This window comes from Oncorhynchus mykiss, chromosome 13, assembly GCF_013265735.2.
Source record: "Oncorhynchus mykiss isolate Arlee chromosome 13, USDA_OmykA_1.1, whole genome shotgun sequence".
Classification (NCBI taxonomy): Eukaryota; Metazoa; Chordata; class Actinopteri; order Salmoniformes; family Salmonidae; genus Oncorhynchus; species Oncorhynchus mykiss.
The window spans coordinates 6,318,432-6,390,520 of NC_048577.1; the positions used below are offsets into that span (position 1 = coordinate 6,318,432).

The window sequence follows — 72,089 nt, forward strand, 5'->3', positions numbered from 1 at the left end:
CGCACACCTGCCAATCATCATTATGATTCCCACCTGGACTACATTACCTTCCTCATTACCTCCCCTTTGTCCACCCCTCCCTTACTGTAACGGCTTTCTGTGGAAGAAGGTGAGGACCAAAGTGCAGCGTGGTAAGTGTTCATGAATATTGAATAGATCTGAACACTGAATAATAAAAACAACAAAGGAACGAACAAAACCGAAACAGTTCTGTCTGGTGCAGACACAAAAACAGAAGACAACATCCCACAACCTAAGGTGGCAAATCAGGCTGCCTAAGTATAATTCCCAATCAGAGACAACGATAGACAGCTGTCCCTGATTGAGAACCATACCCGGCCAAAACATAGAAACACAAAACCTAGAAATAAAGAACATAGAGAACAATAAAGAACAAATCACACCCTGACCAAACCAAAAATAGAGACATAAAAAGCTCTCTACGGTCAGGGCGTGACACTTACGTTCATTCCTCAGTCGGTATTGTTCCTGTGTTCGTGCTATATCGCCACTGTTACTCTGGCTCGTTTCATGTTGTTTTATTTAACGTTTCACCTGCTTCTCCACTCACAACATCAACGTTACATCTATTTCTCCTTATCAATCACAAAAGGAGACCACAAGTCCATCTTGATGGAAAATAATGATGCCACATTTTAAAATATGCATTCTTAAAAATACCATTATGTAAACATATACACTATATCTAAACAGAGATATATCTTGATCTTGTGTTCAGTACAAGTCTGAGACCTGTCCAAGATTATTCAACATTCACCATGTTCCAGATTGAAATTCATTCATCTTGTTGTCTATAGCCAGTGTACCAGAGTAACACAGGTAGGTTGTCTGGTAGACAGTAGTCCTGATCTTATAGTCTGTAGCCAGTGTACCAGAGTAACACAGGTAGGTTGTCTGGTAGACAGTAGTCCTGATCTTATAGTCTGTAGCCAGTGTACCAGAGTAACACAGGTAGGTTGTCTGGTAGACAGTAGCCCTGATCTTGTAGTCTGTAGCCAGTGTACCAGAGTAACACAGGTAGGTTGTCTGGTAGACAGTAGCCCTGATCTTGTAGTCTGTAGCCAGTGTACCAGAGTAACACAGGTAGGTTGTCTGGTAGACAGTAGCCCTGATCTTGTAGTCTGTAGCCAGTGTACCAGAGTAACACAGGTAGGTTGTCTGGTAGACAGTAGTCCTGATCTTGTAGTCTGTAGCCAGTGTACCAGAGTAACACAGGTAGGTTGTCTGGTAGACAGTAGCCCTGATCTTGTAGTCTGTAGCCAGTGTACCAGAGTAACACATGTAGGTTGTCTGGTAGACAGTAGTCCTGATCTTGTAGTCTGTAGCCAGTGTACCAGAGTAACACAGATAGGTTGTCTGGTAGACAGTAGTCCTGATCTTGTAGTCTGTAGCCAGTGTACCAGAGTAACACAGGTAGGTTGTCTGGTAGACAGTAGCTTCACAGTGATGTCACCTTGCCTGAGTCCTGGGGCTTGTATAATAAACTACAGACTGATGGGAGTGCTGGTGAGAATGGTGTCCATTCACGTTACACACCAACCACCTCTGGTCAGGATGGCTCCTTCTCAAAGTGCTGCTCTCTGTCTCTGATAAATGTTTTGATATCTTCTGAGTTTGTGAGGTGGTATCCATGGCTACCTCTCAGTCTGTCTGTCTCTCTCATATAATTTATTAGTAATATAGTGATATATCTCCTGATGTTGTTGTATCCATGACTACCTCTCAGTCTGTCTGTCTCTCTCATATAATTTATTAGTAATATAGTGATATATCTCCTGATGTTGTTGTATCCATGACTACCTCTCAGTCTGTCTGTCTCTCTCATATAATTTATTAGTAATATAGTGTTACGTTCGTCATAGGAACAATAGAACCAAGGTGCAGCGCGAGTAGAGTTCCACATCTTTATTTTTAAAGTGAAACTTCAGCAAACCAAAACAAACAATGAACCCCATCACAGAGAACACCAGTAGCCTACCCTCACAGAGAACACCAGTAGCCTACCCTCACAGAGAACACCAGTAGCCTAGCCTCACAGAGAACACCAGTAGCCTACCCTCACACAGAGAACACCAGTAGCCTACCCCCTCACAGAGAACACCAGTAGCCTATCCCCTCAGAGAACACCAGTAGCCTACCCTCACACAGAGAACACCAGTAGCCTACCCCCTCACAGAGAACACCAGTAGCCTACCCTCACACAGAGAACACCAGTAGCCTACCCCCTCACAGAGAACACCAGTAGCCTACCCTCACAGAGAACACCAGTAGCCTATCCCCTCACAGAGAACACCAGTAGCCTACCCCCTCACAGAGAACACCAGTAGCCTACCCTCACAGAGAACACCAGTAGCCTATCCCCTCACAGAGAACACCAGTAGCCTACCCTCACACAGAGAACACCAGTAGCCTACCCTCACACAGAGAACACCAGTAGCCTACCCTCACACAGAGAACACCAGTAGCCTACCCTCACACAGAGTACACCAGTAGCCTATCCCCTCACAGAGAACACCAGTAGCCTATCCCCTCACAGAGAACACCAGTAGCCTACCCTCACACAGAGAACACCAGTAGCCTATCCCCTCACAGAGAACACCAGTAGCCTACCCTCACACAGAGAACACCTGTAGCCTACCCCCGCACAGAGAACACCATTAGCCTACCCTCACACAGAGAACAACAGTAACCTACCCCCTACCCCCTCACACAGAACACCAGTAGCCTACCCTCTCACAGAGAACTCCAGTAGCCTACCCACACACAGAGAACACCAGTAGCCTACCCACACAGATGACACCAGTAGCCTACCCCCACACAGAGAACACCAGTAGCCTACTTCCGCACACAGAACACCAGTAGGCTACCCACACAGAGAACACCAGTAGCCTACCCCCGCACAGAGAACACCAGTAGCCTACCCCCGCACAGAGAACACCAGTAGGCCACCCCCTACCCCCTCACACAGAGAACACCAGTAGCCTACCACATACCACCTCACTCAGAACACCAGTAGCCTAACCACCCACAGAGAACACTAGTAGCCTACCCACACAGATGACACCAGTAGCCTACCCCCACACAGAGAACACCAGTAGCCTACCCACACAGAGAACACCAGTAGCCTACCCCCGCACAGAGAACACCAGTAGGCCACCCCCTACCCCCTCACACAGAGAACACCAGTAGCCTACTCCTTACCCCCTCACCGAGAGGGGTAAGGGGTAGGCAATTTTTATCTGTTTTTTTAATCTAATTTTACTGCTTGCATCAGTGACTTGATGTTGGCTAGAGTTACATGTTGTCATTGCTCTATGTGGTACTGTGGGCCTCTCATAGTCTGTTCTGGACTTGGGGACTGTGATGAGACCTCTGGTGGCATGTCTTGTGGGGTATGCATGGGTGTCTGAGCTGTGTGCATGTCATTTGAACAGACAGCTTGGTGCTATCAACATGTCAACTCCTCTTACAAATACAAATAGTGATGACGTCAATCGCTCCTCTACTTTAAGCCAGGACTCGGTTTTTCGGATGACTGCCTTGCCTGGTTCACCAATTACTTTGCAGACAGAGTTCAGTGTGTCAAATCGGAGGGCATGCTGTCCGGTCCTCTGGCAGTCTCTATGGGGGTGCCACAGGGTTCAATTCTCGGGCCGACTCTTTTCTCTGTATATATCAATGATGTTTCTCATGCTGCGGGCGATTCCCTGATCCACCTCTACGCAGACGACACCATTCTATATACTTCCGGCCCGTCCTTGGACACTGTGCTATCTAACCTCCAAACGAGCTTCAATGCCATACAGCACTCCTTCCGTGGCCTCCAACTGCTCTTAAACGCTAGTAAAACCAAATGCATGCTTTTCAACCGTTCGCTGCCTGCACCCGCACGCCTGACCAGCATCACCACCCTGGATGGTTCCGACCTTGAATATGTGGACATCTATAAGTACCTAGGTGTCTGGCTAGACTCTAAACTCTCCTTCCAGACCCATATCAAACATCTCCAATCGAAAATCAAATCAAGAGTCGGCTTTCTATTCCGCAACAAAGCCTCCTTCACTCACGCCGCCAAACTTACCCTAGTAAAACTGACTATCCTACCGATCCTCGACTTCGGCGATGTCATCTACAAAATTGCTTCCAACACTCTACTCAGCAAACTGGATGCAGTTTATCACAGTGCCATCCGTTTTGTCACTAAAGCACCTTATACCACCCACCACTGCGACTTGTATGCTCTAGTCGGCTGGCCCTCGCTACATATTCGTCGCCAGACCCACTGGCTCCAGGTCATCTACAAGTCCATGCTAGGTAAAGCTCCGCCTTATCTCAGTTCACTGGTTACGATGGCAACACCCATCCGTAGCACGCGCTCCAGCAGGTGTATCTCACTGATCATCCCTAAAGCCAACACCTCATTTGGCCGCCTTTCGTTCCAGTTCTCTGCTGCCTGTGACTGGAACGAATTGCAAAAATCGCTGAAGTTGGAGACTTTTATCTCCCTCACCAACTTCAAACATCTGCTATCTGAGCAGCTAACCGATCGCTGCAGCTGTACATAGTCTATTGGTAAATAGCCCACCCTGTTTTTATTTATTTATTTTTCTGCTCTTTTGCACACCAATATCTCTACCTGTACATAACCATCTGATCATTTATCACTCCAGTGTTAATCTGCATAATTGTAATTATTTGCCTACCTTCTCATGCCTTTTGCACACAATGTATATATAGACTCCCCTTTTTTCTACTGTGTTATTGACTTGTTAATTGTTTACTCCATGTGTAACTCTGTGTTGTCTGTTCACACTGCTATGCCTTATCTTGGCCAGGTCGCAGTTGCAAATGAGAACTTGTTCTCAACTAGCCTACCTGGTTAAATAAAGGTGAAAAAAAAAAAAGGAGAGATTGACATGAATATTATTAGTGTTAGCTCTCTGTGTACATATATATAATATTTAGGACTAACTTATTCCTTGCCACCCACTCTGAAACTAACTGCAGCTCTTTGTTAAGTGTTGCAGTCATTTCAGTCACTGTAGTAGCTGATGTGTATAGTGTTATCCGCATACATAGACATACTGGCTTTACGCAAAGTCAGTGGCATTTCATTAGTAAATATTGAATAAAGTAAGGGACCTAGACAGCTGCCCTGGGGAATTCCTGATTCTACCTGGATTATGTTAGAGAGACTTCCCATAAAGAACACCCTCTATGTTCTGTTAGACTCTTTATCCACAATGTAACGGGGGCTGTAAAGCCATAACACCTAAATTTTTTCAGCAGAAGACTATAATTGATAATGTTAAAAGCCAAACTGAAGTCTAAAAAACAGCCCCCACAATATTTTTATCATCAATTTGTGTAGGTGCTGTCATTTGTCATTTGTGTAGGTGCTGTGCTTGTTGTATGTCCTTCCTTGTAAGCGTGCTGAAATTCTGTTGTCAATTTGTTTACTGTAAAATAGCATTGTATCTGGTCAAACACAATTATTTCCAAAAGTATACTAAGGGTTGGTAACAGGCTGATTGGTCGGCTGTTTGAGCCAGTAAAGGGGGCTTTACTATTCTTAGTTAGCATAATTACTTTTGCTTCCCTCCAGGCCTGAGGGAACACACTTTCTAGTAGGCTTAAATTGAAAATATGGCAAATAGTGTCACACCCTGACCATAGTTTGCTTTGTATGTTTCTATGTTTTGGTTGGTCAGGGTGTTATCTGAGTGGGCATTCTATGTTGGATGTCTTGTTTGTCTATTTCTATGTCTGGCCTGATATGGTTCTCAATCAGAGGCAGGTGTTAGTCATTGTCTCTGATTGGGAACCATATTTAGGTAGCCTGTTTGGTGTTGGGGTTTGTGGGTGATTGTTCCTGTCTCTGTGATTGCACCAGATAGGACTGTTTAGGTTTTCGCACATTTATTGTTTTGTTAGTTTATTCATGTATAGAGTCTATATTAAAGAAACATGAATAACCACCACGCTGCATTTTGGTCCGCCTCTACTTCACCCCAAGAGAACCGTTACAAATAGGAGTGGCAATATCGTCCGCTATTATCCTCAGTCATTTTCAATCTAAGTTGTCAGACCCCGGTGGCTTGTCATTGTTGATAGACAGCAATCAATTTTTCACCTCTTCCACATTCCCTTTACGGAATTCAAAATTAAAATGCTTGTCTTTCATAATTTGATCAGATATACTTAGATGTGTAGTGTCAGCGTTTGTTGCTGGAATGTCATGCCTAAGTTGGCTACTCTTGCCAATGAAAAAATCATTAAAGTAGTTGGCAATGTCAATCGGTTTTGTGATAAATCTGATTCAATGATGATTCCAAAAATGTCACTTAAGGTGCTCCATAGCTTTTTACTATCATTCTTTATGTAATTTATCTTTGTTTCAGTGTAGTATCTTCTTATTTTTATTCAGTTTAGTCACGTGATTTCTCAATTTGCAAGACGTTTACCAATCGGTTGCACAGCCAGACTTATTTGCCATTCCTTTTGCCTCAACCCTCATCATTTGTGACGCATCCTACATGTGCCGATGTCTTTCCTCTTTAGATACATATCTTATCTTTTACCACATGTCCATTTTTATCCAATGGAACGATGATGAACTAGTTCAGCATGTTACCACATGTCCATTATTATCCAATGGAACGATGATTAATTAGTTTTGCATGTTTCCAAACAGGGAAAGAGAAACCGTAGATAACTGCCATGATTAAAACAGTCATGAGATGTTCAGGGGTTATTTCAGGTCAGACTCACTAGATGGTGACTATAGTAGCTGCTGTTATTTGTCCTGTTTCACACTTGTCCAGATGTTTCTCACATATCCCAACACCCACAGAGAGCTGGAGTCTTTAGACAGGGTCAGACATTATCAACACCCACAGAGAGCTGGGGTCTTTAGACAGGGTCAGACAAAAAAAATCTAAATCAAATAGCTAATTGATCCATAGTATGACGTCTTAAAACAATTCCATATGTCAGCTTAGAGAGGCTTTGTAGATAACATCTAGACCATATACAAGTTGAACAGGGTAGAGACACAGCTTTGTAGATAACAACTAGACCATATACAAGTTGAACAGGGCAGAGTCACGGCTTTGTAGATAACAACTAGACCATATACAAGTTGAACAGGATAGAGACACAGCATTGTAGATAACAACTAGACCATATACAAGTTGAACAGGGTAGAGACACTGTCACGAAGTCGGCTCCTCTCCTTGTTCGGGCGGCGTTCAGCGGTCGACGTCACCGTCTTTCTAGCCATCGCCGCTCAACTTCTCATGTATCCATTTGTTTTGTCTTGTTCCCTGCCCACCTGCTTTTCATTCCCCAATCACACTGCATGGATTCATTCCTCTGTTCCCCCTCATGTCTTTTCATTCCCCAATCACACTGCATGGATTCATTCCTCTGTTCCCCCTCATGTCTTTTCATTCCCCAATCACACTGCATGGATTCATTCCTCTGTTCCCCCTCATGTCTTTTCATTCCCCAATCACACTGCATGGATTCATTCCTCTGTTCCCCCTCATGTCTTTGTGTGATATTGTTTGTTGTTACGTGTGTGTCGCATGAGGCTGGTTTGCGCCGGGTATGTGTTTACTTTTGTTTATTGTACCGGTGGTGAACTGTGGGCTTTATCGCTTTTCCTGTGCGAGAGATAACCCATCTCTACTCTCCTGCACCTGACTTCTTTTTACCAGTTGCACGCCCCTACAGACACAGCATTGTAGATAACCACTAGACCATATACAAGTTGAACAGGGCAGAGACACAGCTTTGTAGATAACATCTAGACCATATACAAGTTGAACAGGGCAGAGACACAGCTTTGTAGATAACATCTAGACCATATAAAAGTTGAACAGGGCAGAGACACGGTTTTATCTCTTCCCGGATTTGACTACAGGTGTGACCTGGAGTAGACTAAACACTGTAGCTGGTGTTGATGGAATGACTCCCTCTAGACTCACAGTCCTTCTCCTCAGGAGGTGCATTTCCAGTATGGTTGATCAATGTAGGCTGTGTAGCTGGATTCTATTTACCTGTGTACCAGTCAGGTTAACTTACAAAACATTTGCTTAGCTACCGGACACCAACGTGATCTGTTGAACAAAAAGGTGAAGTTTATGCTAAATGCTTTACTCTCTTGCATTTAAGAAGGATGTTTGTGTTGTGGGGGTACATGTGGGTTTTTACAAAATGGCAGCCTATTCCCTTTATATGGCACTAGGGTACTGGTAGAAAGTAATGCACTATTAAGGGAATCTGGTGCTATATGTGACGCATCCTACATGTGCCGATGTCTCTTTAGATACCTGTCTTATCTTTTACCACATGACCATTATTATCCAATGGAACAATGATGAACTATTTCTGTATGTTTCTAAACAGGCAAATATAAACTGTAGGTACAGTGGGGCAAAAAAGTATTTAGTCAGCCACCAATTGTGCAAGTTCTCCCACTTAAAAAGATGAGAGAGGCCTGTAATTTTCATCATAGGTACACTTCAACTATGACAGACAAAATTAGAAAAAAATCCATTCATTTTTAATGAATTTATTTGCAAATTATGGTAGAAAATAAGTATTTGGTCAGTAACAAAAGTTTCTCAATACTTTGTTATATACCCTTTGTTGGCAATGACAAAGGTTAAAGTTTTTTAAAATTTTTACCCCTTTTTCTCCCCAATTTTTTGGTGTCCAATTGTTGTAGTAGCTACTATCTTGTCTCATCGCTACAACTCCCGTACGGGCTCGGGAGAGACGAAGATTGAAAGTCATGCGTCCTCCGATACACAACCCAACCTAGCCGCACTGCTTCTTAACACAGCGCGCATCCAACCCGGAAGCCAGCCGCACCAATGTGTCGGGGGAAACACCGTGCACCTGGCAACCTTGTTTAGCGCGCACTGCACCCGGCCCGCCACAGGAGTCGCTGGTGCACGATGAGACAAAGACATCCCTACCGACCAAGCCCTCCCTAACCCGGACGACGCTAGGCCAATTGTGCGTCGCCCCATGGACCTCCCGGTCGCGGCCGGTTACGACAGAGCCTGGGCGCTAACCCAGAGTCTCTGATGGCACAGCTGGCACTGCAGTACAGCGCCCTTAACCACTGCGCCACCCGGGAGGCCCCGTTTTCTGTAAGTCTTCACAAGGTTTTCACACACTGTTGCTGGTATTTTAGCCCATTCCTCCATGCAGATCTCCTCTAGAGCAGTGATGCTTTGGGGCTGTTGCTGGGCAACACAGACTTTCAACTCCCTCCAAAGATTTTCTATGGGGTTGAGATCTGGAGACTGGCTAGGCCACTCCAGGACCTTGAAATGCTTCTTACGAAGCCACTCCTTCGTTGCCTGGGCGGTGTGTTTGGGATCATTGTCATGCTGAAAGACCCAGCCACGTTTCATCTTCAATACCCTTGCTGATGAAAGGAGGTTTTCACTCAAAATCTCACGATACATGGCCCCATTCATTCTTTCCTTTACACGGATCAGTCGTCCTGGTCCCTTTGCAGAAAAACAGCCACAAAGCATGATGTTTCCACCCCTATGCTTCACAGTAGGTATGGTGTTCTTTGGATGCAACTCAGCATTCTTTGTCCTCCAAACAGGACGAGTTGAGTTTTTACCAAAAAGTTATATTTTGGTTTCATCTGACCATATGACATTCTCCCAATCTTCTTCTGGATCATCCAAATGCTCTCTAGCAAACTTCAGACGGGTCTGGACATGTACTGGCTTAAGCCAGGCGGCATAGTGTGTTACTGATGGAAGGCTTTGTTACTTTGGTCCCAGCTCTCTGCAGGTCATTCACTAGGTCCCCCTGTGTGGTTCTGGGATTTTTGCTCACCGTTCTTGTGATCATTTTGACCCCACGGGTTGAGATCTTGCGTGGAGCCCCAGATCGAGGGAGATTATCAGTGGTCTTGTATGTCTTCTATTTCCTAATAATTGCTCCCACAGTTGATTTCTTCAAACCAAGCTGCTTACCTATTGCAGATTCAGTCTTCCCAGCCTGGTGAAGGCCTACAATTTTGTTTCTGGTGTCCTTTGACAGCTCTTTGGTCTTGGCCATAGTGGAGTTTGGAGTGTGACTGTTTGAGGTTGTGGACAGGTGTCTTTTATACTGATAACAAGTTCAAACAGGTGCCATTAATACAGGTAACGAGTGGAGGACAGAGGAGCCTCTTAAAGAAGAAGTTACAGGTCTGTGAGAGCCAGAAATCTTGCTTGTTTGTAGGTGACCAAATACTTATTTTCCACCATCATTTGCAAATAAATTCATTAAAAATCCTACAATGTGATTTTCTGGATTTTTTTTTCTCATTTTGTCTGTCATAGTTGAAGTGTACCTATGATGAAAATTACAGGCCTCTCTCATCTTTTTAAGTGGGAGAACTTGCACAATTGGTGGCTGACTAAATACTTTTTTGCCCCACTGTAACTGCCATGATTAAAAACAGTCATGAGGGTTATTTCAGGTCAGGTTCACTAGCATGGTGACTATAGTAGCTGCTGTCATTTGTCCTATTTCACACTTGTACAGGTGTGAGTTGGACAAGTGTTTCTTGCAAATGTTTCACCTTGTCTGCTCCTGGAGTTGAACCAGCGACCTTTCGGTTACTGGCCCAATGCTCTGACCTCAGGTTGCCGTACAGAACAACACTAAGGTGTGTTATAGAGCAGTGCACTAGACAGCTGATGATGCCCGCAAGGCAATTTCCCCATTCACAGAGATCTCATTTATGGTAAATACATATGAATGTCTGCTGAAGTTGCATTGTCAGCTGTCTAGTGCTCTAGACCATGTCTTGTATTGAATCGCAGTCTGTGTGTCTGTACAGTGTTGGATTGAATCCCAGTCTGTGTGTCTGTACAGTATTGGATTGTATCCCAGCCTGTGTGTCTGTACAGTGTTGGATTGAATCCCAGTCTGTGTGTCTGTACAGTATTGGATTGTATCCCAGCCTGTGTGTCTGTACAGTATTGGATTGAATCCCAGCCTGTGTGTGCCTATAAAGTTGACCATAAATTTCTAATTTTGATATTGGAGTCTCTTCTGGTTCTAAAGTACAGTTGCATTCTAATATAATGGAACCCTTCCACTTTACAATGGGAGTGTAACAATGGAGCAGAACGTTCTGTTTTCTCTTTTCCAAACTGGTTGAATGGCTATTTAACCCTGTAACTCAGCAACACGTCTGGCTGATACTAACTCACAGTCCTGCTGACTTCAGTCTTGAAAGGCTCTTTTGATGTTGGCGACATGATGTGTTGATAATGAAGAGGGCTGTGTTTTTACTGGTTGTCTCTCCTCTTTGTCTCATTCCTATGTTTAGACACTGCTGACGCCTGACATATCTTATGACGCCTGGATAGGTATTTTAAGTATCAGCTAACCACATCATATGTTACAGAAATTTTCCAGTTGATGACACAGTCAATGACTTGGCACGCAACCTTCGGTTGTTGCCACACACGGCCACACACAGCCTCGAGCGCCGCCACCTTCCATTACAACTGTTGTATTTTCAAATCCAAACAATGAGAGGTCTCAACCTCAGAGAAAAAAAAACATGAGACAGAATCAATCAATGCATCCGCTAAGTATCGGAGAGAATATTGCAAAGGCTTCTTGTCCAGACCAGTGAGTTACCGCTCTTCCTCGTTGTACAGTATACCACGGGGTTCGTGTCAGCCAGCCTACCTGCAATTTACAACAGGGGAGATAAATTGCACAGTAAACAAATGTAATTTGACTCCAACCAAATTTGACTCCATTTGGAAGACCCATTTGCGACCAAGGTTTAACTGATGTGTTGAGATGTTGCTTCAAAATATCCACATAATTTTCCCTCCTCATGGTGCCATCTATTTTGTGAAGTGCACCAGTCCCTCCTGCAGCAAAGCACCCCCACAACATGATGATGCCACCCCGGTTCTTCATGGTTGGGATGGTGTTCTTATGCTTGCAAGCCTCCCCCTTTTTCCTCCAAACATAACGATGGTCATTATGGCCAAACAGTTCTATTTTTGTTTCATCAGACCAGAGGACATTTCTCCAAAAAGTATGATCTTTGTCCCCATGTGCAGTTGCAAACCGTAGTCTGGCTTTTCTATGGTGGTTTTGGAGCAGTGGCTTCTTCCTTGCTGAGCGGCCTTTCAGGTTATGTTGATATAGGACTCGTTTTACTGTGTATATAGATACTTTTGTACCTGTTTCCTCCAGCATCTTCACAAGGTCCTTTGCTGTTTCTGGGATTGATTTGCACTTTTCGCACCAAAGTACGTTCATCTCAAGTAGACAGAACGAGTCTCCTTCCTGAGCCGTATGAAATACATCCACAGGTACACCTCCAATTGACTCAAATTATGTCAATTAGCCTATCAGAAGCTTCTAAAGCCATGACATCATTTTCTGGAATTTTCCAAGCTGTTTAAAGGCACAGTCAACTTAGTGTATGTAAACTTCTGACTCACTGGAATTGTGATACAGTGAATTAATTATAAGTGAGATAATATGTTTGTAAACAATTGTTGGAAAAATTACTTGTGTCATGCACAAAGTAGATGTCCAAACCGACTTACAAAAACTAGTTTGTTAACAAGACATTTGTGAAATGGTTGAAAAAAGTGTTTCAATGACTCCAACCTAAGTGTATGTAAACTTACGACTTCAACTGTATCTGCACATATGTGATGTATTCTGACACTTTTGGGAACAGCTTTTGGCCCTGGGGACCACTGTCAGATCTACTAGCTAAAACGTAATCGCTTTAACTGTCTTGAATGAGCCTCATGTCTCAGGTGAAGTCACTGCTCAGGGAAAGTTTGGGGACTTTACTTTTTAAAGGTCAAATAAGGGACATATTTTTTACATCTTCGTATATAGAAACTTACAAGCATTTCCCTGTGTCATTTACAGCCGCTGTATCCTGTGCACGTGATGAATAAACATTTGATTTGATTTATAGTAGACTATACTGCATATTTTTAACCGTTTAACATTTCCACGTCATTATCCCTACATAAACATATTTATCTGATCCATTCATTCATCAAATCCTTCATTTCATTGGATTAAGAAAAACTGTTATCATGAGATTATTGTGGTCACAGGTCACAAAGTGCAGTCATCATCATCAACACAACCATCATCATTGGACTGACTTATTTTAGTCTAAACCTGACTGATGCATTGAGAACAAACATTTACAACAGTAATTATTTCTCTAGAAAATATATTCAGTCTTTGGAGAAGACTGTTTAAACCTTAGCTACAGTGACGGTTTTCGTTAATTTAATAAAAAAATGTCATTGTGGGATGCATGCCAGCAAAGCCACTACACAACACAACACTAAACAATACATGAATTGCACTATAACGGTGACAAACGACGCCTACAATCTGTTAGGGCCTCCATACAGCTGTCCCAACAGCACCACTGCTACACCTGGCTATCAGCGGAGCCTTGTCTGGCAGTGAAACAGTTCATTCAGACTTATTTACTGCCTTTAAAAAAAACATGGCTGACTTGATGTAACAAATGTGTTTTCTAATGACAAATGAGACGTACAAACTATGGCATAAGGGGACGAGAAGCGGATAAGAGGCCATCCGTAATTCCGATTCAGACATTAATGAGCTATTTGTTCCGCACTTTTGTAATGTACAGCGACAGAATTCAGAACATGGGCCATTCTTACAGTGTTCTCCCTGTACACCAAGTCAGTACCATAGGATAAATAAAGGGGGCATATAAGCAGACAATGAAAGCTCTTACAATATTCAATGATTACATTTCTCAAAAACAGGTTATAGGCTACATGTGCACCACCAAGTCAGAACAGTAGGCGAAATTAAGAGGTAAACATATACCTAATTATTAGGGTGAGGCACATGGGCTACTACAAGCTTACTACAAAACATGCATTTAGTATTACCTTCTTACCAACAGAATACACATCTCCCTGGCATATTACATCATTTATGCAGCAGCATACAAGACTATTTTGGATTCACCTTATTGTGCCCACTTGAACAGGAAGGTGGCGCGGCGATCCTTCATGGGCAAATTTTGTCATCAAAGTCTGGTATTCTCTGGATGTATGGTGCTTTCAAGACAACTGGGAACTCTGGAAAAATGTAATCATGATGACGTCAGTGATCTTCAGGTCGTAGCTCTAGAATGAGGTCCGAGTTCCCGATTTACAATTCCGAGTTGGACGAAAGATGAAAACCTATTTTCCCAGCTGTAGCTCTTTTTTTTTTTTTAGATCCCAGTTGTCACGAACTCACTAAAGTCAGATTTTGCAATTCTGAGTTAACATTTGTTTTCAGTTCTGCAAAAATCATGCTTCATTGACAGAATGGCAAATGTTGAATGTTTATAATTTTAAACTAAGAAAATAGACCCTTAATCTTAGACTTGGGAGCACACAGCCACTCCACTGAATATCAGTCTAAAGATTGCTTTGCAATGCTTGCAGTTACCACACTGATTCCTTCCAAACCACTCATTGTTGAATTTCCAACTTATTGTGTAATGTTTATGTCCAATGGCCGATGAGGACAGATACGTTTTAGCTATAACTTCTCTTCATTATTTATCTTCATATGACAAGGATTAAAAAGGATTTGCCAGTAGATTGTCGACTTGATTCATGATGATGACTGCAAGCTAACTTTGAAAGTAAGATGTTGACATGATCAGTCCAATCAAAGCTACTGTAGATATAACGTGATTTGACTTCAGTTATCTGTGTCCAATGACCTTGACCCACCACCACAGAAAGCACTGAGCTAGGCTGAAACACCTGCATTTTGGAGCTGCCTTGCTCAAGAATATAAAAAAGAGACCATGTTTGCATGCTTTATTAACTCAATGATATATATATAGTTTGCAAAACTGGCAAGCCCCATGTAATTGTATTATTTTTATTTTTTGAAAAACATGTGGGGCTCAAAACAGGCGGGGCTCTGCCTAGTGTTTTCTCTTGTCCTACTCCTGGGAGAACCGTAGCAGAGTGGTCACCAGATCGAGTTCTCTCATCTCACGCAACATTTATTGGATGCCAGCCGCGGTTAAACCACAACGAAGAAAAAGGATGGGCTGGGCGGTTGGAAACGAAAGTAAACTGTAGCGCTCTTCTTCGGCTTGCTCGCTCGTCTGGAGTGTCTGAAAACGGACCCGTCCATGGTAAGAAATTGAGTTGAAGGAAAACTGAGTATGCTGTTATTTCATGGATAAATATATTATATCTGTAATAGGGTTGCCAACTGTCCCGAATTAGGCGGGATGTCCTTTATATTGGGCTAAATAGGTTTGTCCCATGCGGGACCGCCCTTGTCCCGTATATTCATGCCACCAAACATCCTAGTCAGATGCAAAATTGCGCAATTATGATCTCCTCTGCAAAAACTTGTAAATGAATGACAGATTTCTTGAGTTATCTTATATTAATTATATTTTCAGTTAGTGTATACTGGCTACATCGTCTCAAAATGGAGTTGATGAGGGAAGTGAGGAATGGGAGAATGTCTCCAGACGGGAGGAGGGGATATGGTCAAGTGGCCAGGTTCTCGGGCGGCCGGACATCACTAGTCGCAGGATTTCATCTGGAGAGAGAGGGAAGAAAGAAGTCAATGTGTAGGGTCTGAGTAGGACCAGTGGACTCAGTGGGCTGAGTGAAAGAGGAGCGGATATCATCAACTTTTTTTACAAAGTGATTGACAAAGTCATCCGCAGAGAGGGAGGAGAGAGCAGGAGGAGATGGAGGATTAAGGAGGGAGGAGAGAGCAGGAGGAGATGGAGGATTAAGGAGGGAGGAGAGAGCAGGAGGAGATGGAGGATTAAGGAGGGAGGAGAAAGTGGGAGAAGAGTTTCCCAGGGTTCGAGGCAGAAGCTTGACATTTATAGGGATAGAAAATGGCTTTAGCAGTGGATACAGAAGAAGAGAAGGTAGAGAGGAGAGAGGAAGGATAAGATAGGGAGATAGAGGAGAGATAATAATAATGTTACTTTATCTTGATCTCTTTCTTATTGTTATTATTATAATTATTATTGTTATCATCATTATAATAATAGGTAATGTCATTATCATTAGAAGGCTTAGTATAGCAGTCTTGTATAACCACCATCGAGCTGTAGGCCTAAGAGCTCATCCTGTTTAGTCTTAATACCATAACTTACCTATATTTCAATACTTATATAGGCTACTGTATCAATCAATTCGCTCATGTCATCACACAGCATACAAGTCATTTATGACTTGAAATGCAATTAATCATTTAAAGTTTTAAAATAAAATAAAGCAAACATCGAATAATTAGGTAAAAAATAAATAAAGTTCATTTTCGGAAATTGCATTCACGAATGAATGCGACTGTCTTTAGTCTTGGCTGCAATAAAAACGTAACAGCAGACTCTCTGGTATCCTGACACTTTATTTAGTGATGTTTACATTGTTCCAAATGGTCAGCACAATTAAAGATGTGAGATGTGTGAGTTATGGCAGTGAAAACAGGGTGTTGGTGAGAAAGAACCCTGCAGAGGAGTGTAAGAGATAAGAGACTAGTCAGACAGTCCACTATAAATCAACTTGGGGACATTTACTGCTGAGCCTTTAGTACTAATTCTGTCTCTATGTTCAGGCCACCCGCTGTCCAGATGAGATCCTGAAAATGGCAGAAATATGCAGAGAAGAAGAAGGAAAAGAGGAAGATGATGATGAAGAAGAATACAACAGAGAAGCGTGTATGTAATCAGTCCAAAGGGTTGTGATATTGTCTACTGAAGTATCACCAGCTTTATTCATTTTAATATACTCCTCCACGTCATATTTTGCAAATAAATTAATTAAAAATCCTACAATGTGATTTTCTGGATTTTTTTTTCTCATTTTGTCTGTCATAGTTGAAGTGTACCTATGATGAAAATTACAGGCCTCTCTCCCCTTTTTAAGTGGGAGAACTTACACAATTGGTGGCTGACTGTATATACTGTGTTTTATACCATCTACTGCACCTTGCCTGTGCCACTCGGCCATTGCTCATCCATATACTTATATGTACATATTCTCAGCCCAGGACCGAGTTTGGGAAACCCTGGTCTATTCTAAGCAGTAAGGTTAATAGAGTATAATGAACATTGTTTCCAGAGAAAAGTGATATATTCTTTGGTATCTGGAAGTGTGACCTGTCAGATTCAATTAAACTCATGTTCTGTGACAAAGTGACTTTTGAATTGCACTGAATTAAATTATACTTCTGTCACTTAAATTCTTATTCTACATCCTGTGCAGTGTTGCCAATTTAATTATAATTTCAACTCATGAGTTGAATGGGAGTCTATTCTAAAGTTCAGATTTGAGCACAACCCTGGTGTATAAAATATCATATAGTTTTTTCGATTGCATTATTCTATACTGAACAAAAATATAAACGCAACATGCAACAATTTCAACAAATTTACTGAGTCACAGTTCATATTAGGGAATCGGTCAATTTAAATAAATAAATTAGACTCTAATCTATGGATTTCACAATTGGGCAGGGGCGCAGCCATGGGAGGGCATAGGCCCACCCACTTGGGAGCCAGGCCAAGCCAATCAGAATGAGTTTTTCACCACAAAAGGGCTTTATTACAGACAGAAATACTCCTGAGTTTGGATCATTTCTGGGATCTTTTATTTCAGTTCATGAAACATGGGAGCAACACTTTACATGTTGCATTTATGTTTCTGTTCAGTGTATTTTCACGTCAAAATTCATATCCACCCCAGAAACATGGTCATCAACTCACTTCATGCTACAAATGCTACAAATGCATCATTCATTCATTTACATTTATACTATCATAAATTTCTACAATTGCCCTGTCCGATGATAATAATATTAATGACAACAGATATGAATTGACCTGTCTGATGATAACACGACAACAGGTATGAATATACATATATACTCTCTCAGCATTGGAAACACATGTTAAGTAGATAAAGAATAAAAATTCAGAGAAAACATTACACTCACAGAAGTTCCAAAAGAATAAAGACATTTCAAATGTCATATTGTGTCTATTATCTCTCTCGCATTCCTCCCTCACAGCATCACATGCCCATGGCTCCTCCTCTTCCTCTTCACCCACATTACAGTGTAATGTCCTGCTGAACCACCAGGGGGCCCTAGAGATAGGGTTGCAAAATTGCTGAATATTTTAATAAATTCCCTAGTTTTCCCAAAATCACTGTTGGAGGATTCCCTGAATCAGGAGGGTATAATCAGAGATGTTATATCGACTTCGCAGCTAGATTAGAATGGTTTAACCATGGTCTCTTGACTTTCTCTCAGACCTATTTTGGTTTGTTGTCAGTTTGTCCACAAGAGGGCGACGCACTACTAGAGACCTTTGGTAGGATGTGTCATGGGATGAGCTGGGCTGCTCAAAACGAAAGGAAACTGTAGCGCTCTGCCATCGGGCTTCATTATTTTCCATTCGGCTGGCTGCGCCTGGAGTGTCTGAAAATGGACTCATCAAAAGTAAGACAATATAGTTCGGAAAGGAAAACTTAGTATGTTACTATTTTATCTGTAAACGTCCCTGAAAAAGGTTGTTGATACAGTTAAGTAGGCTACATTGTATCCGTTTCATATTTGATTTACAGCAACATGGAAGTGCGAGATTGACTCGATCAAAGTAACGGAAATAGTGATTTACATGATGAAATGCAATAACATGTGATGTAATAGACATTAATGTAGGCCTACGAACTATATATTCTAATCTTGCTATGAATTCATAACGCAGTAATATCATATTAATTCATAGCTAGTACTTGGCACGTCATTCGAACGAGTGAAGAAAGCAGAACTCGTTTATAATTTACTTTGCAACGTTAATTAACTGGTAAACTGTTGCGATTTACAATCAAGTGATGTTGTCAAGAACTAGTGTTCTCAACAATGACTCTCTCATCCATTAAGTTTTATTACACGCCTAGACCCTAACCTGGTGTGGTCCTCAGTAAAAAGAAGACTTCAGACAAGACAGACTGTGTGTGTGTGTGTGTGTGTGTGTAGGTGGTAGCTGCCTCTGAGAAGGAACAGAAGCCAGCAGGGAAGGAGAGTGAAGAGACGTCCAGCGAACCGTCCATCACCTCTTATGGAATGTGAGTGAATATAGAGGATATTAGTCCAGGGTGCGAATTATGGGTTGGCTCAAATAAACCGTCAGGGTTGGGAAGGTTACTTTCTAAATGTGATCCGTTACAGTTACAAATTATCTGTCGGTAACGTAACTTTTGGATTACCCCCAAACTCAGTAATGTAATCTGATTACGTTCCGTTACTTTTAGATTACTTTCCCCTGAAGAGCCATTAGAAGAAGATAATAATGTATGTTAACATTTGAACGACATCTATTGCAGGATAAATCAATGTTAATGTTTACATAGCTGGTCATATATGGATGTTACATTTGACTTTGTGGTGGTTATGTAGGCTTCTTCTGACCCATCGCTTTCCACTTCATATAATAAATAATACGATTAAATTATATCTTTACATTAAAAACCAAAGTCTATCAGAATTCCAGGCATTCCAATAATGTTTATACCCCTTGATCTTCAAGAATAGGACTTGGAAATATGGAAGTATAGATTAGCCAAAGTGTTTAACCTGAGCATGACCCCAAAACTACGGAGTTAGCCAGTCTACTCTGTTAAGGCTGTCATCAAGGCAAAGGGCAAAGGGTCGCTACTTGAAGGGTCGCTACTTGAAGAATCTCAAATACAACAAATATTTTGATTTGTTCAACACTTTGTTTGGTTACTACATGATTCCATATGTGTTATTTCATAGTTTTGATGTCTTCACTATTATTCTACAATGTAGAAAATAGTACAAATAAAGAAAAACCCTTGAATGAGGAGTGCCCAAACTTTTGACTGGTACTGTATTTATAATTTATAAGTCCAAAAATGGATGTAGCAACTACAGATTGGCCCTTTAAGCCTATCAAAAGTTTTAGGAAAAAAAGCCTCAATTTTATTCTATAGGTTGGGATCCGCACTATGCAGCTGTTATTCTATAGGCTGGGATCCACACTATGCAGCTGTTATTCTATAGGCTGGGATCCTCACTATGCAGCTGTTATTCTAAAGGCTGGGATCCTCACTATGCAGCTGTTATTCTATAGGCTGGGATCCTCACTATGCAGCTGTTATTCCATAGGCTGGGATCCACACTATGCAGCTGTTATTCTATAGGTTGGGATCCACACTATGCAGCTGTTATTCTATAGGCTGAGATCCACACTATGCAGCTGTTATTCCATAGGCTGGGATCCTCACTATGCAGCTGTTATTCTATAGGCTGGGATCCACACTATGCAGCTGTTATTCTATAGGCTGGGATCCACACTATGCAGCTGTTATTCTATAGGCTGGGATCCACACTATGCAGCTGTTATTCTAAAGGCTGGGATCCTCACTATGCAGCTGTTATTCTATAGGCTGAGATCCTCACTATGCAGCTGTTATTCTATAGGCTGGGATCCACACTATGCAGCTGTTATTCTATAGGCTGGGATCCACACTATGCAGCTGTTATTCTATAGGCTGGGATCCTCACTATGCAGCTGTTATTCCATAGGCTGAGATCCTCACTATGCAGCTGTTATTCTATAGGCTGGGATCCACACTATGCAGCTGTTATTCTATAGGCTGGGATCCACACTATGCAGCTGTTATTCTATAGGCTGGGATCCTCACTATGCAGCTGTTATTCCATAGGCTGGGATCCACACTATGCAGCTGTTGCAGGAGCGCATTTTTTCAGCTTAAACCACTGGTCACTGGTTCAGCCTATCAGAAGTTCATGGCAATACACATTGTAGTCTAGTCTAGTAAATTGACCATCCAGATGTTCCTGGGACAGTTTCAGTCCCATTTCAGGTGTCAATTTGTCATCAAGAAGCATCAACTAATGTAGCTCTAATCAATGGCAGTCGCTGCATGTCATTATTCAGTCTTAATGGTGTTTTGTAACAGATGTCTATTTCTATTCATCACATGGTGTCAGTGTACATGCAGTCCCCTGTTTAGATGGTGTCAGTATACATGCAGTCCACTGTTTAGATGGTGTCAGTGTACATGCAGTCCACTGTTTAGATGGTGTCAGTGTACATGCAGTCCCCTGTTTAGATGGTGTCACTGTACATGCAGTCCACTGTTTAGATGGTGTCAGTGTACATGCAGTCCACTGTTTAGATGGTGTCAGTATACATGCAGTCCACTGTTTAGATGGTGTCAGTGTACATGCAGTCCACTGTTTAGATGGTGTCAGTGTACATGCAGTCCCCTGTTTAGATGGTGTCACTGTACATGCAGTCCACTGTTTAGATGGTGTCAGTGTACATGCAGTCCACTGTTTAGATGGTGTCAGTGTACATGCAGTCCACTGTTTAGATGGTGTCAGTGTACATGCAGTCCACTGTTTAGATGGTGTCAGTGTACATGCAGTCCACTGTTTAGATGGTGTCAGTGTACATGCAGTCCACTGTTTAGATGGTGTCAGTGTACATGCAGTCCACTGTTTAGATGGTGTCAGTGTACATGCAGTCCACTGTTTAGATGGTGTCAGTGTACATGCAGTCCCCTGTTTAGATGGTGTCACTGTACATGCAGTCCACTGTTTAGATGGTGTCAGTGTACATGCAGTCCACTGTTTAGATGGTTTCAGTGTACATGCAGTCCACTGTTTAGATGGTGTCAGTGTACATGCAGTCCACTGTTTAGATGGTGTCAGTGTACATGCAGTCCACTGTTTAGATGGTGTCAGTATACATGCAGTCCACTGTTTAGATGGTGTCAGTGTACATGCAGTCCACTGTTTAGATGGTGTCAGTGTACATGCAGTCCACTGTTTAGATGGTGTCAGTGTACATGCAGTCCACTGTTTAGATGGTGTCAGTATACATGCAGTCCACTGTTTAGATGGTGTCAGTATACATGCAGTCCACTGTTTAGATGGTGTCAGTATACATGCTGTCCACTGTTTAGATGGTGTCAGTGTACATGCAGTCCACTGTTTAGATGGTGTCAGTATACATGCAGTCCACTGTTTAGATGGTGTCAGTATACATGCAGTCCACTGTTTAGATGGTGTCAGTGTACATGCAGTCCACTGTTTAGATGGTGTCAGTGTACATGCAGTCCACTGTTTAGATGGTGTCAGTGTACATGCTGTCCACTGTTTAGATGGTGTCAGTATACATGCAGTCCACTGTTTAGATGGTGTCAGTGTACATGCAGTCCACTGTTTAGATGGTGTCAGTGTACATGCAGTCCACTGTTTAGATGGTGTCAGTGTACATGCAGTCCACTGTTTAGATGGTGTCAGTGTACATGCTGTCCAGTGTTTAGATGGTGTCAGTATACATGCAGTCCACTGTTTAGATGGTGTCAGTGTACATGCAGTCCACTGTTTAGATGGTGTCAGTGTACATGCAGTCCACTGTTTAGATGGTGTCAGTGTACATGCAGTCCACTGTTTAGATGGTGTCAGTGTACATGCTGTCCACTGTTTAGATGGTGTCAGTATACATGCAGTCCACTGTTTAGATGCTGTAATTATTTAGGAGTATAGGGGAACAGAACAGTGTAGTGACCACAGCATGTAGTGGTGGTGTAGGGGAACAGAACAGGGTAGTGACCACAGCATGTAGTGGTGGTGTAGGGGAACAGAACAGTGTAGTGACCACAGCATATAGTGGTGGTGTAGGGAAACAGAACAGTGTAGTGACCACAGCATGTAGTGGTGGTGTAGGGGAACAGAACAGTGTAGTGACCACAGCATGTGGTGGTGGTGTAGGGTAACAGAACAGTGTAGTGACCACAGCATGTAGTGGTGGTGGTGTAGGGGAACAGAACAGTGTGTGACTGTTTCCTGTTTCCAGGTTGACCCCGTCTGGAGAGAAGTGTCGTAGTCTGGAGACTGTGATCTCTAGGCTGGAGATGCTGAATGTGGGAAAGGTAGGTAGGTTACTAGGTAAGTGCGTGTGTGTGTGAATGTGTGTGCGTTTGTGCGTGTGTGCGTGTGTGTGCGTGTGTGTGCATGTGTGCGTGTGTGTGAGTGTGTGTGCATGTGTGCATGTGTGCGTGTGTGTGCGTGTGTGTGCATGTGTGTGTGTAAGTTCCTAATGTAATGTATTTCATGATGATATGAGATATTGAGAGACCAGTATAAATATTCTAGTACGTCTTAACAATATGAATATAATCAGGTTCTTTATTTTATTTCAGTTGTCAGGTTTTCTATTCCTTCCTCACTGTCGTTATCTTTGTTGTTTTAGAAAACATTGGATGTTCCAGCTCTGCTGCTGACCACTCTGGAGGAGATAAACCCATATGAGTTAAGGAGATTCCAGTCTTACCTGACTAGTGGCAGGATGTTAGGCTTTCCTCTCATCCCAGAGAGTCAGCTGGAGAACACTGACAGACAGGACACAGTGGTTCAGATGGTGAAGAGATACGGCCCTGAGAGAGCTGTGAGGAACACACTGAAGATCCTGAGGAGGAGGAATCTGGATGATCTGGCAGAGAAGTTAGAGAGAGATTACACTAGAGGTAACATAACAACAATGTACATAAATCTATACATCACCATCACAGTTCAGTGTAGGTCTAACCAGGAATAACATTCTACTGACTTCATAATAACTCTCTATCCCCCTCCTGTCTTCCCCTCTGTTTCCCTGTTTCTCTCTTTCCAGTTCTACTGCTGACCAGTCTGCAAGAGCTCACTGAAGATCAGCTGAAGAAATTTCAGTCTAGTGGCAGGATATTTGGCATTCCTCACATTCCAGAGAGCAAGCTGGATAACACTGACAGACAGGACACAGTGGATCAGATGGTGGAGAGTGACGACGCTGAGGAAGCTGTGGTGATCACAATCTGGATCCTGAGGGAGATAGGCCGACATGATGTAGCAGAGAAGTTAGAGAGAGATCACACTAGAGGTAACACTGTTAAGAAAATGTGTCAAACGTTCCTTCAAACAAAAGACAACATGATTTAAATGAATAATTGATCATGTAATACAACAAATATACCGTTACCTCTCTTCACTTCTCTTCTATACCTGTATCTACCACAGCAACAACATGGCGGAGAGACTCATCAGACAGTGATAAATGGAGAAGGAGGAAGAAGGATGTAGTAATGAGGGTAAGACCAGTGGCCATGTCAGAGGTCAAATGTCATTGCGGACAAACCACATATAGATCACAGCCACATGCTGTCTGAAATGTGTGTGTGCTACAGTTAACAGTGAGTTCTACAGTTCTACCCTCATATGTTACATCACCTGTACTCACTGTCATAGTCAGTTCTACCCTCATATGTTACATCACCTGTACTCACTGTCATAGTCAGTTCTACCCTCATATGTTACATCACCTGTACTCACTGTCATAGTCAGTTCTACAGTTCTACCCTCATATGTTACATCACCTGTACTCACTGTCATAGTCAGTTCTACCCTCATATGTTACATCACCTGTACTCACTGTCATAGTCAGTTCTACAGTTCTACCCTCATATGTTACATCACCTGTACTCACTGTCATAGTCAGTTCTACCCTCATATGTTACATCACCTGTACTCACTGTCATAGTCAGTTCTACAGTTCTACCATCATATGTTACATCACCTGTACTCACTGTCATAGTCAGTTCTACCCTCATATGTTAAAACACCTGTACTCACTGTCATAGTCAGTTCTACAGTTCTACCATCATATGTTACATCACCTGTACTCACTGTCATAGTCAGTTCTACAGTTCTACCATCATATGTTACATCACCTGTACTCACTGTCATAGTCAGTTCTACCCTCAATGTTACATCACCTGTACTCACTGTCATAGTCAGTTCCACCCTCATATGTTACATCACCTGTACTCACTGTCATAGTCAGTTCTACAGTTCTACCCTCATATGTTACATCACCTGTACTCACTGTCATAGACAGTTCTACAGTTCTACCCTCATATGTTACATCACCTGTACTCACTGTCATAGTCAGTTCTACCCTCATATGTTACATCACCTGTACTCACTGTCATAGTCAGTTCTACCCTCATATGTTACATCACCTGTACTCACTGTCATAGTCAGTTCTACCCTCATATGTTACATCACCTGTACTCACTGTCATAGTCAGTTCTACCCTCATATGTTACATCACCTGTACTCACTGTCATAGTCAGTTCTACCCTCATATGTTACATCACCTGTACTCACTGTCATAGTCAGTTCTACAGTTCTACCATCATATGTTACATCACCTGTACTCACTGTCATAGTCAGTTCTACCCTCATATGTTAAAACACCTGTACTCACTGTCATAGTCAGTTCTACAGTTCTACCATCATATGTTACATCACCTGTACTCACTGTCATAGTCAGTTCTACAGTTCTACCATCATATGTTACATCACCTGTACTCACTGTCATAGTCAGTTCTACAGTTCTACCATCATATGTTACATCACCTGTACTCACTGTCATAGTCAGTTCTACCCTCAATGTTACATCACCTGTACTCACTGTCATAGTCAGTTCCACCCTCATATGTTACATCACCTGTACTCACTGTCATAGTCAGTTCTACAGTTCTACCCTCATATGTTACATCACCTGTACTCACTGTCATAGACAGTTCTACAGTTCTACCCTCATATGTTACATCACCTGTACTCACTGTCATAGTCAGTTCTACCCTCATATGTTACATCACCTGTACTCACTGTCATAGTCAGTTCTACCCTCATATGTTACATCACCTGTACTCACTGTCATAGTCAGTTCTACCCTCATATGTTACATCACCTGTACTCACTGTCATAGTCAGTTCTACCCTCATATGTTACATCACCTGTACTCACTGTCATAGTCAGTTCTACCCTCATATGTTACATCACCTGTACTCACTGTCATAGTCAGTTCTACCCTCATATGTTACATCACCTGTACTCATTGTCATAGTCAGTTCTACAGTTCTACCTCATATGTTACATCATCTGTACTCACTGTCATAGTCAGTTCTACAGTTCTACCTCATATGTTAAAACACCTGTACTCACTGTCATAGTCAGTTCTACAGTTCTACCTCATATGTTAAAACACCTGTACTCACTGTCATAGTCAGTTCTACCTCATATGTTACATCACCTGTACTCACTGTCATAGTCAGTTCTACCTCATATGTTACATCACCTGTACTCACTGTCATAGTCAGTTCTACAGTTCTACCTCATATGTTACATCACCTGTACTCACTGTCATAGTCAGTTCTACAGTTCTACCTCATATGTTACATCACCTGTACTCACTGTCATAGTCAGTTCTACAGTTCTACCTCATATGTTCCATCACCTGTACTCACTGTCATAGTCAGTTCTACCCTCATATGTTACATCACCTGTACTCACTGTCATAGTCAGTTCTACCCTCATATGTTACATCACCTGTACTCACTGTCATAGTCAGTTCTACAGTTCTACCCTCATATGTTACATCACCTGTACTCACTGTCATAGACAGTTCTACAGTTCTACCTCATATGTTCCATCACCTGTACTCACTGTCATAGTCAGTTCTACCCTCATATGTTACATCACCTGTACTCACTGTCATAGTCAGTTCTACCCTCATATGTTACATCACCTGTACTCACTGTCATAGTCAGTTCTACAGTTCTACCCTCATATGTTACATCACCTGTACTCACTGTCATAGTCAGTTCTACCCTCATATGTTACATCACCTGTACTCACTGTCATAGTCAGTTCTACAGTTCTACCTCATATGTTACATCACCTGTACTCACTGTCATAGTCAGTTCATTTCAAAACATCGGAGTATATTCCTGTACCACGTTGTGTGTGGCGATGTTCATGTTCTTTAAATCAGTAGTCAGTATTTCTATTCTCTTATATCTTATCATCTTTGTTATTTTAGAGACCCTCCATGTTGGATGTTCCAGCTCTGCTGCTGACCACTCTGAAGGAGCTCACTGAAGAACAGCTGAAGACGTTTCAGTCTAACCTGACTACGGTCCAGCTGCCTGACTTTCCTCTCATCCCAGAGAGTCAGCTGGAGAACACTGACAGACAGGACACAGTGGATCAGATGATGAAGAGTTACGGCCCTGAGAGAGCTGTGAGGAACACACTGAAGATCCTGAGGAGGAGGAATCTGGATGATCTGGCAGAGAAGTTAGAGAGAGATCACACTAGAGGTAACATGTACATTCTGTCTATCAATCTATACATCACCATCACAGTTCAGTGTAGGTCTAACCAGAAAGAACATTCAACTGACTCCATAATAACATTCAGCAGACCCCTCTTTTATTTATTGTGTGTATCCAGGTGATCTCATTGAGATTTAACAGAAAGCAATCATTCATTACATATAATACATAAAATCAACAGTACAATGGCTCAGTAGACATAGGTAAGATATTACAAGATATTACAGATTGCACTGTCTAATCATGCCACGCCTGCTCCCGCTCCCCCCCTCTGGCCCTCGAAGGCACCAGGCTCCCCAGCATTAAACACTCCTGCCACCATCATTACACACACCTGCCTTCCCCCGTCACGCGCATCAGCGATTATTGGACTCACCTGGACTCAATCACCTGTGCCATATCCTCCCCTATATCTGTCTGTTCCAAATATCTGTTCCCTGCTTCAGGAATAATGTTAGTTTGTCGTTGCATACCGGATTCTGAGGGCGTCTGTTCCTTATTTAATGTTCAACTCCCCGTACCTGCTTCTCTTCTCCAGCGTTGGTTCTTACAAATCATGGCTGTACATCTCTTCTTGAGCTACCTAAATTCTAACCAATCAAAGAGTCAGTTAGTAAGAGTAATGTTTGTAGGGGACAAGCTTATTGACACTACATTCAATACTGATATTAGAAAAAGAAGCCTGGAGGCGAGGCTAAACAATACATTAATATATCTGACATGTAGGACATCTCTCTCTCTATCTCTATCTGACATGTAGGACATCTCTCTCTCTATCTGACATGTAGGACATATCTCTCTCTATCTGACATGTAGGACATCTCTCTCTCTATCTGACATGTAGGACATCTCTCTCTCTCTCTCTCTCTGACATGTAGGACATCTCTCTCTCTATCTATCTGACATGTAGGACATCTCTCTCTCTCTCTATCTGACATGTAGGACATCTCTCTCTCTCTATCTGACATGTAGGACATCCCTCTCTCTCTCTCTCTCTATCTGACATGTAGGACATCACTCTCTTTCTCTCTCTCTATCTGACATGTAGGACATCTCTCTCTCTATCTAACATGTAGGACATCTCTCTCTCTCTCTATCTGACATGTAGGACATCTCTCTCTCTCTCTGACATGTAGGACATCTCTCTCTCTATCTATCTGACATGTAGGACATCTCTCTCTCTCTCAATCTGACATGTAGGACATCTCTCTCTCTATCTATCTGACATGTAGGACATCTCTCTCGCTCTATCTGACATGTAGGGCATCTCTCTCTCTCTCTATCTGACATGTAGGACATCTCTCTCTCTATCTATCTGACATGTAGGACATCTCTCTCTCTCTATCTGACATGTAGCACATCTCTCTCTCTCTATCTGACATGTAGGACATCTCTCTCTCTCTCTATCTGACATGTAGGACATCTCTCTCTATCTGACATGTAGGACATCTCTCTCTCTCTCTATCTGACATGTAGGACACCTCTCTCTCTCTATCTGACATGTAGGACATCTCTCTCTCTCTATCTGACATGTAGGACATCTCTCTCTCTCTCTCTATCTGATATGTAGGACATCTCTCTCTCTCTCTCTCTCTCTCTGACATGTAGGACATCTCTCTCTCTCTCTATCTGACATGTAGGACATCTCTCTCTCTCTATCTGACATGTAGGACATCTCTCTCTCTATCTGACATGTAGGACATCTCTCTCTCTATCTGACATGTAGGACATCTCTCTCTCTCTCTCTATCTGACATGTAGGACATCTCTCTCTCTCTCTCTATCTGACATGTAGGACATCTCTCTCTCTATCTGACATGTAGGACATCTCTCTCTCTCTCTATCTGACATGTAGGACATCTCTCTCTCTCTCTATCTGACATGTAGGACATCTCTCTCTCTCTCTATCTGACATGTAGGACATCTCTCTCTCTCTCTAGCTGACATGTAGGACATCTCTCTCTCTCTCTATCTGACATGTAGGACATCTCTCTCTCTCTCTCTATCTGACATGTAGGACATCTCTCTCTCTCTCTCTATCTGACATGTAGGACATCTCTCTCTCTCTCTATCTGACATGTAGGACATCTCTCTCTCTCTATCTGACATGTAGGACATCTCTCTCTCTCTATCTGACATGTAGGACATCTCTCTCTCTCTATCTGACATGTAGGACATCTCTCTCTCTCTCTCTCTGACATGTAGGACATCTCTCTCTCTATCTGACATGTAGGACATCTCTCTCTCTCTCTATCTGACATGTAGGACATCTCTCTCTCTCTCTATCTGACATGTAGGACATCTCTCTCTCCCTCTATCTGACATGTAGGACATCTCTCTCTCTCTCTATCTGACATGTAGGACATCTCTCTCTCTATCTGACATGTAGGACATCTCTCTCTCTCGCTCTATCTGACATGTAGTACATCTCTCTCTCTCTATCTGACATGTAGGACATCTCTCTCTCTCTATCTGACATGTAGGACATCTCTCTCTCTCTATCTGACATGTAGGACATCTCTCTCTCTATCTGACATGTAGGACATCTCTCTCTCTCTCTCTCTATCTGACATGTAGGACATCTCTCTCTCTCTATCTGACATGTAGGACATCTCTCTCTCTCTCTCTATCTGACATGTAGGACATCTCTCTCTCTCTCTATCTCACATGTAGGACATCTCTCTCTATCTGACATGTAGGACATCTCTCTCTCTCTCAATCTGACATGTAGGACATCTCTCTCTCTATCTGACATGTAGGACATCTCTCTCTCTCTCTATCTGACATGTAGGACATCTCTCTCTCTCTCTATCTGACATGTAGGACATCTCTCTCTCTCTCTATCTGACATGTAGGACATCTCACTCTCTCTCTATCTGACATGTAGGACATCTCTCTCTCTCTATCTGACATGTAGGACATCTCTCTCTCTATCTGACATGTAGGACATCTCTCTCTCTCTCTCTGACATGTAGGACATCTCTCTCTCTATCTGACATGTAGGACATCTCTCTCTCTCTCTCTATCTGACATGTAGGACATCTCTCTCTCTCTCTCTCTCTGACATGTAGGACATCTCTCTCTCTCTCTCTATCTGACATGTAGGACATCTCTCTCTCTCTCTATCTGACATGTAGGACATCTCTCTCTCTATCTGACATGTATTACATCTCTCTCTCTCTCTCTCTATCTGACATGTAGGACATCTCTTTCTCTCTATCTGACATGTAGGACATCTCTCTCTCTCTCTCTCTATCTGACATGTAGGACATCTCTCTCTCTCTCTCTATCTGACATGTAGGACATCTCTCTCTCTATCTGACATGTAGGAAATCTCTCTCTCTCTCTATCTGACATGTAGGACATCGCTCTCTCTCTCTCTATCTGACATGTAGGACATCTCTCTCTCTCTCTATCTGACATGTAGGACATCTCTCTCTCTCTCTCTATCTGACATGTAGGACATCTCTCTCTCTCTCTCTCTATCTGACATGTAGGACATCTCTCTCTCTCTCTATCTGACATGTAGGACATCTCTCTCTCTCTCTATCTGACATGTAGGACATCTCTCTCTCTCTCTATCTGACATGTAGGACATCTCTCTCTCTCTCTCTCTGACATGTAGGACATCTCTCTCTCTCTCTCTATCTGACATGTAGGACATCTCTCTCTCTCTCTATCTGACATGTAGGACATCTCTCTCTCTCTATCTGACATGTAGGACATCTCTCTCTCTCTTTCTGACATGTAGGACATCTCTCTCTCTCTCTCTCTGACATGTAGGACATCTCTCTCTCTATCTGACATGTAGGACATCTCTTTCTCTCTATCTGACATGTAGGACATCTCTCTCTCTCTATCTGACATGTAGGACATCTCTCTCTCTCTCTATCTGACATGTAGGACATCTCTCTCTCTCTCTCTATCTGACATGTAGGAAATCTCTCTCTCTATCTGACATGTAGGACATCGCTCTCTCTCTCTCTATCTGACATGTAGGACATCTCTCTCTCTCTCTATCTGACATGTAGGACATCTCTCTCTCTCTCTATCTGACATGTAGGACATCTCTCTCTCTCTCTCTATCTGACATGTAGGACATCTCTCTCTCTCTCTATCTGACATGTAGGACATCTCTCTCTCTCTCTATCTGACATGTAGGACATCTCTCTCTCTCTCTATCTGACATGTAGGACATCTCTCTCTCTCTCTGACATGTAGGACATCTCTCTCTCTCTCTCTATCTGACATGTAGGACATCTCTCTCTCTCTATCTGACATGTAGGACATCTCTCTCTCTCTATCTGACATGTAGGACATCTCTCTCTCTCTATCTGACATGTAGGACATCTCTCTCTCTCTCTCTGACATGTAGGACATCTCTCTCTCTATCTGACATGTAGGACATCTCTCTCTCTCTCTCTCTCTATCTGACATGTAGGACATCTCTCTCTCTCTCTCTCTATCTGACATGTAGGACATCTCTCTCTCTCTCTATCTGACATGTAGGACATCTCTCTCTCTATCTGACATGTAGGACATCTCTCTCTCTCTCTCTCTCTCTATCTGACATGTAGGACATCTCTCTCTCTCTATCTGACATGTAGGACATCTCTCTCTCTCTCTCTATGTGACATGTAGGACATCTCTCTCTCTCTCTATCTGACATGTAGGACATCTCTCTCTCTCTCTATCTGACATGTAGGACATCTCTCTCTCTCTCTATCTGACATGTAGGACATCTCTCTCTCTCTCTATCTGACATGTAGGACATCTCTCTCTCTCTCTCTCTATCTGACATGTAGGACATCTCTCTCTCTCTCTCTATCTGACATGTAGGACATCTCTCTCTCTCTCTATCTGACATGTAGGACATCTCTCTCTCTCTCTATCTGACATGTAGGACATCTCTCTCTCTATCTGACATGTAGGACATCTCTCTCTCTCTCTCTCTCTCTATCTGACATGTAGGACATCTCTCTCTCTCTATCTGACATGTAGGACATCTCTCTCTCTCTCTCTATGTGACATGTAGGACATCTCTCTCTCTCTCTATCTGACATGTAGGACATCTCTCTCTCTCTCTATCTGACATGTAGGACATCTCTCTCTCTCTCTATCTGACATGTAGGACATCTCTCTCTCTCTCTATCTGACATGTAGGACATCTCTCTCTCTCTCTCTCTATCTGACATGTAGGACATCTCTCTCTCTCTCTCTATCTGACATGTAGGACATCTCTCTCTCTCTATCTGACATGTAGGACATCTCTCTCTCTCTCTCTCTATCTGACATGTAGGACATCTCTCTCTCTCTCTATCTGACATGTAGGACATCTCTCTCTCTCTATCTGACATGTAGGACATCTCTCTCTCTCTATCTGACATGTAGGACATCTCTCTCTCTCTCTCTCTGACATGTAGGACATCTCTCTCTCTCTCTCTATCTGACATGTAGGACATCTCTCTCTCTCTCTCTATCTGACATGTAGGACATCTCTCTCTCTCTCTCTCTCTCTATCTGACATGTAGGACATCTCTCTCTCTCTCTCTCTATCTGACATGTAGGACATCTCTCTCTCTCTCTATCTGACATGTAGGACATCTCTCTCTCTCTATCTGACATGTAGGACATCTCTCTCTCTCTATCTGACATGTAGGACATCTCTCTCTCTCTCTATCTGACATGTAGGACATCTCTCTCTCTCTCTCTCTATCTGACATGTAGGACATCTCTCTCTCTCTATCTGACATGTAGGACATCTCTCTCTCTCTCTATCTGACATGTAGGACATCTCTCTCTCTCTATCTGACATGTAGGACATCTCTCTCTCTCTCTATCTGACATGTAGGACATCTCTCTCTCTCTATCTGACATGTAGGACATCTCTCTCTCTCTCTCTCTATCTGACATGTAGGACATCTCTCTCTCTCTATCTGACATGTAGGACATCTCTCTCTCTCTCTCTCTGACATGTAGGACATCTCTCTCTCTCTATCTGACATGTAGGACATCTCTCTCTCTCTCTATCTGACATGTAGGACATCTCTCTCTCTCTCTATCTGACATGTAGGACATTTCTCTCTCTCTATCTGACATGTAGGACACCTCTCTCTCTCTATCTGACATGTAGGACATCTCTCTCTCTCTATCTGACATGTAGGACATCTCTCTCTCTCTCTCTATCTGACATGTAGGACATCTCTCTCTCTATCTGACATGTAGGACATCTCTCTCTCTCTCTCTCTATCTGACATGTAGGACATCTCTCTCTCTCTATCTGACATGTAGGACATCTCTCTCTCTATCTGACATGTAGGACATCTCTCTCTCTATCTGACATGTAGGACATCTCTCTCTCTATCTGACATGTAGGACATCTCTCTCTCTATCTGACATGTAGGACATCTCTCTCTCTCTATCTGACATGTAGGACATCTCTCTCTCTATCTGACATGTAGGACATCTCTCTCTCTCTCTGACATGTAGGACATCTCTCTATCTGACATGTAGGACATCTCTCTCTCTGACATGTAGGACATCTCTCTATCTGACATGTAGGACATCTCTCTCTATCTGACATGTAGGACATCTCTCTCTCTCTCTATCTGACATGTAGGACATCTCTCTCTCTCTATCTGACATGTAGGACATCTCTCTCTCTCTCTCTATCTGACATGTAGGACATCTCTCTCTCTCTCTCTCTCTATCTGACATGTAGGACATCTCTCTCTCTATCTGACATGTAGGATATCTCTCTCTCTATCTGACATGTAGGACATCTCTCTCTCTATCTGACATGTAGGACATCTCTCTCTCTCTCTATCTGACATGTAAGACATCTCTCTCTCTCTCTCTCTATCTGACATGTAGGACATCTCTCTCTCTCTATCTGACATGTAGGACATCTCTCTCTCTCTCTCTATCTGACATGTAGGACATCTCTCTCTCTCTATCTGACATGTAGGACATCTCTCTCTCTCTCTATCTGACATGTAGGACATCTCTCTCTCTCTATCTGACATGTAGGACATCTCTCTCTCTCTCTATCTGACATGTAGGACATCTCTCTCTCTCTATCTGACATGTAGGACATCTCTCTCTCTCTCTCTATCTGACATGTAGGACATCTCTCTCTCTCTCTATCTGACATGTAGGACATCTCTCTCTCTCTCTCTCTCTCTCTATCTGACATGTAGGACATCTCTCTCTCTCTCTATCTGACATGTAGGACATCTCTCTCTCTCTATCTGACATGTAGGACATCTCTCTCTCTCTATCTGACATGTAGGACATCTCTCTCTCTCTCTCTCTGACATGTAGGACATCTCTCTCTCTCTCTATCTGACATGTAGGACATCTCTCTCTCTCTCTCTCTCTATCTGACATGTAGGACATCTCTCTCTCTCTCTCTCTATCTGACATGTAGGACATCTCTCTCTCTCTATCTGACATGTAGGACATCTCTCTCTCTCTATCTGACATGTAGGACATCTCTCTCTCTCTATCTGACATGTAGGACATCTCTCTCTCTCTCTATCTGACATGTAGGACATCTCTCTCTCTCTCTCTATCTGACATGTAGGACATCTCTCTCTCTCTATCTGACATGTAGGACATCTCTCTCTATCTGACATGTAGGACATCTCTCTCTCTCTATCTGACATGTAGGACATCTCTCTCTCTCTCTATCTGACATGTAGGACATCTCTCTCTCTCTATCTGACATGTAGGACATCTCTCTCTCTCTCTCTCTATCTGACATGTAGGACATCTCTCTCTCTCTATCTGACATGTAGGACATCTCTCTCTCTCTCTCTCTGACATGTAGGACATCTCTCTCTCTCTATCTGACATGTAGGACATCTCTCTCTCTCTCTATCTGACATGTAGGACATCTCTCTCTCTCTCTATCTGACATGTAGGACATTTCTCTCTCTCTATCTGACATGTAGGACACCTCTCTCTCTCTATCTGACATGTAGGACATCTCTCTCTCTATCTATCTGACATGTAGGACATCTCTCTCTCTCTCTCTATCTGACATGTAGGACATCTCTCTCTCTATCTGACATGTAGGACATCTCTCTCTCTCTCTCTATCTGACATGTAGGACATCTCTCTCTCTCTATCTGACATGTAGGACATCTCTCTCTCTCTCTATCTGACATGTAGGACATCTCTCTCTCTATCTGACATGTAGGACATCTCTCTCTCTATCTGACATGTAGGACATCTCTCTCTCTCTCTATCTGACATGTAGGACATCTCTCTCTCTCTATCTGACATGTAGGACATCTCTCTCTCTATCTGACATGTAGGACATCTCTCTCTCTCTCTCTGACATGTAGGACATCTCTCTATCTGACATGTAGGACATCTCTCTCTCTGACATGTAGGACATCTCTCTATCTGACATGTAGGACATCTCTCTCTATCTGACATGTAGGACATCTCTCTCTCTCTCTCTATCTGACATGTAGGACATCTCTCTCTCTCTATCTGACATGTAGGACATCTCTCTCTCTCTCTCTATCTGACATGTAGGACATCTCTCTCTCTCTCTCTCTCTCTCTATCTGACATGTAGGACATCTCTCTCTCTATCTGACATGTAGGACATCTCTCTCTCTATCTGACATGTAGGACATCTCTCTCTCTATCTGACATGTAGGACATCTCTCTCTCTCTCTATCTGACATGTAGGACATCTCTCTCTCTCTCTCTCTATCTGACATGTAGGACATCTCTCTCTCTCTATCTGACATGTAGGACATCTCTCTCTCTCTCTATCTGACATGTAGGACATCTCTCTCTCTCTATCTGACATGTAGGACATCTCTCTCTCTCTCTATCTGACATGTAGGACATCTCTCTCTCTCTCTATCTGACATGTAGGACATCTCTCTCTCTCTATCTGACATGTAGGACATCTCTCTCTCTCTCTATCTGACATGTAGGACATCTCTCTCTCTCTATCTGACATGTAGGACATCTCTCTCTCTCTCTCTCTATCTGACATGTAGGACATCTCTCTCTCTCTATCTGACATGTAGGACATCTCTCTCTCTCTCTCTCTGACATGTAGGACATCTCTCTCTCTCTATCTGACATGTAGGACATCTCTCTCTCTCTCTATCTGACATGTAGGACATCTCTCTCTCTCTCTATCTGACATGTAGGACATTTCTCTCTCTCTATCTGACATGTAGGACACCTCTCTCTCTCTATCTGACATGTAGGACATCTCTCTCTCTCTCTATCTGACATGTAGGACATCTCTCTCTCTCTCTCTATCTGACATGTAGGACATCTCTCTCTCTATCTGACATGTAGGACATCTCTCTCTCTCTCTCTCTATCTGACATGTAGGACATCTCTCTCTCTCTATCTGACATGTAGGACATCTCTCTCTCTCTCTATCTGACATGTAGGACATCTCTCTCTCTATCTGACATGTAGGACAGCTATCTCTCTATCTGACATGTAGGACATCTCTCTCTCTCTCTATCTGACATGTAGGACATCTCTCTCTCTCTATCTGACATGTAGGACATCTCTCTCTCTCTCTCTCTATCTGACATGTAGGACATCTCTCTCTCTCTATCTGACATGTAGGACATCTCTCTCTCTCTCTCTCTGACATGTAGGACATCTCTCTCTCTCTATCTGACATGTAGGACATCTCTCTCTCTCTCTATCTGACATGTAGGACATTTCTCTCTCTCTCTATCTGACATGTAGGACATTTCTCTCTCTCTATCTGACATGTAGGACACCTCTCTCTCTCTATCTGACATGTAGGACATCTCTCTCTCTCTCTATCTGACATGTAGGACATCTCTCTCTCTCTCTATCTGACATGTAGGACATTTCTCTCTCTCTATCTGACATGTAGGACACCTCTCTCTCTCTATCTGACATGTAGGACATCTCTCTCTCTCTCTATCTGACATGTAGGACATCTCTCTCTCTCTCTCTATCTGACATGTAGGACATCTCTCTCTCTATCTGACATGTAGGACATCTCTCTCTCTCTCTCTCTCTATCTGACATGTAGGACATCTCTCTCTCTCTATCTGACATGTAGGACATCTCTCTCTCTCTCTATCTGACATGTAGGACATCTCTCTCTCTATCTGACATGTAGGACATCTCTCTCTCTATCTGACATGTAGGACATCTCTCTCTCTCTCTATCTGACATGTAGGACATCTCTCTCTCTCTATCTGACATGTAGGACATCTCTCTCTCTATCTGACATGTAGGACATCTCTATCTCTCTCTCTGACATGTAGGACATCTCTCTATCTGACATGTAGGACATCTCTCTCTCTGACATGTAGGACATCTCTCTATCTGACATGTAGGACATCTCTCTCTATCTGACATGTAGGACATCTCTCTCTCTCTCTCTATCTGACATGTAGGACATCTCTCTCTCTCTATCTGACATGTAGGACATCTCTCTCTCTCTCTCTATCTGACATGTAGGACATCTCTCTCTCTCTCTCTCTCTATCTGACATGTAGGACATCTCTCTCTCTATCTGACATGTAGGACATCTCTCTCTCTATCTGACATGTAGGACATCTCTCTCTCTATCTGACATGTAGGACATCTCTCTCTCTCTCTATCTGACATGTAGGACATCTCTCAATTCAATTCAATTCAATTCAATTCAAGGGCTTTATTGGCATGGGAAACATGTGTTAACATTGCCAAAGCAAGTGAGGTAGACAACATACAAAGTGAAAATATAAAGTGAAAAACAACAAAAATTAACAGTAAACATTACACATACAGAGGTTTCAAAACAGTAAAGACATTACAAATGTCATATTATATATATATATACAGTGTTTTAACAATGTACAAATGGTTAAAGGACACAAGATAAAATAAATAAGCATAAATATGGGTTGTATTTACAATGGTGTGTGTTCTTCACTGGTTGCCCTTTTCTCGTGGCAACAGGTCACAAATCTTGCTGCTGTGATGGCACACTGTGGAATTTCACCCAGTAGATATGGGAGTTTTTCAAATTTGGATTTGTTTTCGAATTCTTTGTGGATCTGTGTAATCTGAGGGAAATATGTCTCTCTAATATGGTCATACATTGGGCAGGAGGTTAGGAAGTGCAGCTCAGTTTCCACCTCATTTTGTGGGCAGTGAGCACATAGCCTGTCTTCTCTTGAGAGCCATGTCTGCCTACGGCGGCCTTTCTCAATAGCAAGGCTATGCTCACTGAGTCTGTACATAGTCAAAGCTTTCCTTAATTTTGGGTCAGTCACAGTGGTCAGGTATTCTGCCGCTGTGTACTCTCTGTTTAGGGCCAAATAGCATTCTAGTTTGCTCTGTTTTTTTGTTAATTCTTTCCAATGTGTCAAGTAATTATCTTTTTGTTTTCTCATGATTTGGTTGGGTCTAATTGTGCTGTTGTCCTGGGGCTCTGTAGGGTGTGTTTGTGTTTGTGAACAGAGCCCCAGGACCAGCTTGCTTAGGGGACTCTTCTCCAGGTTCATCTCTCTGTAGGTGATGGCTTTGTTATGGAAGGTTTGTGAATCACTTCCTTTTAGGTGGTTGTAGAATTTAACGGCTCTTTTCTGGATTTTGATAATTAGTGGGTATCGGCCTAATTCTGCTCTGCATGCATTATTTGGTGTTCTACGTTGTACACAGAGGATATTTTTGCAGAATTCTGCGTGCAGAGTCTCAATTTGGTGTTTGTCCCATTTTGTGAAGTCTTGGTTGGTGAGCGGACCCCAGACCTCACAACCATAAAGGGCAATGGGCTCTATGACTGATTCAAGTATTTTTAGCCAAATCCTAATTGGTATGTTGAAATGTTGAAATGTTGAAATGGTATGTTGAATGTTTCTTTTGATGGCATAGAATGCCCTTCTTGCCTTGTCTCTCAGATCGTTCACAGCTTTGTGGAAGTTACCTGTGGCGCTGATGTTTAGGCCAAGGTATGTATAGTTTTTTGTGTGCTCTAGGGCAACAGTGTCTAGATTGAATTTGTATTTGTGGTCCTGGTGACTGGACCTTTTTTGGAACACCATTATTTTGGTCTTACTGAGATTTACTGTCAGGGCCCAGGTCTGACAGAATCTGTGCATAAGATCTAGGTGCTGCTGTAGGCCCTCCTTGGTTGGTGACAGAAGCACCAGATCATCGGCAAACAGCAGACATTTGACTTCGGATTCTAGCAGGGGGAGGCCGGGTGCTGCAGACTTTTCTAGTGCCCGCGCCAATTCGTTGATATATATGTTGAAGAGGGTGGGGCTTAAACTGCATCCCTGTCTAACCCCACGACCCTGTGTGAAGAAATGTGTGTGTTTTTTGCCAATTTTAACCGCACACTTGTTGTTTGTGTACATGGATTTTATAATGTCGTATGTTTTACCCCCAACACCACTTTCCATCAGTTTGTATAGCAGACCCTCATGCCAGATTGAGTCGAAGGCTTTTTTGAAATCAACAAAGCATGAGAAGACTTTGCCTTTGTTTTGGTTTGTTTGGTTGTCAATTAGGGTGTGCAGGGTGAATACATGGTCTGTTGTACGGTAATTTGGTAAAAAGCCAATTTGACATTTGCTCAGTACATTGTTTTCATTGAGGAAATGTACGAGTCTGCTGTTAATAATAATGCAGAGGATTTTCCCAAGGTTACTGTTGACACATATTCCACGGTAGTTATTGGGGTCAAATTTGTCTCCACTTTTGTGGATTGGGGTGATCAGTCCTTGGTTCCAAATATTGGGGAAGATGCCAGAGCTAAGTATGATGTTAAAGAGTTTTAGTATAGCCAATTGGAATTTGTTGTCTGTATATTTGATCATTTCATTGAGGATACCATCAACACCACAGGCCTTTTTGGGTTGGAGGGTTTTTATTTTGTCCTGTAACTCATTCAATGTAATTGGATAATCCAGTGGGTTCTGGTAGTCTTTAATAGATGATTCTAAGATCTGTATTTGATCATGTATATGTTTTTGCTCTTTATTCTTTGTTATAGAGCCAAAAAGATTGGAGAAGTGGTTTACCCATACATCTCCATTTTGGATAGATAATTCTTCTTGTTGTTGTTTGTTTAGTGTTTTCCAATTTTCCCAGAAGTGGTTAGAGTCTATGGATTCTTCAATTGCATTGAGCTGATTTCTGACGTGCTGTTCCTTCTTTTTCCGTAGTGTATTTCTGTATTGTTTTAGTGATTCACCATAGTGAAGGCGTAGACTCAGGTTTACCGGGTCTCTATGTTTTTGGTTGGACAGGTTTCTCAATTTCTTTCTTAGATTTTTGCATTCTTCATCAAACCATTTGTCATTATTGTTAATTTTCTTCGGTTTTCTATTTGAGATTTTTAGATTTGATAGGGAAGCTGAGAGGTCAAATATACTGTTAAGATTTTCTACTGCCAAGTTTACACCTTCACTATTACAGCGGAACGTTTTACCCAGGAAATTGTCTAAAAGGGATTGAATTTGTTGTTGCCTAATTGTTTTTTGGTAGGTTTCCAAACTGCATTCCTTCCATCTATAGCATTTCTTAATGTTACTCAGTTCCTTTGGCTTTGATGCCTCATGATTGATTATTGCTCTGTTTAAGTAGACTGTGATTTTGCTGTGGTCTGATAGGGGTGTCAGTGGGCTGACTGTGAACGCTCTGAGAGACTCTGGGTTGAGGTCGGTGATAAAGTAGTCTACAGTACTACTGCCAAGAGATGAGCTATAGGTGTACCTACCATAGGAGTCCCCTCGAAGCCTACCGTTGACTATGTACATACCCAGCGTGCGACAGAGCTGCAGGAGTTGTGACCCGTTTTTGTTGGTTATGTTGTCATAGTTGTGCCTAGGGGGGCATATGTGGGAGGGAATGCTGTCACCTCCAGGCAGGTGTTTGTCCCCCTGTGTGCTTAGGGTGTCAGGTTCTTGTCCGGTTCTGGCATTTAGGTCGCCACAGACTAGTACATGTCCCTGGGCCTGGAAATGATTGATTTCCCCCTCCAGGATGGAGAAGCTGTCTTCATTAAAATATGGGGATTCTAGTGGGGGGATATAGGTAGCACACAGGAGGACATTTTTCTCTGTTAGGATAATTTCCTTTTGAATTTCTAGCCAAATGTAAAATGTTCCTGTTTTGATTAATTTAATGGAGTGAGTTAGGTCTGCTCTATACCAAATTAGCATACCCCCTGAGTCCCTTCCCTGTTTCACACCTGGTAGTTTGGTGGATGGGACTACCAGCTCTCTGTAACCTAGAGGGCAACCAGTGGGTCCGTCTCCTCTATACCAGGTTTCTTGCAGGATGACAATGTCTGTATTACCGATTTCTTTGGTGAAGTCCGGGTTTCTGCTCTTTAGGCCAAAGGCAGATGACCTCAGGCCTTGGATATTCCATGATAATATAGTGAAGGCTTTTTGTTCCATAGAGTGTCCAATGTTGTTGGTCGTGGTTTGGCCTCAGGCCAGTAAGTGTGAGCAGAGCCTGCTGAGCATCTGGTACATGCCATTGGCTTCGGCGAGTGTGAGAGTGGGGGTTGGGACTGTTTGCCCGCTCACTACCTGGGCGTATGTGTGGCTTCCATGTTGAGGCCCTCTTTGCGGGGGTGGGGTGCATGGGGTGGGCAGGAGTGGCATAGGTCTGACCTGGGTGGGCCTAAATGGGGTGTGGGCATGGTTGACGTGGGGGGGTGTTGATTGGTTGGGGTGGGGGTGTGGATGTGTCTGGGTGTACTGTGGTCTGGATGTAATTCCTCTTGGCGTGGGTCCTCTATGTGTAGGTCCAGGGGGGGGTCCTGCAGATCTGGGAGGGTGTCTCGCTGGTCTGGATGGGGTGTCTATTGATCTGTTGCTCCTGTGTGAAGTGTTGGGGATACGTTTGAGAGCGATGTCCTTTAGAGTTCGGGCAAAGGTGGGCACTGCTGCCTTGTAGAGGTGGACCTGGTCATAGAGGCTGTTCAAGTCCAGGGTGGAGTGGTGGGCCAGGAAAACGTTTGGTTTTGAGGCACAGTCACGGGAAATACTTGCATTTACCCGCTGTATTGTGGCAGGGTGGAAGTCTTTTCGTGGTAGCAGGGTGGAGATAACCACTTGTGCGTTGGGGAAAGTAGAAGAAGCCTTTTCAATCACTCTCTTCAGTGCTGTGGCCACTCTTTCCTGCAGTGCTCTCAGGTCGTTTGTGCCTGTGTGTATTATTATGTGGCTGGGTGAGCCTAGTTTGGCCTCAGACAGAAGGTCGAGGGCACGCTGGGTGTTTGGACACCAGAGTTTAGACACACTGTGTTTGGGAAAAAGTTTTTTTTCTTCTATATATTTCCCATTTGAGTCCATAAGTAGTACAATCTGTGTCTTGTGTTTGTCCTCAGTGGGTGTGGGGGGGTTGTCAAAAGGGCTATCAGGGTGGCTGACAGGGGGGGTGCTCAGAGGGGGTGAGAGCCTCTGGGCTTGGGGTTCTTCATTTGTCTGTTCTGCTGTGATTTCGACTCTATGGTCAGGGTCTGGTGTGGACTGTTCTGCTGTGGTGTCGACTCTATGTTCAGGGTCTGGTGTGGACTGTTCTGCTGTGGTGTCGAGACTTTTGTTGGGTGCTGAAGTGGGCTGTTCTGCTGGCTTCTCTGTGGGGGTGGCCACCTCTCTAGTGGGTTGTTCTCTGTCACACGCCGTCCCCATCAACTTCTCCTCCATCCCCCTCAACCTCTCCTCCACCAGCAGTCTGATACTCTCCTCTAGTGCTCTGTTCTGCTCCTCTTTCTCCTGTTGTATTTGTCTCACCACTGTCCACTGTCCACTGTCCACTGTGCAGATATGTCTCTGTCCACCTCCAGCTCTCCGGGTCTGGTTAAGGGGCTGTTGTTGTGCTGGACTGTTGTCTGGGTCTGCGCTGACTGAAGTGTAATCACCTGCTGTTCCAGCTCCACCTGTCTTACCTCCAGCTGGGTGAATTTGTCCTTCATTTCAATGAGGGAGTGGTAATCTGTGCTGGGAGGTTGACTCTCCACTGGGGGTTGCTCATCTGTGGGGTTACATAATGAAGAGGTCTGGTCTGACCCGCTCTGTGTGGGGGTATCATTATCAAGGCAGAGCTTCTCCTGCTGGGCTAATTCTTTGATTAGGTGAAAGTCCAGCTGAAACTGTTTGTGGTTATTCTGTACCATTACTGATCCGGATTTATAGATATTTATATTACTTAACTCAGAGTCCTCGTTATCAAGTATTCTGAGTTTCCACCCCTCGTTAATCCCCCCTCTCGTAACAAAGGGGTAGTGTGCTAATATAGCACTGTGCCATGCCAGGGGATGGTTTGTGTGGAAGATGAGGTTGCTGATGTTCCCATTTTTGTAATAGTCAGCAAAAAGTGTCTCTTGATTTTCCATAAGGAGCTTCTTCTTGTGGTCTTTTCTTGCCTTATCATTCTTTACATGCAAAGGGTACTGTATTTTAATTACCTCTGAACAGCGGGAGGGAGCTTCTAAGGCCTCTCCATTTGGTTGGGGTAGACTGTGTGACTCTCCTGCCATTGTTGGGCTAATGGGCTTTGACACCTCTCACTTGACACGTCAGTGCTAGTTGAAGCTGTATCAAGCTTGGCAGAATTATGTTAGAATTCAGTCCTTATAAAGTAATGTTGTGTATTTTTCTTCTTGGCTTTTGGAAATAAAATATTGTTTCAGACTAAACATTACTCACTCAGTTCCAGGTTGGATGGTGTTTTCAGGTTTCTGTTGTTTTCCAGAGAATTTGCTGTATAGGGTAAAAAATCCTTGGTTGTTGTGAACTTTCCAGGTGATTCCGTAATTCCGTCCAAAATGAGGTTGTAGGTTTTAAGTTTTGATTTGAAGTAGGGGTTATGTTGAAGAGGGTAGAATCCAGTATGTGTTCCTGACAAAAAATCCAAGTTTATCTAACTCCTAACCTATCTTTTTTAAAGAAAATGCTGAAAAATGCAGGAGCTCTGATCCTGACCTCTGCTCTGCCTCTCTCTCTCTCTCTCTCTCTCTCTCTATCTGACATGTAGGACATCTCTCTCTCTCTATCTGACATGTAGGACATCTCTCTCTCTCTCTATCTGACATGTAGGACATCTCTCTCTCTCTATCTGACATGTAGGACATCTCTCTCTCTCTCTATCTGACATGTAGGACATCTCTCTCTCTCTCTCTATCTGACATGTAGGACATCTCTCTCTCTCTATCTGACATGTAGGACATCTCTCTCTCTCTCTATCTGACATGTAGGACATCTCTCTCTCTCTCTCTATCTGACATGTAGGACATCTCTCTCTCTCTCTCTCTATCTGACATGTAGGACATCTCTCTCTCTCTATCTGACATGTAGGACATCTCTCTCTCTCTCTCTCTGACATGTAGGACATCTCTCTCTCTCTATCTGACATGTAGGACATCTCTCTCTCTCTCTATCTGACATGTAGGACATCTCTCTCTCTCTCTATCTGACATGTAGGACATTTCTCTCTCTCTATCTGACATGTAGGACACCTCTCTCTCTCTATCTGACATGTAGGACATCTCTCTCTCTCTCTATCTGACATGTAGGACATCTCTCTCTCTCTCTCTATCTGACATGTAGGACATCTCTCTCTCTATCTGACATGTAGGACATCTCTCTCTCTCTCTCTCTATCTGACATGTAGGACATCTCTCTCTCTCTATCTGACATGTAGGACATCTCTCTCTCTCTATCTGACATGTAGGACATCTCTCTCTCTATCTGACATGTAGGACATCTATCTCTCTATCTGACATGTAGGACATCTCTCTCTCTCTCTATCTGACATGTAGGACATCTCTCTCTCTCTATCTGACATGTAGGACATCTCTCTCTCTCTCTCTCTATCTGACATGTAGGACATCTCTCTCTCTCTATCTGACATGTAGGACATCTCTCTCTCTCTCTCTCTCTCTGACATGTAGGACATCTCTCTCTCTCTATCTGACATGTAGGACATCTCTCTCTCTCTCTATCTGACATGTAGGACATTTCTCTCTCTCTCTATCTGACATGTAGGACATTTCTCTCTCTCTATCTGACATGTAGGACACCTCTCTCTCTCTATCTGACATGTAGGACATCTCTCTCTCTCTCTATCTGACATGTAGGACATCTCTCTCTCTCTCTCTATCTGACATGTAGGACATCTCTCTCTCTATCTGACATGTAGGACATCTCTCTCTCTCTCTCTCTATCTGACATGTAGGACATCTCTCTCTCTCTATCTGACATGTAGGACATCTCTCTCTCTCTCTATCTGACATGTAGGACATCTCTCTCTATCTGACATGTAGGACATCTCTCTCTCTATCTGACATGTAGGACATCTCTCTCTCTCTCTATCTGACATGTAGGACATCTCTCTCTCTCTATCTGACATGTAGGACATCTCTCTCTCTATCTGACATGTAGGACATCTCTCTCTCTCTCTCTGACATGTAGGACATCTCTCTATCTGACATGTAGGACATCTCTCTCTCTGACATGTAGGACATCTCTCTATCTGACATGTAGGACATCTCTCTCTATCTGACATGTAGGACATCTCTCTCTCTCTCTCTATCTGACATGTAGGACATCTCTCTCTCTCTATCTGACATGTAGGACATCTCTCTCTCTCTCTCTATCTGACATGTAGGACATCTCTCTCTCTCTCTCTCTCTATCTGACATGTAGGACATCTCTCTCTCTATCTGACATGTAGGATATCTCTCTCTCTATCTGACATGTAGGACATCTCTCTCTCTATCTGACATGTAGGACATCTCTCTCTCTCTCTATCTGACATGTAGGACATCTCTCTCTCTCTCTCTATCTGACATGTAGGACATCTCTCTCTCTCTATCTGACATGTAGGACATCTCTCTCTCTCTCTATCTGACATGTAGGACATCTCTCTCTCTCTATCTGACATGTAGGACATCTCTCTCTCTCTCTATCTGACATGTAGGACATCTCTCTCTCTCTCTATCTGACATGTAGGACATCTCTCTCTCTCTCTATCTGACATGTAGGACATCTCTCTCTCTCTCTCTCTATCTGACATGTAGGACATCTCTCTCTCTCTCTCTATCTGACATGTAGGACATCTCTCTCTCTCTTTATCTGACATGTAGGACATCTCTCTCTCTCTCTCTCTATCTGACATGTAGGACATCTCTCTCTCTCTCTCTATCTGACATGTAGGACATCTCTCTCTCTCTATCTGACATGTAGGACATCTCTCTCTCTCTATCTGACATGTAGGACATCTCTCTCTCTCTCTCTCTGACATGTAGGACATCTCTCTCTCTCTCTCTCTATCTGACATGTAGGACATCTCTCTCTCTCTCTCTATCTGACATGTAGGACATCTCTCTCTCTCTCTCTCTCTATCTGACATGTAGGACATCTCTCTCTCTCTCTCTATCTGACATGTAGGACATCTCTCTCTCTCTCTATCTGACATGTAGGACATCTCTCTCTCTCTATCTGACATGTAGGACATCTCTCTCTCTATCTGACATGTAGGACATCTCTCTCTCTCTCTATCTGACATGTAGGACATCTCTCTCTCTCTCTCTATCTGACATGTAGGACATCTCTCTCTCTCTATCTGACATGTAGGACATCTCTCTCTCTCTCTATCTGACATGTAGGACATCTCTCTCTCTCTATCTGACATGTAGGACATCTCTCTCTCTATCTGACATGTAGGACATCTCTCTCTCTCTCTCTGACATGTAGGACATCTCTCTATCTGACATGTAGGACATCTCTCTCTCTGACATGTAGGACATCTCTCTATCTGACATGTAGGACATCTCTCTCTATCTGACATGTAGGACATCTCTCTCTCTCTCTATCTGACATGTAGGACATCTCTCTCTCTCTATCTGACATGTAGGACATCTCTCTCTCTCTCTCTATCTGACATGTAGGACATCTCTCTCTCTCTCTCTCTCTATCTGACATGTAGGACATCTCTCTCTCTATCTGACATGTAGGATATCTCTCTCTCTATCTGACATGTAGGACATCTCTCTCTCTATCTGACATGTAGGACATCTCTCTCTCTCTCTATCTGACATGTAGGACATCTCTCTCTCTCTCTCTATCTGACATGTAGGACATCTCTCTCTCTCTATCTGACATGTAGGACATCTCTCTCTCTCTCTATCTGACATGTAGGACATCTCTCTCTCTCTATCTGACATGTAGGACATCTCTCTCTCTCTCTATCTGACATGTAGGACATCTCTCTCTCTCTCTATCTGACATGTAGGACATCTCTCTCTCTCTCTATCTGACATGTAGGACATCTCTCTCTCTCTCTCTCTATCTGACATGTAGGACATCTCTCTCTCTCTCTCTATCTGACATGTAGGACATCTCTCTCTCTTTATCTGACATGTAGGACATCTCTCTCTCTCTCTCTCTATCTGACATGTAGGACATCTCTCTCTCTCTCTCTATCTGACATGTAGGACATCTCTCTCTCTCTATCTGACATGTAGGACATCTCTCTCTCTCTATCTGACATGTAGGACATCTCTCTCTCTCTCTCTCTGACATGTAGGACATCTCTCTCTCTCTCTCTCTATCTGACATGTAGGACATCTCTCTCTCTCTCTCTATCTGACATGTAGGACATCTCTCTCTCTCTCTCTCTCTATCTGACATGTAGGACATCTCTCTCTCTCTCTCTATCTGACATGTAGGACATCTCTCTCTCTCTCTATCTGACATGTAGGACATCTCTCTCTCTCTATCTGACATGTAGGACATCTCTCTCTCTATCTGACATGTAGGACATCTCTCTCTCTCTCTATCTGACATGTAGGACATCTCTCTCTCTCTCTCTATCTGACATGTAGGACATCTCTCTCTCTCTATCTGACATGTAGGACATCTCTCTCTCTCTCTATCTGACATGTAGGACATCTCTCTCTCTCTATCTGACATGTAGGACATCTCTCTCTCTCTCTATCTGACATGTAGGACATCTCTCTCTCTCTATCTGACATGTAGGACATCTCTCTCTCTCTCTCTCTATCTGACATGTAGGACATCTCTCTCTCTCTATCTGACATGTAGGACATCTCTCTCTCTCTCTCTGACATGTAGGACATCTCTCTCTCTCTATCTGACATGTAGGACATCTCTCTCTCTCTCTATCTGACATGTAGGACATTTCTCTCTCTCTATCTGACATGTAGGACACCTCTCTCTCTCTATCTGACATGTAGGACATCTCTCTCTCTCTCTATCTGACATGTAGGACATCTCTCTCTCTCTCTCTATCTGACATGTAGGACATCTCTCTCTCTATCTGACATGTAGGACATCTCTCTCTCTCTCTCTCTATCTGACATGTAGGACATCTCTCTCTCTCTATCTGACATGTAGGACATCTCTCTCTCTCTCTATCTGACATGTAGGACATCTCTCTCTCTATCTGACATGTAGGACATCTCTCTCTCTATCTGACATGTAGGACATCTCTCTCTCTCTCTATCTGACATGTAGGACATCTCTCTCTCTCTATCTGACATGTAGGACATCTCTCTCTCTATCTGACATGTAGGACATCTCTCTCTCTCTCTCTGACATGTAGGACATCTCTCTATCTGACATGTAGGACATCTCTCTCTCTGACATGTAGGACATCTCTCTATCTGACATGTAGGACATCTCTCGCTATCTGACATGTAGGACATCTCTCTCTCTCTCTCTCTATCTGACATGTAGGACATCTCTCTCTCTCTATCTGACATGTAGGACATCTCTCTCTCTCTCTATCTGACATGTAGGACATCTCTCTCTCTCTCTCTCTCTATCTGACATGTAGGACATCTCTCTCTCTATCTGACATGTAGGACATCTCTCTCTCTATCTGACATGTAGGACATCTCTCTCTCTATCTGACATGTAGGACATATCTCTCTCTCTATCTGACATGTAGGACATCTCTCTCTCTCTCTCTCTGACATGTAGGACATCTCTCTCTCTCTCTATCTGACATGTAGGACATCTCTCTCTCTCTATCTGACATGTAGGACATCTCTCTCTCTATCTGACATGTAGGACATCTCTCTCTCTCTCTCTGACATGTAGGACATCTCTCTATCTGACATGTAGGACATCTCTCTCTCTGACATGTAGGACATCTCTCTATCTGACATGTAGGACATCTCTCGCTATCTGACATGTAGGACATCTCTCTCTCTCTCTCTCTATCTGACATGTAGGACATCTCTCTCTCTCTATCTGACATGTAGGACATCTCTCTCTCTCTCTCTATCTGACATGTAGGACATCTCTCTCTCTCTCTCTCTCTATCTGACATGTAGGACATCTCTCTCTCTATCTGACATGTAGGACATCTCTCTCTCTATCTGACATGTAGGACATCTCTCTCTCTATCTGACATGTAGGACATCTCTCTCTCTCTCTATCTGACATGTAGGACATCTCTCTCTCTCTCTCTGACATGTAGGACATCTCTCTCTCTCTATCTGACATGTAGGACATCTCTCTCTCTCTATCTGACATGTAGGACATCTCTCTCTCTCTCTATCTGACATGTAGGACATTTCTCTCTCTCTATCTGACATGTAGGACACCTCTCTCTCTCTATCTGACATGTAGGACATCTCTCTCTCTCTATCTGACATGTAGGACATCTCTCTCTCTCTCTCTCTATCTGACATGTAGGACATCTCTCTCTCTCTATCTGACATGTAGGACATCTCTCTCTCTCTCTGACATGTAGGACATCTCTCTCTCTCTATCTGACATGTAGGACATCTCTCTCTCTCTCTATCTGACATGTAGGACATCTCTCTCTCTATCTGACATGTAGGACATCTCTCTCTCTCTCTCTATCTGACATGTAGGACATCTCTCTCTCTCTATCTGACATGTAGGACATCTCTCTCTCTCTCTATCTGACATGTAGGACATCTCTCTCTCTATCTGACATGTAGGACATCTATCTCTCTATCTGACATGTAGGACATCTCTCTCTCTCTCTATCTGACATGTAGGACATCTCTCTCTCTCTATCTGACATGTAGGACATCTCTCTCTCTATCTGACATGTAGGACATCTCTCTCTCTCTCTGTCTGACATGTAGGACATCTCTCTCTCTGACATGTAGGACATCTCTCTATCTGACATGTAGGACATCTCTCTCTATCTGACATGTAGGACATCTCTCTCTCTCTCTCTATCTGACATGTAGGACATCTCTCTCTCTCTATCTGACATGTAGGACATCTCTCTCTCTCTCTCTATCTGACATGTAGGACATCTCTCTCTCTATCTGACATGTAGGACATCTCTCTCTCTATCTGACATGTAGGACATATCTCTCTCTATCTGACATGTAGGACATCTCTCTCTCTCTCTATCTGACATGTAGGACATCTCTCTCTCTCTCTCTCTATCTGACATGTAGGACATCTCTCTCTCTCTCTCTCTATCTGACATGTAGGACATCTCTCTCTCTATCTTTTCCAGCTTGGCTGCTGAACTCTCTGGAGGAGCTGAACATAAACGAGCTGAAGACATTTCAAAACTACCTGACTAGTTGCAAGCTGCTTGGCTTTCCTCCCATCCCAAAGAGCCAGCTGGAGAACACTGACAGACAGGTCACAGTGGATCTGATGATGAAGATATACGACCCTGAGAGAGCTGTGAAGATCACACTGAGGATCCTGAGGTGGATGAATGACCATGATCTCACTGAGAAGTTACAGAGTGATCACACAGGTAAAACAACATGAATCTGTTCTTTAAAAGTTCCATTAGTTGTTTATAGCTACATTGATTGAGTGCATCTTTACTTCACCCAATGAGAACCCTCCGGCCCTGAGGAAGCTGTGGAGATCACACCGGAGTTCCTGAAGAATATGAACTGGGATGATCTGTCAAAGAAGATAGAGAGAGAGGTGAGGAGGAGAGGGGATGTTTGGGTTCACAACAACAATACCTGCTAAAAGACATGGAGACAAGCTGACGAACAATGACCAACAGAAAGAGAGTCACCAAATGAAATCCTCTTCTAGTTGGCTTTCATCTAGCAAGGGTTCAATTGGAGTGAGGAACAAGTCAGAGTACTGACAGCTTGCTTAATTCCCATGGTGAAGTTAAACATCACAGAGATTATAAAGCTGACCTAATGTCATGGAGAAGTTAAACTTCACAGAGATTATAAAGCTGACCTAATGCCATGGTGAAGTTAAACATCACAGAGATTATAAGGCTGACCTAATGTCATGGAGAAGTTAAACATCACAGAGATTATAAGGCTGACCTAATGTCATGGAGAAGTTAAACTTCACAGAGATTATAAAGCTGACCTAATGTCATGGTGAAGTTAAACATCACAGAGATTATAAAGCTGACCTAATGTCATGGAGAAGTTAAACTTCACAGAGATTATAAAGCTGACCTAATGGCATGGTGAAGTTAAACATCACAGAGATTATAAGGCTGACCTAATGTCATGGAGAAGTTAAACATCACAGAGATTATAAGGCTGACCTAATGTCATGGAGAAGTTAAACTTCACAGAGATTATAAAGCTGACCTAATGCCATGTAGGAGTTAAACATCACAGAGATTATAAAGCTGACCTAATGTCATGGTGAAGTTAAACTTCACAGAGATTATAAAGCTGACCTAATGTCATGGTGAAGTTAAACATCACAGAGATTATAAAGCTGACCTAATGTCATGGTGAAGTTAAACATCACAGAGATTATAAGGCTGACCTAATGCCATGTAGGAGTTAAACATCACAGAGATTATAAAGCTGACCTAATGTCATGTAGGAGTTAAACATCACAGAATGTAGAACAGTGGACCAGGGCCTGTGTACTACTGACCCTCTTCTGGTAAGATCTTTACTGGAAAGACAGACAGAATGACCGATTGACCAGTTGACTATTTAACAAATAATGCCCGAGGGGATGTGGTATATGGCCAATATACTATGGCTAAGGGCTGTTCTTAGGCACGATACAAAGTAAACAGCCGTGGTATATTGGCCATATACCACAAACCCCAGAGGTGCCTTACTGCTATTATACACTGGTTACCAACATAATTAGAGAAGTAAAAATAAATGTTTTGTCATACCACGGCTGTCAGCCAATCAGCATTCAGGGCTCAAACCACCCAGTTTATAATAACAGATTTGTTCAGTATATATTGTTTTTAGAGGTTTCCTGAGGACTTTGAACCAGAGGACTATGATCAGGAGGACAATGGAACATACCGGTAACTTGGTATTCTCTTACTTGTTTTTACAGTTATAGTTTTCCATTTATGAAAGGATAATAGATACATTTAAATGTAACTTATTTAACTTTAAGAATATGAAGTCTTAAAGAACAGTTCAAGCCATTTGTCATTTTAAAAGAAACACCAACACTGCTCTTGCCAGAATCCCTTATTTAAGATCTAATTAAACAACTTCCATAAACAACGTGATACTGACAGTGTGCAGGTATTTATTTAGCTTTTAAGATATTGAATTATTCCCACACACCAACAACAAGCAAACTCAGATGTGCTTTTCCTATTTTAAATGCATTGTATGTCATACATGTGTTATACACTACAGGTTAGAGTGCCCCAGTGCAGGTCTGTTCCAGTGCAGTAAAACAGGCCTGGTGTTCAGGATGGAGGGAGAGGGAGAGGTGCTCTATAGGACTGTCCCCTGGGACAGGAGGTTTCTAGCCCAGAGTGTCAAGAGGCCTGCAGGACCCCTGTTCATGTTTAGATGCCTTAAGGGGTCTGTCAGTCAACTACACCTCCCCCACTGTGAGATCTGCCCTGGTAACTACACCTCAAACATACTGTAAGATCTGCCCTGGAAACTACACCTCAAACATACTGTGAGATCTGCCCTGGAAACTACACAGTTAATAAGAAAAGTGATTGTAGTGTTTTCTATCTCTTGTTACTTTCTAACCAACAATGCTGTTTTATTTTTCTTTCCCAGGTGGTGGATGTGACTTCCTGTCTGTAGCCCATGTGACTGATGACATCATTGAGTTTATCCCTCATAAGATAACAGAAACACACGTCATAATAAACATCTATGGATTCTCTGCTTATGGCCTCATCAAGGATAAGGATGCTCCTGTCTTCCCTATCAAAGCCCAGGTGTTGTTGTTCTACCATCCATCAGATGACCCTGAACTGGAATCTGTACTGCATGTGTTGTTGCTGCCGCGGAACGTTGTCCTAATGAAGGTGACAACTGTAATTCCATAACGGACATTTTACTTATTGTCCTATCGGGGATTTGAAATTCATTCTGAATCCTAGATATTGTGAAGATATTTTGCTCTCATCAAGATAATCTACTACTCTACTCTAGGTGCAAGAGGAGAGGGCGAGGAGGAATGGCATGAGAGAACCCTTCATTGAAACAACCTCTGACTGTGAACTGACCCCTGATCAGATTTACAGCCTATCCACTGATGGGTATCATAAGGTGACACCTAAGGTAGTGATGGTTAATAGTTCAACATCCACTGAATAACAGGAAAAACAGCTGGACTCAATCAGATCCACCTTAACTCCTGATAACCAACAACTGCATAGCAGCTTCATCGTTTTGATTTAGATGATGTCAGAGAGGTAAAACCATTAGATGCACTGAGTGACATTAGTAATAATCCCATACAGCCTTGTTACAAGTTGGAACAGTGGAACATGTTGTAATATACACCTTGATTAGGATGATACAGGTGTGGTTTTGTGACAATGACAAGAGCAGCTGCTCAGCAATTTGAACTCCAATACGGTTCCACCTCCGACGTATCACCTAAATAAAACCAATGATCTGCCGTGCAGGTGTCAGGTAGCCTGGGTTAGTGCTGGATCTGACTGAATCAAAGACTTCAAGAGGAAGTTAATGTTGTTCAACTGACACTGTCTTATGTTTGTCCATTTTTTGATCCAGACCAAAAAGTTTGATAATGATAAAGACTACGAAAACTACACCACAACGTTTGCGGTATTCTTACCTGCCAAAGTTAAAAAAGCTGAACTGACATTGAGGAAGAAGAAGAATATAGCCTGGTCCATATTAGACCTACTGTCCAGTCTATTTGTGAATCTTGAACATCCGTGGAAGGGTTTCTACAGATATCAAGGTAACAGTTCAGATAAAACAGTCCATGTTTTATAATCAGTGTAATGTAAACTCCTAACTCCCAAGGAGAGACAGGCCTACCGCTGGGCAGAGGAGCATAATTAATGACTGAGATTATTACTGATGTCCTGTATTGTAAAGCACTAATCAGTGTAATGTAAACTCCTAACTCCCAAGGAGAGACAGGCCTACCGCTGGGCAGAGGAGCATAATTAATGACTGAGATTATTACTGATGTCCTGTATTGTAAAGCACTAATCAGTGTAATGTAAACTCCTAACTCCCAAGGAGAGACAGGCCTACCGCTGGGCAGAGGGGCATAATTAATGACTGAGATTATTACTGATGTCCTGTATTGTAAGATCAATACAACTGAATTATACATTTTTCTGATATATATATATTTTTCTGATATAAGTTGATCACACTTTTAACATTCGTAATATATACACTTGAGGTTATAGACCCTTTTTCTCCTCTCTCTGTCCAAGCCCCTCTCCCTGCAGCCACTCCTGCCAAACCCCCTACTTTCCCAGGACAAGACTTCATTCCAAAACACAGGATTGCTCTAGAAACTCGCCTGGGACTGTTACAGCCCATATTCCTGCGTCTCCAGGATCGTGGGGTTCTGATTGACGAGGAGAGGGAGGAGGTGGTCAGTAAATCCACCAAGACCCTACAGAACCAAACCCTGCTGGACATGGTGGTAAAGAAGGGGGCTCGTGCCCAGGAACACTTCTACCAGGTCCTGAAGGAAGTAGATCCCTGCCTGGTTGAAGACCTGGAAGAGCAGACAGTCTGAGAGGGAACCATGGATACAACAGCATCAGGATATATATCACCACAATACTAATACATGCTTTGAAAGAGACAGTCAGACTGAGAGGTCCCCATGGATACAACAGCATCAGGATATATAATATCACAATACTAATACATGCTCTGAAAGAGACAGACAGACTGAGAGGTAACCATGGATACAACCTCAGAAGATATCAAAACATTTATCAGAGACAGAGAGCAGCACTTCGAGGAGCTACTGTCTACCAGACAACCTACCTGTGTTACTCTGGTACACTGGCTACAGACTACAAGATGATTGAATTTCTATCTGTAACATGGTGAATGTTGAATCATCTTGGACAGGTCTCAGACAACATGTGAGACTTAACATCTACCAGACAACTGACTTGTACTGGACAGCTCTACTGGCTGAACACCAGATATATCTCTGTTTAGATATAGTGTATATGTTTATATAACGGTTAAGAGCATCTTTTAAAATGAATGACATTATTTTCCAACAATAGGGACTAGTCTCCTTTTGTGATTGATCAGGAGAAATAGGAGCAACTCTTGAGATAAGGAATGTGTCCTTTATGTTTGACTTCTCTGACATTACGGACTTAATCAGGCTGAATCTCTGGGACTCATTTCACTCTCAGGGAAAGATGTCATATTGTGTAGTGTTTAAATATCTGTTATAGTGTTTTGTAGTTGCATTAATCTATTTAATCTCCCTCAGTTCAATTGAGATGACAAATACTGTGTATCAGCAGTAGGGGGAAACAGCCCCACTGTCCGCCCCACCAGTTGTTTTTGTTGCCTAGCAACAGAGCGTCGCGTAGCATGCTAAAAATCATTAAAGTGAATATTGTGCTCCTCTATTGTGCATAAAAGGATGTTCAAGGGGAAAACAGTGTTGTTGTTTACAGCTTGTTTGTAATATTGCAAATGGACGTGGCTGTTTAACCATTAAAGATTCCAGCTTTAATCAGCCTGAATGTCAGGGACTCATTTCACTCAGGGAAATATGTACTGTAGTGTATAACAGACTTGTGGTCAATTCAGAATTGAATTTAGAATGGCTCATAAATTAAATTCATGAATTTGAATTAATAAGCAGGATACCGAATTGCAATTCAAGGAAATAGAGTTGAATTCAGTAATATTCAAATGCCTATTCGATTCTATAGTTGTAGTCTATACAAATATACATCTTGTAAATAAAATACCAAACATGTTAACATGCATATAAAATATTGATGAAACAATTGATTTTCAGGACAAACTCTTCAAATGAATGAAAACAAGGAAAACGAAACCTGTAGTTATATTTCATTAATCACTTAAATGTTGTTCAATATGGGGGAAATACATTTCCCACAATGCATTAGTTTAATGCACAAATTTACCCTAAAGCCTTCAAGACAAAGCCAAATAAATATAATGGTTTATTCTAAGCAGTAAGGTTAACAGAGTATAATGAACAGAGAAAAGTGATATATTCTTTGGTATCTGGAAGTGTGACCTGTCAGATTCAATGAAACTCATGTTCTGTGACTGAGTGAAATGTATTTGAATTACACTGAATTAAATGATACTTCCACGTTTCTTGGCCTGGTGGTAGATCGGTCAACATGCCCCTGAGCAGGGCATTGACCCTGGATGCTTCTGTGTGTCGCTCTGAATGGGAATCTGTTGGACTGTAGTTATTGAGCGGCTTCACATATTGTACGTTTCAAATATTCAATAAATAAAATTACACTTCCTGTCACTCATTCAGATTCTACATCCTGTGGTGTGGCCAATTTAAATGTAATCTCATGGGTGGAATGGGAGTCAATTCCCAAATTCTTTATTGAGCACAAACCTGGTGTATAAAATATCTGATATCATATTAGGAAATCAGTCAATTGATATGAATTATTTAGGCACTAATTTATGGATTTCACTATTGGGCAGGGGCGCAGCCATGGGTGGGCATAGGCCTACCCACTGGGGAGCCATGCCCAGCCAATCAGAATGAGTTTTTCCTTACAAAAAGGCTTGATTACAGACAAAAATGCTCATCAGTTTCCTCAGCTGTCCGGATGGCTGGTCTCAGACGATGAAACCGGATGTAGAGGCCCTGGGCTGGCATGGTTACACTTCGTCAGCGATTGTGAGGCCGGTTGGATGTACTGCCAAATTCTCTAAAACGACTTTGGAGTTAGCTTATGGCCGAGAAACAATCATAAAATGCTCTGTTGGACATTCCTGCGGTCAGCAGACCACTTGCACGCACCCACAAAACTTGACATCTGTAATGTGTGTCAAAACTGCACATTTTAGAGTAGCCTTTTGTCCCCAGCACAAGGTGCACCTGTGTAATGATGCTGTTTAATCAGCTTCTTGATAAGCCAAACCTGTCACATGGATGGATTACCTTGTCAAACGAGAAATGCTCACTAACAGGGACGTAAACAAATGTGTGCATATCATTTGAGAAATAAGCTTCAATGTTGTGTGATGTTCTTTTGTTTTAGCTCATGAAACATGTTACCAACATTTTCCATGTTGCATTTATATTTTTGTCGCAATACATATCGTATCGGCACCGAAGTATTGTATTGTAAGGTCCCTGGAAATTCCCAGCTCTACTAAATCACAGATTGCTCCTTTAAGATACTTTTCATTAAATGTTTATTTGGAAGCCGCTGATTTGATTATATCAAGTCTGGTTGATCTTCACGGACAGATGGACGGACAACAGCAGTAGGAGCTGCAGGCCAATGAGGCTGGACCTGGGCGGGGCCTGCTGGTACTGGTGCCACAGGCCCATGAGGTTGGACCTGGGTGGGGCCTGCTGGTACTGGTGCCACAGGCCCATGAGGCTGGACCTGGGCAGGGCCTGCTGGTACTGGTTGGATGTATCTGTATTAAGTGAACCTACTGTCAAACTGATGGAGCTGACATGGATGTATCTGTAGTAAGTGGACCTACTGTCAGACTGATGGAGCTGACATGGATGTATCTGTAGTAAGTGGACCTACTGTCAGACTGATGGAGCTGACATGGATGTATCTGTAGTAAGTGGACCTACTGTCAGACTGATGGAGCTGACATGGATGTATCTGTAGTAAGTAGACCTACTGTCAGACTGATGGAGCTGACATGGATGTATCTGTAGTAAGTAGACCTACTGTCAGACTGGTGGAGCTGACATGGATGTATCTGTAGTAAGTAGACCTACTGTCAGACTGATGGAGCTGACATGGATGTACCTGTAGTACGTAGACCTACTGTCAGACTGATGGAGCTGACATGGATGTATCTGTAGTAAGTGGACCTACTGTCAGACTGATGGAGCTGACATGGATGTATCTGTAGTAAGTGGACCTACTGTCAGACTGATGGAGCTGACATGGATGTATCTGTAGTAAGTGGACCTACTGTCAGACTGATGGAGCTGACATGGATGTATCTGTAGTAAGTGGACCTACTGTCAGACTGATGGAGCTGACATGGATGTATCTGTAGTAAGTGGACCTACTGTCAGACTGATGGAGCTGACATGGATGTATCTGTAGTAAGTGGACCTACTGTCAGACTGATGGAGCTGACATGGATGTATCTGTAGTAAGTGGACCTACTGTCAGACTGATGGAGCTGACATGGATGTATCTGTAGTAAGTGGACCTACTGTCAGACTGATGGAGCTGACATGGATGTATCTGTAGTAAGTGGACCTACTGTCAGACTGATGGAGCTGACATGGATGTATCTGTAGTAAGTGGACCTACTGTCAGACTGATGGAGCTGACATGGATGTATCTGTAGTAAGTGGACCTACTGTCAGACTGATGGAGCTGACATGGATGTATCTGTAGTAAGTGGACCTACTGTCAGACTGATGGAGCTGACATGGATGTATCTGTAGTAAGTGGACCTACTGTCAGACTGATGGAGCTGACATGGATGTATCTGTAGTAAGTGGACCTACTGTCAGACTGATGGAGCTGACATGGATGTATCTGTAGTAAGTGGACCTACTGTCAGACTGATGGAGCTGACATGGATGTATCTGTAGTAAGTGGACCTACTGTCAGACTGATGGAGCTGACATGGATGTATCTGTAGTAAGTAGACCTACTGTCAGACTGATGGAGCTGACATGGATGTATCTGTAGTAAGTAGACCTACTGTCAGACTGATGGAGCTGACATGGATGTATCTGTAGTAAGTGAACCTGCTGTCGGGTCTTGTGTTTCTGCTGGTCCTGGCTTGGTTCGGAGGTCTGTTCAGAAATATTGTGCTCATAAATGGACACTTTGATTAAAATTATTATTATTTTTTACCTTTATTTAACTAGGCAAGTCAGTTTTAAGAACAAATTCTTATTTTCAATGACGGCCTAGGAACAGTGGGTTAACTGCCTGTTCAGGGGCAGAACGACAGACTTGCCAGCTCGGGGGGATTGAACTAGTCCACCACTCTAACCACTAGGCTACCCTGCCGCCCCATAATGAATAAAGTCGGCTTCATAGTTTTTATCAATACGACTCTGGATGTGGAAAGCAGAAATGACAGGTTGAAGGTTATTGTGAACATGGAAAAATATATATTGGTGGTAACAAACGGTTCCTAGAACCCAAGGTAAGAGTGAAGGAGATGGTCCTACAGATGTAGGATCTTAATTTGATCACTCATTTGTTGCAAATAATTTTACTACACAGCAGGAAATGTAATGTATTGGAGTTTAAAGTTCTCTGAAGTTTGTATTTTCCACTTGATTTGCCCTAATAAAAAATGTATCAACCCCTAAAAAACTGTCAGTTAATTATAATACACAATGTGCTACCAAGGGGCGCAGCGGTCTAAGGCACTGCATCTCAGTGCTAGAGGCGTCACTACAGTCCCTGGTTCGATTTCCAGGCTGTATCACAACTGGCTGTAATTGGAGTCCAATAGGGCTGCGTACAATTGGTCCAGCGTCGTCCGGGTTTGGTCGGGGTGGGGCGTCATTGTAAATAGGAATTTGTTCTTAACTTACACCTTACACCTACACCTTCCACACTGTGAGATTCATTCTGGTAAGTAATACATTTCCAGGGAGGTTATAGACTATGTATTCTTAATCACCATCAGTAGCATCACTACTCCACTACTGGGTTGTCATCGTCATCTGAACAGAAGACTAATGTTCTCTTTCTCTCCTAGAGGGTGGATGTGACTTCCTGTCTGTAGCCCATGTGACTGATGATGACAGTATGGAGTTTCTCCTTCCCCATGAGGCAACAGAATCTCACGTCATATTAAACATCACTGGATTCGGCAAATATGGCATCACCAAGGAACAGGAAGCTCCTGTCTCTCCTATCCGTGCTCTGGTGCTACTATTTTACCAACTCACAGATGATAATAATGAGTCCACCCTAAATGTGTTGTTGCTGCCCAGAAATGTTGACATTGAAGAGGTAAGTAGATCAGAGTTGTCAAACACCTCTTTGGTTGGAATTCTATCAAATTTGCACTGTTGAACTCACCTTTTGCCACAGAACAATATTTTGGGGTGTAATGCAATTGTAAATGGTGAATCCAGACCATTACATCAAGATGATACCCTCAAGATCCGAGGGCGACGTTTGGGCTTCCATGTTTCAGGTACTGCTACTAAATCATGACAGTGTGTTCCAAACCATTTCCAATCCTCTCAAGGTGTGTAAGACCAGGAGGACAAGGACTGGAGACAGAGAAATATACATGGAAATAAATCCTAACTGTAGACTAACCCCGGACCAAGAATACACCCTCTCCACCGATCTAACAGATGAACATCACATAGATCCAAAGGTAGTCTAATAAATATGAGCTAAGACTTAAATCATTTTTGTGATGCTACCTTGATAAGATATAGAAATCACATACAATTCTGTTTGGCTTGATACTTGTGCTTTTTTTTCTCTCCAGGAAGCAGAGTTTGTGGATTATGATTCCTATACCAACTACATGCTGACATTTCAGTTGCGTTTAAAAACAGTTGTTGAAGAAGTGTATCTTCTTCTGGAAGAACATGGCGGTCCTGAAAATGAACGTGTATGGGACCGCCTTGTTTCACTACCAGGTAACTGAAACTCAGAGAGAGTAGGAGTTACAATAGAACTAGTTGTAATAGTAGCATTTTACATTGACATTTTACATTACATTAGTAACAGTCATTGTAGTAGTAGTAGTGATAACAGTAGTAGTAGTGATAACAGTAGTAGTAGTGATAACAGTAGTAGTAGTGATAACAGTAGTAGTAGTGATAACAGTAGTAGTAGTGATTGCAGTAGTAGTAGTGATAACAGTAGTAGTAGTGATAACAGTAGTAGTAGTAGTGATAACAGTAGTAGTAGTGATTGCAGTAGTAGTAGTGATAACAGTAGTAGTAGTGATTGCAGTAGTAGTAGTGATAACAGTAGTAGTAGTGATAACAGTAGTAGTAGTAGTGATAACAGTAGTAGTAGTGATTGCAGTAGTAGTGATAACAGTAGTAGTGATAACAGTAGTAGTAGTGATAACAGTAGTAGTAGTGATAACAGTAGTAGTAGTGATAACAGTAGTAGTAGTAATATTAGTAGTAGTAGTAGTGATAACAGTAGTAGTAGTGATTGCAGTAGTAGTGATAACAGTAGTAGTGATAACAGTAGTAGTAGTGATAACAGTAGTAGTAGTGATAACAGTAGTAGTAGTAATATTAGTAGTAGTAGTAGTGATAACAGTAGTAGTAGTGATAACAGTAGTAGTAGTAATATTAGTAGTAGTAGTAGTGATAACAGTAGTAGTAGTAGTGATAACAGTAGTAGTAGTAGTGATAACAGTAGTAGTAGTGATATTAGTAGTAGTAGTGATAACAGTAGTAGTAGTAGTGATTGCAGTAGTAGTAGTAATATTAGTAGTAGTAGTCATATCGTTGTTGTTGATTCAATTAGATGAATTATGATACATCGTTATTTTACTACATAGTACAACACCTTCTCTTTCTCATCCACAGTCTCCCCAACAGAAGTTCCCACTTCAGGTAACGGTTCTCATCAAACCTTCTACTTGTCTTAGTCTCATCACCGATGGTTTCCTCATCATAAACAATGATACTATGAGGAAATCACATGTGAAGAACTCTAATTGTCCTCGTGGTTCTGTGTTGTTAAATGAATGATGGTGTATAGAGACATTGGATCTTGCCTGCAGTGTAGCCTAGCTCACTTTAAATACTATATACCCACTTTTGGGTTAACAGCATGGACCAGGGGGTGGGTTAACAGCATGGACCAGGGGGTGGGTTAACAGCATGGACCAGGGGGTGGGTTAACAGCATGGACCAGGGGGTGGGTTAACAGCATGGACCAGGGGGTGGGTTAACAGCATGGACCAGGGGGTGGGTTAACAGCATGGACCAGGGGGTGGGTTAACAGCATGGACCAGGGGGTGGGTTAACAGCATGGACCAGGGGGTGGGTTAACAGCATGGACCAGGGGGTGGGTTAACAGCATGGACCAGGGGGTGGGATAACAGCATGGACCAGGGGGTGGGATAACAGCATGGACCAGGGGGTGGGTTAACAGCATGGACCAGGGGGTGGGTTAACAGCATGGACCAGGGGGTGGGTTAACAGCATGGACCAGGGGGTGGGTTAACAGCATGGACCAGGGGGTGGGTTAACAGCATGGACCAGGGGGTGGGTTAACAGCATGGACCAGGGGGTGGGATAACAGCATGGACCAGGGGGTGGGATAACAGCATGGACCAGGGGGTGGGTTAACAGCATGGACCAGGGGGTGGGTTAACAGCATGGACCAGGGGGTGGGTTAACAGCATGGACCAGGGGGTGGGTTAACAGCATGGACCAGGGGGTGGGTTAACAGCATGGACCAGGGGGTGGGTTAACAGCATGGACCAGGGGGTGGGTTAACAGCATGGACCAGGGGGTGGGTTAACAGCGTGGACCAGGGGGTGGGTTAACAGCATGGACCAGGGGGTGGGTTAACAGCATGGACCAGGGGGTGGGTTAACAGCATGGACCAGGGGGTGGGTTAACAGCATGGACCAGGGGGTGGGTTAACAGCATGGACCAGGGGGTGGGTTAACAGCATGGACCAGGGGGTGGGTTAACAGCGTGGACCAGGGGGTGGGTTAACAGCATGGACCAGGGGGTGGGTTAACAGCATGGACCAGGGGGTGGGTTAACAGCGTGGACCAGGGGGTGGGTTAACAGCGTGGACCAGGGGGTGGGTTAACAGCATGGACCAGGGGGTGGGTTAACAGCATGGACCAGGGGGTGGGTTAACAGCATGGACCAGGGGGTGGGTTAACAGCATGGACCAGGGGGTGGGTTAACAGCATGGACCAGGGGGTGGGTTAACAGCATGGACCAGGGGGTGGGTTAACAGCGTGGACCAGGGGGTGGGTTAACAGCATGGACCAGGGGGTGGGTTAACAGCGTGGACCAGGGGGTGGGTTAACAGCGTGGGCCAGCGGGTGGGTTAACAGCGTGGGCCAGGGGGTGGGTTAACAGCGCGGGCCAGGGGGTGGGTTAACAACGCGGACCGGGTGGTGTGTTAACAACGCGGACCGGGTGGTGGGTTAACAACGCGGACCGGGTGGTGGGTTAACAGCGTGGACCGGTGGTGGGTTAACAGCGCGGACCGGGTGGTGGGTTAACAACGCGGACCGGGTGGTGGGTTAACAACGCGGACCGGGTGGTGTGTTAACAACGCGGACCGGGTGGTGGGTTAACAACGCGGACCGGGTGGTGGCTTAACAACGCGGACCGGGTGGTGTGTTAACAACGCGGACCGGGTGGTGGGTTAACAACGCGGACCGGGTGGTGGGTTAACAACGCGGACCGGGTGGTGTGTTAACAACGCGGACCGGGTGGTGGGTTAACAACGCGGACCGGGTGGTGGGTTAACAACGCGGACCGGGTGGTGGGTTAACAGCGTGGACCGGGTGGTGGGTTAACAGCGCGGACCGGGTGGTGGGTTAACAACGCGGACCGGGTGGTGGGTTAACAACGCGGACCGGGTGGTGGGTTAACAACGCGGACCGGGTGGTGTGTTAACAACGCGGACCGGGTGGTGGGTTAACAACGCGGACCGGGTGGTGGGTTAACAGCGTGGACCGGGTGGTGGGTTAACAGCGCGGACCGGGTGGTGGGTTAACAACGCGGACCGGGTGGTGGGTTTAACAACGCGGACCGGGTGGTGGGTTAACAACGCGGACCGGGTGGTGGGTTAACAACGCGGACCGGGTGGTGGGTTAACAACGCGGACCGGGTGGTGGGTTAACAGCGCGGGCCGGGTGGTGGGTTAACAGCGCGGGCCGGGGGGTGGGTAAACAGCGCGGGCCGGGGGGTGGGTAAACAGCTCGGGCCGGGGGGTGGGTAAACAGCGCGGGTCGGGGGGGTCTGTTAACAACGTGGGTCGGGGGGGTCTGTTAACAACGTGGGTCGGGTGGTGGGTTAACAGCATGGACGGGGTGGTGGCTTAACAGCGCGGACCGGGTGGTGGGTTAACAGCGCGGGCCGGGTGGTGGGTTAACAGCGCGGGCCGGGGGGTGGGTAAACAGCGCGGGCCGGGGGGTGGGTAAACAGCGCGGGTCGGGGGGGTCTGTTAACAACGTGGGTCGGGGGGGTCTGTTAACAACGTGGGTCGGGGGGGTCTGTTAACAACGTGGGTCGGGTGGTGGGTTAACAGCATGGGCCGGGTGGTGGGTTAACAGCATGGACCGGGGGGTGGGTTAACAGCGTGGACCAGGGGGTGGGTTAACAGCATGGACCGGGGGGTGGGTAAGCAACATTTTGTTTAAGAGTTTGATATTCTTCTGATAGAACAGGGCAGTAATGAATGGGAGAGATGTCTCTGCCTTCTAGGTAATGGACATTTAGAGCTAAACTCAAATGAACTCTGACATGTGGTGGAGGTAGAAGTAGCATTAGGAATAGAAGTAGAACTACAGGTGTTGCTGTTATTGAATTATGATGAAGACCTGATGAGAACCTCTGGTGATGATGATATATGTTCTCATCAGGTCTTCTAGTTCTATTAGTCTCCTCCCTGATGGCCACCTCATCACAAACAATGATAATATGAGGAAATCCCATTTGAAAAAAAAACTAAAATTCTCCTAATGGTTCTGTGTTGTAAAATGTATTATGTACACCTGCAACTCCTGTCCAGGTCCAACCCCACGGGCCTGTGGCATCAGTACCAGCAGCTCCTGTCAGGGTCCAGCCTCATAGGCCTGCAGCTCCTACTGCTGCTGTTCGTCCATCTGTCCGTGAAGATCAACCAGACTTGAGATGATCAAATCAGTGGCTTCCATATAGAAATGTAGTGAAAAGTGTTTATCTAAAGCAGGAGCAATCTGAGATTTAAATGGATGATAATGAGAAATATTATTTCATTGATTTTCATTGATTATTGAAGAATATAACTTATGTGCCTCATGAGCTTAGTTCAACTGCCATTCCCCATCAGAGGCCAAAATATAACCTTGTTGTAATCAATTGTTTGTAAACAATGGAATTGTAAAAAAAATATATATTAAAATAATAAACACTAAGCCTCAGCATGAACTATCATGTGGATATTATGGATGGTCAGTCCTTGTATCCATAGCTCTATGAATTAGAGAGTTGTTAAAGTGGTTTGTTATTTTTTTTGAACCGCAAATTGACCCTTGATATTATGCCACATTCATTAATGGTCAGATAAGGGAACTATTTGTATATCTTTGTGTGTAGGAAAGAACTTGCTAGTAAGTGTTTCGCTGTATCCTATGCGTGTATTTAATAAAAGTTATATTTAATTGTATTTATAGTAGGCTACACTGCATTAGTTGGGCTGGGAATTACCAGGGACCTCACAATACAATATTATAACGATACTTACAGTGCATTCGGAAAGTATTCAGACCCCTTCCCTTTTTCTACATTTTGTTACGTTACAGCCTCATTCTAAAATGCATACAAAATTATAATAATCCTCAATCTCCACACAATACCCCATAATGACAAAGTGAAAACAGGTTTTTAGACATTTAGCAAATGTATTACTTTTTTTTTTTTAAATACAATTTTTAAATAGGTATTCAGACACTTTGCTATGAGACTAGAAATTGATCTCAGGTGCATCCTTTTTCCATTGATCATCCTTGAGATGTTTCTACAACTCGATTGGAGTCCACCTGTGGTAAATGTAATTGACTGGACATTTGGAAAGGCACACACCTGTCTATATAATGTTCCACAGTTGACAGCACATGCCAGAGCAAAAACCAAGACAAGAGGTGGAAGGAACTGTCCGTAGAGCTCAGAGACAGGATGGTGTCGAGGCACAGATCTGGGGAAGGTCAAAGCTGTCATCAAGGCAAAGGATACTTTGAAGTATCTCAAATATAAATATATTTGGATTAGTTTAACACTTTTTTTGGATACTATAGGATTCTATGTGTGTTATTTCATAGTTTTGATGTCTTCACTATTATTCTACAATGTAGGAAATAGTAAAATAAAGAAAAACCCTTGAATGAGTAGGTGTGTCCAAACTGTGGACTGGTACTGTATACAGTACATATACAGTGGGGAGAACAAGTATTTGACACACTGCTGATTTTGCAGGTTTTCCAACTTATAAAGCATGTAGAGGTCTGTAATTTGTATCATAGGTACACTTCAACTGTGAAAGACGGAATCTAAAACAAAAATCCAGAAAATGTATTGCATGACATAAGTATTTGACCCCCCCCCCCCCCCCCCCCCCCCAGAGAGTGAAAGTAATTAAGAGCTTTTCATATCATGGACTGTTCACAAAATACATCACTGTGACTGTAATATGTGGTTGTCTTATTTACCTCAGTTAAAATGCTCTGGTCTCACTCTGTTTGATAACTAAATAACTCAAATGTAAAATGTAAATGAAGGATGTATTATCTTAAATTAGATATGCTAGCTATCTGCAACATTATGAACGTTTGCGAACTAGTAAGTATTTTTTAATCCTAATATCTGTAATGTATGTTACCTCAGTTGAAATGCTCTGGATGTCACTCTGGATAATAGCGTCTGCTAAACAACTGAAAATGTCCAATGTAAATGAAGGATGTATTGTCATAAACGAGAGGCTATCGAGCTGCAACATTATGAATGTTTAAAGACATGCTTCGGTACTTTGGGAACTAGTTAGTATTTCTTAAACCTCCCGCTTTGGGCTGGGTGTGTCAACGTGTGAAATGCCTGCTTTGAAAGCCACTGTTTTCTGGAAGCTGTGTTGTGCCATTTTCCATACATTCCCCCCCCCCCCCCCCCCCACGTGGGCCAACCTCTAGCAATTTGAGTTCCAGACAATGAGATTCAGCCTCACCATTTGACTGACAACTAGCAAGAATCACACACAGCAGAGAGAGAGAGAGAGAGAGAGTAATGACGTGGTGAACATATCTGCACATATGAGGTATTATGACAGTTTTGAGGACCACTTTTGGCCCTGGGGCCTACTTTCAGAACTACTGGCTGAAAAGTATGCAGAAGTACCGGAGAATCCCTTTAACCGTCTTGAATTAGCTTCATGTCTCAGGTGAAGTCACTGCTCACTTTGCTTTTTAATGGTTGAATAAGATGAGAGAGAAAAAAAAGAAAGAACCCGTGCACTGCTCTTGATAGTATCACTGCTCTTGATAGTATCACTGCTCTTGATAGTATCACTGCTCTTGATAGTATCACTGCTCTTGATAGTATCACTGCTCTTGATAGTATCACTGCTCTTGATAGTATCACTGCTCTTGTCATGTACTGTCATGTTGTCTTGTCTCTGTCCTTTCCCTTCACCCTGTCTCCCTCTGCTGGTCGTGTTTGGTTACCTTTTCTCCCCCGCTTTCCCCCAGCTGTCCCTTGTCTCCTCTAACTACCCATTCACCCCGTTCCCCACCTGTTCCCTTTTTCCCTCTGATTAGGTCCCTATATCTCTCTCTGTTTCTGCTCCTGTCCTTGTCGGATTCTTGTTTGTTTGTGTGTCTCATGCCTGAACCAGACTATCATCGTGTGTGCTGCAACCTTGTCCTGTCCTGTCGGAATCTACCTGTCCATCTGAGCCCACGTATGTTCGTCATTAAAGTACTCTGTTTTGTTAATTCGCTTTTGGGTCCTCATTCACGCACCTTAACAGAAGAATCCGACCTAGAATGGACCCAGCGACTTCGGATCCTCTCCACTCAGCCGTCGAGATCCAGGGAGCGATGCTAGGCAGACACGAGCAGGAATTGTCTGCTGCTCGACATGCCGTTGAGACCCTGGCCACCCAAGTCTCCAACCTCACAGAACAGGTTCACCATCTCCGCCTCGATCCACCGGCCACTTCCAGGGCTTTCGAATCTCCGGAGCCCAGAATCAATAACCCGCCGTGTTACTCTGGGGAGCCCACTGAATGCCGCTCGTTCCTCACCCAGTGTGATATTGTGTTTTCTCTCCAGTCCAACACTTACGCCAGGAGCACTGCTCGTGTCGCCTACGTCATATCTCTCCTTACTGGACGGGCTCGTGAGTGGGGAAGACTGTTATTCTTACGGTTGTCGATAGGTTCTCTAAGGCGGCTCATTTCATTCCCCTTGCTAAGCTTCCTTCTGCTAAAGAGACGGCACAAATCATCATCGAGAATGTTTTCAGAATTCATGGCCTTCCGTCAGACGTCGTTTCGGACAGAGGTCCGCAATTCACGTCTCAATTTTGGAGGGAGTTTTGCCGTTTGATTGGGGCTTCCGTCAGTCTCTCTTCCGGCTTTCACCCCCAGTCTAACGGTCAAGCAGAACGGGCCAATCAGACTATTGGTCGCATCTTACGCAGTCTTTCTTTTCGCAACCCTGCGTCTTGGTCAGAACAGCTCCCCTGGGCAGAATACGCCCACAACTCGCTTCCTTCGTCTGCAACCGGGCTATCTCCTTTTCAGAGTAGCCTCGGGTACCAGCCTCCGCTGTTCTCATCTCAGTTCGCCGAGTCCAGCGTCCCCTCCGCTCAGGCTTTTGTCCAACGTTGCGAGCGCACCTGGAAGAGGGTCAGGTCTGCACTTTGCCGTTATAGGACGCAGACTGTGAGGGCTGCTAATAAGCGTAGAACTAAGAGTCCTAGATATTGTCGCGGTCAGAGAGTTTGGCTCTCCACTCAGAACCTTCCCCTTAAGACGGCTTCTCGCAAGTTGACCCCGCGGTTCATTGGTCCGTTCCGTATTTCTCGGGTCATTAATCCTGTCGCAGTTCGACTTCTTCTTCCGCGATACCTTCGTCGCGTCCACCCGGTCTTCCATGTCTCCTGTGTTAAGCCCGTTCTTCGCGCCCCCGCTCGTCTTCCCCCCCCCCCCCCCCCATCCTTGTCGAGGGCGCACCCATCTACAGGGTCCGCAGGATTTTGGACATGCGTCCTCGGGGCCGTGGTCACCAGTACCTTGTTGATTGGGAGGGGTACGGTCCTGAGGAGAGGAGTTGGGTTCCCTCTCGGGACGTGCTGGACCGTGCGCTGATCGAGGATTTCCTCCGTTGCCGCCAGGTTTCCTCCTCGAGTGCGCCAGGAGGCGCTCGGTGAGTGGGGGGGTACTGTCATGTACTGTCATGTTGTCTTGTCTCTGTCCTTTCCCTTCACCCTGTCTCCCTCTGCTGGTCGTGTTTGGTTACCTTTTCTCCCCCGCTTTCCCCCAGCTGTCCCTTGTCTCCTCTAACTACCCATTCACCCCGTTCCCCACCTGTTCCCTTTTTCCCTCTGATTAGGTCCCTATATCTCTCTCTGTTTCTGCTCCTGTCCTTGTCGGATTCTTGTTTGTTTGTGTGTCTCATGCCTGAACCAGACTATCATCGTGTGTGCTGCAACCTTGTCCTGTCCTGTCGGAATCTACCTGTCCATCTGAGCCCACGTATGTTCGTCATTAAAGTACTCTGTTTTGTTAATTCGCTTTTGGGTCCTCATTCACGCACCTTAACAGCTCTTGATAGTATCACTGCTCTTGACAGTATCACTGCTCTTGATAGTATCACTGCTCTTGATAGTATCACTGCTCTTGATAGTATCACTGCTCTTGATAGTATCACTGCTCTTGACAGTATCACTGCTCTTGATAGTATCACTGCTCTTGATAGTATCACTGCTCTTGATAGTATCACTGCTCTTGATAGTATCACTGCTCTTGATAGTATCACTGCTCTTGATAGTATCACTGCTCTTGATAGTATCACTGCTCTTGATAGTATCACTGCTCTAGATAGTATCACTGCTCTTGATAGCATCACTGCTCTTTAGTAAGCTTTACATTTCGGCCTCACGGCCTTCCTCAGAGCTTTAAGGGAGATATGTTTTGTGTATCGGAGCTTGCATTTCACTGTGCCATTTACACCCGCTGTATTCTGTGCATGTGATTAATAAACGTTTGATTTGATTTATAGTAGACTACACTGGTATATAAAGGTATTTGTATATATTTTTAAGCTTTTAATATTTCCACGTCATTATCCCTACACAAACACATTTATCTGATCCATTCATTCATTCATCAAATATTTCATTGAATTAAGAAAAACTGTTATTAGGAGATTATTGTGGTCACAGGTCACAAAGTGCAGTCACCATCATCATCATATTGGACTGACTTATTTTAGTCTAAACCTGACTGATGCATTGAGAACAAACATTGACAACAGTAATTATTTCTCAGGAAACGATAATTCAGTCTTTGGAGAAGACTGTTTAAAACCTTAGCTGGTGTTTTCTGTTGTCCTACACCCTCCCTCCGCCTGGGAGCACCGCAGCAGAGTGGGCACCGGTTACTCTGGTGACGTGTAAGTAGCAATGATACCAGGAAGTGTGAACTAGGGAATCAAAATAGTTTTGGTAAATTGATTATTTTCACTCGTTATCAAGGAATATAATTTATTCTGTAGTGAATAGGTGTATACTCTAGTTGTGTAACATATTACCAGCCGTCTAGTGAGCTACCATGGGACGACATGGGGGCGTTGGTTTAGCGGTTTTCGCACTCGTGCTGGTCTTTTGCGAAGCAAGAAGACACAAACTCGCCCTAAAGGTAAAATAACACCAACCTTGCTTTAACGTTACTTCAGATACTGTGTGTTCTCAGGTAATGTGTACTTATAGCCAATAATATGCGAACTTGGGATAGTGGTAGCAATGTTTTTCCCTTTTCAGCCATAGCTAAGCTAGCTGGCTAATGTGTAGCACTTGTTTAGCACCTACGTCAGGGGATTTCTGCAACTGTTTGCTAGCTACTATAAATCACTTAACTTAGCCAGCTATTTAGTTGGCTGGCTAACTAGGCAACCTTTTAATGTGTCTGTGATTTTTACACTTGACTGTCAAAGAAACGTTGCAGCTAAACAACTAGAAAATGGTTAGTTAGCTGGCTGGCTAACGTTACATCAGCTGAGATGTTAACGCATTCAGCTAGATACACTGTCTACAGCGTCGATGTTCTCGTGATGGGGAGGCAGGGTAGCCTAGTGGTTAGACTAGTAAACGAAAGGTTCGATTCTCCGAGCTGACAAGGTACAAATCTGTCATCCTGCCCCTGAAAATAAGAAATAGTTCTTAACTGACATGCCTAGTTTAAATAAAGGTAAAAAATAAATTGATACATTTTTCACATTGATATTTGTCATACTTGGATAACAAATGCCACCTCTCTCCCTCATTCTTTCTCCCCTCATCGGCCTCCCCCCCAACTCTCTTCCTCCCTCCAACCTGTCTCTCCCCTTCATCTCT

The 72,089-nt window shown here is 43.4% G+C and overlaps 2 protein-coding genes across 7 annotated transcripts in view; both read left to right on the forward strand.

Moving 5' to 3' along the window:
* Positions 1–18,457: 18,457 nt before the first annotated feature.
* On the forward strand, positions 18,458–57,084 carry LOC110485388. Of its 2 annotated transcripts, XM_036939995.1 has the most exons (15): positions 18,458–18,585; positions 19,126–19,214; positions 23,003–23,078; positions 23,399–23,672; positions 23,819–24,064; positions 24,202–24,272; positions 27,071–27,350; positions 50,881–51,132; positions 51,220–51,311; positions 52,586–52,644; positions 52,991–53,205; positions 53,372–53,625; positions 53,753–53,881; positions 54,341–54,533; positions 55,024–57,084. In XM_036939995.1, the coding sequence occupies exons 1-15, from the start codon at positions 18,571–18,573 to the stop codon at positions 55,332–55,334; spliced, it is 2,556 nt and encodes an 851-aa protein (XP_036795890.1). In that variant the 5' UTR covers positions 18,458–18,570; the 3' UTR covers positions 55,335–57,084. The 2 variants fall into 2 exon arrangements, with proteins under 2 accessions (XP_036795890.1, XP_036795891.1); XM_036939996.1 differs by lacking the exon at positions 54,341–54,533.
* Positions 57,085–71,022: 13,938 nt separating this feature from the next.
* The window catches only part of LOC110485395 (protein GPR108), a 21,745-nt gene continuing 20,678 nt past the window's right edge, over positions 71,023–72,089 (forward strand). For 3 of the 5 annotated variants that reach the window (XM_036940000.1, XM_036939999.1, XM_036940001.1), the window contains exon 1: positions 71,114–71,394. In XM_036940000.1, the coding sequence (XP_036795895.1) occupies positions 71,308–71,394 (87 nt within the window). In that variant the 5' untranslated portion in view covers positions 71,114–71,307. Of the gene's footprint in view, positions 71,395–72,089 lie in introns of all 5 variants that reach the window. The other 2 variants (XM_036939997.1, XM_036940002.1) reach the window with 2 other exon arrangements.

Excerpts from the sequence above, each read along its gene's own strand:
- LOC110485388 (XM_036939995.1), top strand. Across the intron at positions 27,351-50,880 it reads AGAGAGAGATCACACTAGAG|CTTGGCTGCTGAACTCTCTG; the intron begins GTAACATGTACA and ends TATCTTTTCCAG. Across the intron at positions 53,626-53,752 it reads GGAACGTTGTCCTAATGAAG|GTGCAAGAGGAGAGGGCGAG; the intron begins GTGACAACTGTA and ends ACTCTACTCTAG.